Below are 72,089 nucleotides of genomic sequence, written 5' to 3'. Positions count from 1 at the left end.
AACGGAAATTTGAGTGTAAAAATGGGGGTCCCCTCCGCTGCACATACCCACTATGCATTATATACTGAGTGCCCCCCCCCCCCCTACACAATAATGCAATAATGGTGAATAATGCTGATAATGCTGTGCGCAGTGTTCAGCTGGTATTATGTTGAGAGTCAATTATCTCTCTTTAATGGCTTGTGCAACACGATAGTAAAAAAAAAGGGTCTGTGTTACTTCCTCTTCAGAAATCATTACTCTGAATTGGTGTATGTTACTGTAGAACATCACTTGCTTGTTTCGATGAGGTCCATTAACTATACTAATTATGTTGGACAGGATTCGGTGTACATAAGAACACTGATTTCACTTTAAATTGTAAGCATTGTTATTCTTACACACCTGGAGAGGAAATATCCTCTTTTGCAGTTTAAATGCTAATTGATGCAGCTTTGTAAAAGTCTTCGCACTGCTACTGTAAGTTTGAATTGAGTATAACTATAAGACTAAAACTTACTCTGCATCATTTTCTGGTCCACTCCAGCCCCTAGGATCTTTCTATACCCTGGATTAATCTTCTCCGCAAATTCCAAAGTCTGCCTGGACAACTTTGGCCACATTGTGAAAAGGGCACCAGGAGCTGCATCAATTGTTAAATCAAAGTCTTGATCAATCTGAAAATGAAATAAGTATTTATATATAAGCTGTATAACACATAATACAATTACCAGCAATACCATGTTTTCATACATTACCGGTACATTGTAATTAAAGTCATGCTAAATATTGCTCATTAAATAAAAAAATAAAACTTATCAATGTTTGTAACAAAAACCCTAGGTCACATGCACACACTGCACAAATCAAGTAAAGTCTAGTGAGCTTTGACATTGACCTTTCTATTTCTAACCATTTATCACATTTTTAAAAATATTGATCACTATTGGAGTAATTAACCACTGGAGAAAAATACTTAGTATTTGCAAAATGAGGGGGGGAAGGGGAGTTAGGTGGGGAAATTAATATCCCCCCCCCCCCGCCAGAGATTGACATTCATGGGAAGAAGACATAACTTAATCTTTCCAATCGGATTTCAGAACAACTTTTCCACTAATCATAGAATTATGACAACTAAGATGCAACTGAATTTTCAACACTGAGGCAGAGTAAGTGATCCTATGATCTTGCACTATATTCTCAAGCAAGAAAGAGAATAATTTTGGAAATTCATAACCAAAAATGCTTCGTTCAACTTCGAACAATTAAATTAAATTTTTTTTTTTCATAATGCGAATCCACTGCACTAAGTAATCAAGTTATTTTACCATTCCCAAAAGCTGTAGATATTTGTCAAGAATTTCTGCTGTGCTTGGTCGCGGGTTTCCTCTAGTCAACTCATATCTCGGTACCGAGGTTCGTCACATTAACAACAATGTTGTCAGGTGATGAGTATTGTAGCGGTCGCGCCCCTAGCTTGACCACTAGGTGTGGTATATGAAACCAAGTGAACGTAAAACAGATAAATACCTGTGTTTATCTGTAGAGATTCCTCAGGTGTGTGTTCTTCGTTCAGTTCCAGCTTCAAATACAACGTTCGTCTGGCTCCAGTATCCCAAGTGGTCCAGCGCCCTCTCTTGATAGCCCCGTCGGTAGTGAACCTGTATGGGGGTGGGGTGACTTACTACAACAGTCCCCCCCGTTCCATAAAACTCGGACCCTCGAGTTTCTTAACCAGACATCAGGTAGAGGGAGGAAAAAATTTTCCGCTCCCAAGTACTCCAACCAGGAAGCCTTATTTCCCAGCTGGGCACGAGCAAAAACAAGCCCATGTAGGAATTCCAAAACGTTTAAAAAACACCCCGCAGAATGTATCCAAATGTATATTACTAGCAACAGCATGTACGCTTTGTCATATACATGCACCTCCTTTGCTATACTGCACAAGGCCCCTTAAATTTTGGTAAAAACCACTTGTGCAAAATTGTACTCCCCATGATTAAGTATGATTTTTCCATAATTAGCCATCAAACAAATTGTTCTTTTATATACAAAAACTGCAAAAACTGTCCAAAACGCTTGGCACAACTGTGCAAAAAACTTGCTCAACACCTTAAACTTTTTCAAAAAACAGTAACCTGAAAACATTAAAACCCGTAATAACTTTTAACTTAATATTCACACCTCCCTGAGGTTCTTTCAAAAAATCCGTACAAAACGTATAAAAACAGCTGCATATATACATGTATATATATATATATAAAAATACAAAACCCGTACCAACACCGGTTTATTGCCATTTCGTCCACTGCCATTTTGTCCACTACCCACATGGTCTAATATCATTTCGTCTACCATCAGTTGGTCCACTTTCCACATGGTCCAATTACCATTTCGTCCAATCACCATTTCGTCTAATAGCCATTTCGTCTAATAGCCATTTCGTCTATTATCATTCGGTCTAATAGCCATTTGGTCTAATGGTATTTTTTTGCCAATTGGTCCAATAGCCACTTTGTCCACTATCATTACGTCTATTCCCATTTGGTCTAATAGCCAAATGGTCTAAAGGCAAATGGTCTAATAACCACTTGGTCTACTTTCATTTCGTCTATGTTCCATTTGGTCTAACTGCATTTGGTCTACTATCACTTGGTCTAAACTCATTTCGGCTAACAATCATTTGGTCTAATTGCCATTTGGTCTAATAGCCAATATGTCCAATTGCCATTTTGGCTAATCACCATTTCGTCTAATATTCATTTCGTCTAATACGCATACTGGTCTACTATGCTGCACTAGCGCCCTATACGACCCGAGTCGACTCTATTCGCGATTGTGGGCCTAATTAATTACCAATTCTCTTCAACTTCTTGATTTATTTTATCACTGTTGACTAGTGTTGTTCGTCATTGATTACTTTGCATTATGGAAGTGTTTTCCACCCAAAGGGGGAAGCAATGTGTGTCTTATCGAGGTTATACATACCCGATACATACACGATACGGGCGAGGAAAAACGTCATTTTCATGTCAGAATATCACAAATTTCGACCAGCGCTCGCATTGTTTATTTAGATGTGTACTATAGTTATGTACAAATTTACAAAAAGTGATTAAAGTGCCCCGTTTTGAGGTCTGAATATAGGAAAATTTCAGCTCGCACTGTGATGTTGCATTTACAAAAGTAAAATATGTATCTTCAAGAATTCCTAAACGCAGTCCTTAAAACGCCCCTGTTTCATGTCAGTATATGGAAAATTCTCAGCTCGCGCTGCGCGCTTGCAATCCTCGCATTAGTTATTAATCTAGAGAAATGTTCAGGATTTCAAACAGTGTCAAGACCTACGATTTTATGTGTAAAATAATAGTGGGCCTACATGAAATAAAATGTTTATAAAAAAAAAAAGATCAGCTCGCGCAAGCAAAAAAAAAAAAAAAAAACACGGAAAAAACCCTCTTCGATCCGCAGACAGGGGAATATATAAATGAATGAACATTTTTCGAGCAACAGCCCCCCCCTGCCCCCATTAGCAAAAGCTAGATCCGCAAAAGGGATGTGTTATAATTATACCCGGCAGGCCTATATACTCGCGACCAAAAATCTACTCTAGTGATTTCAATACCCCCCCTTCCTGTAAACTCCTGGATCCGCGCCTACGTAGTAGTAATTATTTTAATTATGTATATTATTTCTATTATGATTATCCTTATTATTATCATTTTTGTTAATATTAGTAATATCATCATCATAATTATTATTATAAGTAGTACTTGTGAATTTTATTATTATTATTAATATTATTATTTATTAGTATCATTATGACGATTATCATTCTTATTATTATATCCATTAATTGCTACAGCATGAGTATATCACAAACATTATACTCATCGTTATTGTCAATACTACTAGGCCTACATTTATTTTAGGCGCAGGCGGGCTTCTAGCGACGGGAAACGAACAAAAAGGGAGAGGATAGTACAGGGAAAGAAGATAGGACAGATCGGGAAGAGCTCTTTTTTGGGGGTGGGGGTATATTGATCAATAATATTTCTTTAAAAGGCTATAATTGTCTTTCATCTGTTTATCGTATTTTGATATCGGAATACAATATTCTCCTTTCTTTTTTTTAAATAAAAATTGAGCGACAAATTAAAATAAAAGGACCCTTTTCCATTTTCCCCATCTTAGTTCCCCCTTTTATATGGGTGTGTGTGCGTGTGTGTGTGCGTTTTAGGGGGGATGGGGGTGCCTGAATTGCTGTACCCACTGAATCGACCCTTGCGATAGTAGTTATCATCATAGTTTTTAGGGGTTTTTTTAAACTAATATCATCAATAATTTCAAGGTATTAAAGTCATTTCGCTCCCCTCCTCGGATAACGCAAATTATTTGTATTAGACGAAATGGCTATTGGACCGAATGGCTATTAGACTAAATGGCTATTGGACGATTTGGGATTTGGACGAAATGGTTAGTAGACGATTTGGTTGGTAGACGAACTGATTATTGGACCTAATGGTTGATGGACGAAATGACTATTAGACGAAATGGCAATTGGACGAGTTGATAAGTAGACGATGTGGATATTGGACCAACTGAAATTAGCCGACATGGCTATTGGACCAAATGAAGGGTGGACGAACTGGTTAATGGACGATTTGGCATTAGACCAAATGGATTTAGACGAAATGGTTGGTAGACGAAATGGTTGTAGACGAATTGGCTATAGACTAACTGGCTATTAGACTAAATGGCTATTAGACGAAATGGTGATTGGACGAAATGGGTGGTAGACGAAATGTTGATGGACGAAATGGCATTAGACGAAATGAATGTAGACCATGTGGTGAGTGGACGGGATGGCAGTAGACGAATTGGCAATTTACCCCAACACCCATATCCCAGGAGGGTCCCCCCTCCCCAGAAAGCTCCGCTTTCCCATAGCAGTGAGCTGCCGCTGTCCCTCCCTTGGTGAAGCACCCTCATACCAGGGCTGTGCAAAACGTAGCATTCCCGTTCGGATGGGAAACTGGCCCACCAGTGCCCATCCTAGGTCCCCCAGGTGCAGGAAGAGGGCGTCAGTGCTGCCATGATATGGAAAGGGCCATTTAAAACACTCCCCTCCAAAGTGGACCATGAAGCATTCCCTACATGGCCTAAATAGACAAAAACAACAACAGAAAACATAGACAAAAGGACACAAAAGGTACAAAGAAGAGGCGACTCAGCTGATCTCCCCATAGGTGAAGCTACTGAAGAGACTACCCTTGCCGGCACTAAAGTTACCAGCGAGAAACCTTCCCTCTTGACCATGCTCGTGTAATCCCTTTACGTACATTAGAGGGAATTATAAATCTTTCCCTCACTTGCACCCAGAAATACTCGACACGTAGTCTGATTGACCCAAAGGTAGGACCCTTCTCCCATTCCACCCATACCCGGTCGATGGGCAGCGGCCCATCGGTAACGCCCACTGGCCTCACCCTGACCGCCTTGTACAGGACTGGCTCCACTTATGCGCTGAACCCTTCTGGACTAGCACAAATACTGGGCAATCTTCCAGGCCTGGCCCAGTGGGAATTCCCACCTTTGCGGCCTGCCCCGCAAGAGGCATGACATCGTCCACCATCTCGCCAAATGCGGCCCAGCTTTGGAAAGCCTTATATTCTTCGCAGAGGACCTCTGTTTCGCTCCCCAATAGTACGGCTGCTTGCCCGTGATCCGGTACAAGGGAACCGCAATCCCAGCGACGCTTTTCTTGGGCTTTAATTTGAGCCCAAACTTAGCAAACCTACCTAGAACTTCTTCCAGGTTGTCCAAGTGATCATCAAAAATCCTTCCTAGGACAATTACGTCATCCAGGAACGCCAGGACAATCTGCCAAGTGATCCCCCGTAGGATCAAGATTTCCAAGTGAGGAGGCAACTCGCCTCCCTCATCTACGCTTAGCTGAAGGACCCCTTTATCCACAGTGGGAGGTCCCATCTCCCCCTCTATTTCTTCTGCTTCCCCCAGCACCTCAGAACAAGTCATCCTAAGGTGCCTATCAGTGGAGTTTATAACATAACACTCCAATGTATCCCCAGCCCTGAGAACCGAGCTAGGGACCAGGACCTGTAAACCTCCCTGTGGATTGAACATGAAACCCCCTAACCGTTGATCTAAGACCCCGGTGATCCGCTTGACTGCATTGGGAGGGACAATTACTCGTTTAAGCACATGAACCCGGGCGATTTGCCGCCCAGGATCATCACTGTACCACAGTGGGATTCTCTGGCCTCCCAGCTGCATGTGAGGATCTTGAAGGTGAATTGCAGCCTTGCGTTTGCTGAGGAAATCTAGCCCCAGGAGCATATGATCAGCTATAGGGGCTACATAAACTTCCTCTGAGAACACCTGGTTCCCAAGCTCTATGGAAAGGGGACCGACAATTGTCCCCCGCATCTTCATATCCCGTCCCGCTGCATGCAGGATCACTTCTCTCAGTTTACGGGGCTGGGAGTCCAGTGACTGCAGGAGCCTATCCGAGATGATGGATACCTCGGCTGCGGTATCGACAACTGCGCTTACTGGCTGCCCCCCTATAAAAACTGAGACCTTGAGAGTAGAACGTGACTCCAACCTGCACACCACTACCTCCTCAACCTCGCTTGCACACCCAAGTCCAGGGAGAGCATCTGGAACTGATTCCAGACTGGCTTCGCCCCGGTCTGATATCTGGGTGTTCGAGGGACCAACTGGATCCCCCGCTGCAGCCGCAGTTATTCCCTCTACACAAGTAGCTATTCCTGTTGCGTTGTTCCCGGGGACTATCAGGCGCTCCGGCATGCCCTTTGCTATTCCTTCAGATGAGCCGACAGATGGCTCCTCTGAGCTACTGGCTAGCTTGGAACCCTCTATTTGGCCTCTGACGCTGGGGCCGGGGGCTGGCCACCTCCTCCGACCCGCTGGAGTTTCCCTCCTGGTCCTTTACAAAAGAAACTTGCACCTTGGCCCTATTCTCTTGAAACAAGGGACACTTATTCTTGTAGTGACCAGTTTGGCCGCACTCATAGCAACGGTCACCACCAGGTGACCTTCCACCTTCGTACGCTAGCTTTGGCTTAGTCTGAACAGCCTCCAGGACCTTCTTGAGGTCCTGTTCCAACCCATCCAGACGCTGCAGGTCTTGTTCAATGTGGCCTAAGCGTTCTTCTGTCTTGCGCTCCAAGTTTGCTATCCTTCGCTCGAGGGCCGCGTTATTCGCTTCCCATTCAGGCCTACTAGAGATTTGGGGCAGTTCCACTTCACGGACCTCCCTTCCATTAACCTGAGACACTGCTTTAGGGCGCCCGTACATAGCACGGTACACGTGCTGATGCCACTCAATGAGTTTAAGCGCCTCATCCACAGTAGATGGATTTCGCGTGAGTGCATGGCACCCCGCCTCTCGGTTGAGGGCGCCCTGGCACAGGCGAAGGACCACCTGTCTATGTGGGTAGGGGCCATCGACCCCTGGAAAAGCGTGCATTGCTAACTGGAGTACCCGGTCCGCCCATTCAGACAGGGATTCGGTGGGTGCCTGCTTGGCCGCCACAAATTCTAACTGCGCGGATTCGGATAGTCCTTCCTCCCCGAACCGGTGCTGTAGCCTGGATATCAAGTCTGCATAAAGCAAATTTGGCTCTTGGTCTAAGACCATCAGCAGATAATCCTCCGCCTTCCCTTTCAGACCCCAATATAACTGGCTTACACGCTCAGTGGCCGTCCAGTTGTGGTGATCAGCAAAGGCGGTGAATTTCCTGAAGAAAGCCCTCCAGTTACCCTTGCCATCGAAAGTGAGGGACTTTGGCAGCGTGTAATATGGTAACCCACTACCAGTCCCCCTACCTGAGGAAGCATTTGAGTTCGCAGGTGACACCGCCGGACTACTAGGCGGCGAGGACGAACTATACTGGGCTGGGCGTGTAATACCCGCCCGCACCTTTCTTGCACTGTAGTCTGGGGTAGGGGGTGGGGCTGAGGAGCCCCTTCCATCTCCTACCCTGGTCCTTATACCTGCCCCTTGCCTCCCCCCTTGGGAGGGGTGCTTAGCGGGGAGGTCATCACCTCCTGACCATTCGCTAGAATCACCACTTACCTGCATGCATCTACTTGCGTAGGGCTCATTAGCCCCTTCGCATACGAGGTGCCTGGGTCTGCCCCTCGGATCTACACCACCCCCCATGCCTGCCCCTCGGTTGCTTGGGGGCTCGGGCCCCCACTCACCCCGTAGTGGGTGCGAGGGGCTGGTGCCCCAGGACCCACTAGTCTGGCTTGCCGCAGGTGGGTAATGATCATATGGATAAGCACCCCCTGGCCCCGCCCCATTCGGGTCTGGTTCCCTGCACGGGGTGCTCATAGTGGGACGCCCCCTGGGGGTAGTGAAAATACTAGTTTCTCCCCCTGGGTGCCCCCCGAGAAATCTACTCTTGCCGCTAGCTCTCGGTTGTTGCACAGTACTGGACTGCACCCAAAAAGCTCAGGGGTTATCTCCCCATGATCCATTCTAATCCCTTGAATTATCCCAGCTAGAGCTGAGCTTAGCCCTAGCGACCTAAACTCCTCAAAGGAGCATACATTGATAGGGATTTTATCTTCCCCGTCCATGTTGTCTTTACCCTGATTGGTGTTACCCTATCCAGGTCCAGTTAGGCTCAATACTAAACCCAACAAAAACCCTGTTGAAGTTATCCCAAAGTTATTCAAAAAGCTAGGCCTAAATCCAACCCAATTTACCTTATTAAATTCTTTCTTTTATTTCCGGTTAGCAATTAATTTACAAAAAAGTCTAAAAGTATACCCTAATTAATTTGTATGGTTAGGCCCAGTAATAAGCCCGACCTAAAACCTACTAAAATTATTTAAACCAATTCGGTCCCAATGTAAACCCAATTTAATAAAAGCCAGTTAATTTCAGCCACCAAAAATTATAAAAACAGTAAAAGTCCAAAAATATACCTTTAACAGTTACTGGTTAGGCACAGTAATGGCCCCACCAAAAACCTGCTAAAGTTATCCAGAAAATCTATCCCACAAAATTAGGTCCAAATGCCAACCCAATTTATCGTATAAAATTCTTTTATTTGTAGCAACTAAAATTATTAAAACTGGTAAGTCCAAAAATATACCTTTAACAGTTACTGGTTAGGCACAGTAACGGCCCCACCAAAAACCTGCTAAAGTTATCCAGAAAATCTATCCCACAAAATTAGGTCCAAATGCCAACCCAATTTATCGTATAAAATTCTTGCTTTTATTATTAAATTAATTAATTTAGTCCGGTTGTTACTAATAGTTTACACTAGCACTGCCAAAAAGAATAATTTTAGCTCTAAAAATATTTATATTAACCTTTAAGCCTAACTTGTCTATTATTAATTTACCTCTTTATTTTATTAATCCTCGAAGCTGGTTCTATCACACTGCAGTTCAAGTTCAGCACACAAAATATTTTATGCACGCCGAATCACCCCACACTCTCACCAAATTTTTTTTTTTTTTTTTTCTGAACTCCCCACTACAGTGAGTGGGTGGGTTCTCACACTACGCCACCTACGCCGCAAACACCCTACAGTATATCAACACGTGTACACACGTCCTAGCCCAATCCAAAAATATTGGCTAACCTTGTTCTAGATCTAATCTAGATATATCGAACAATGAACCCAGCTTCGAGGAGCAAAACAACACGCTAAAACAACCACTGCACTAATAATATTATAATCGAAAAATTATACAATCAATTTCCTACCTATTTCTTGCCTCTAACACCTTCCGCAAGGCCAAAATCGTTCTAAATCTTAAATCAAAAACCTTCACTCGGAAAAGAAAATGCTAAACGTTGAGTCGACGATTCCAAAACAAGATGGCGGCGGCGCCGGCCGTAAGCTCGGAAGATATCCCTACGCGGCTGCCCCGCTCCGTGGATCCCCGTTCCGAGCCGTTCTCCAGCCCAGCCGTATCACCCGTGTCCGTCCGCGTCAAGCACCCCAACAACAAAAAGTGCACTCACAAATCACTCGCAAAACGACACAAAATTCACCGAAACCACCGAAATCACAGTCCAAACACACAATCACACCAACGTAAAGCACTCGTCCACAACTGAAAACATATAAGAAAGCACAAAACTAAAAACAAACTCACAAGACAACAACACGTGTATTCTCCTTGCTTTAATGGAATTTTCCGTCACGGGACCGGAACTACCATCAGTCCCCGCGACGAAAACCTGACCAGAAAAGAGAGGGGATGATTGCATAAAAATGCCCCAAATCAAGACTCAACGTCTCAACTCAGGACAAACGCAAACATATAACAAGGGACAATATTCATAGAATATACTTATTATGACAAGACTTTAAATTTAGTCCTATCACCCGTGATTAGCCCAAGCAAAAACTGATTAATCTCACTCGAGCGGCGACCATTTCCCCCCAACGCAGCGGGGCATAGGGATCAGCTCAACCGATGCGCAATAGGGGGCCGTTAGCTCGCCGCGAGACAATTATTCCCAAATTAATTTTATTTTTATTTTTCTTCTAAAATGCCCGCAAAAGCAAGCACAGTCAGGCTCGCAGCGCCACTGTAGCGGTCGCGCCCCTAGCTTGACCACTAGGTGTGGTATATGAAACCAAGTGAACGTAAAACAGATAAATACCTGTGTTTATCTGTAAAGATTCCTCAGGTGTGTGTTCTTCGTTCAGTTCCAGCTTCAAATACAACGTTCGTCTGGCTCCAGTATCCCAAGTGGTCCAGCGCCCTCTCTTGATAGCCCCGTCGGTAGTGAACCTGTATGGGGGTGGGGTGACTTACTACAACAGTACTATTGCATCCAGTAGGTGTCTTCCTCGTGCTCATCTTCTGCAACATTTAACTGTGATAAACATGAATCAAAGATCAAGAATAGTAACATTAATTATTACACAAGTTATCTGACTATTCTATAGAGAACTGATGGAATAAGTGGATAAATTGTAGAAATTCTCAATAAAAAATTCCCCTGTGCACAGTGGGGAATTTACATGAAGTCAACCTAAATGTAATTCCTGTATCTCAGATTCAAAATTAGTTTCTGATCATTCACAAACTGTACATACATCTGCAATTACAATGTAACATTTAGATCTGTTGCTATTTGCATGTAGGCCTGTCCTCGCTAGGCTGGCCAATAATAAGGGACTATTGGCCAAGCTAGGCCAGGATTTAGATCTAGGTCTAGACCTATAGGTCCAAACCTAGATTTTAATGGGGTTTAACATACACATATGTAGAAGTACAAAATTGAATAAAGTTGACTAGAAATAGATCTAGCCAGGCCTACATTACACGTAGGCTATGTGCTTGAGGACGGCCCGGTCCGAGCTTGTACCGGACCCGGTACCTTGCGCATATCGCATCCGCATGCGATCATTTGCAGTGAATTATTTATGTGTGAGGATCTTCATCACAGTTCATGTAGGCTATAATTCAAATCACCAATTTTGAGACTAATACTAATAGAAGCATGGAAAGAAGTGAAACTTTGTGTAAAGATCGTGATGTTGCATGAATTTCATATTTCACCCCCATAAAATCCCACCTTTTGTCACTCAGAATATCAGATCGAGTTCATGGTCTCGAAGTTCGTGTAAGTGGAGCATGGTGTAGGCCCTAGTGGTAATTAAGTGGAGTGGATCCTGCACGAACTTCGCTCAAGGTACCATAGTCTGCGCAATTCTAGTAGAATCAAAGATACGCAATGCAAACTTTACACATCTAATGCATAGACAGATATTTATTGCAAAATCCGACTCACAAAGGTGGAAAAATAATGAAATTTGGGTATTTCTTATGACAGCCTCAAAATGCAGCCTTTCTCATCAAAATCTCCAAATCACGTGCAAAAGTGAATGGGTGCGCAGACTGGGGCACCATTTTTTTTCAATCTCAAAATGACTGCCGGCCGAGCCGAGGTTTTTCCAATAAAATCATAGGCCTATATTTCTGTTGTAGTAAGTCACCCCCACCCCCATACAGGTTCACTACCGACGGGGCTATCAAGAGAGGGCGCTGGACCACTTGGGATACTGGAGCCAGACGAACGTTGTATTTGAAGCTGGAACTGAACGAAGAACACACACCTGAGGAATCTCTACAGATAAACACAGGTATTTATCTGTTTTACGTTCACTTGGTTTCATATACCACACCTAGTGGTCAAGCTAGGGGCGCGACCGCTACAGTGGCGCTGCGAGCCTGACTGTGCTTGCTTTTGCGGGCATTTTAGAAGGAAAATAAAAATAAAATTAATTTGGGAATAATTGTCTCGCGGCGAGCTAACGGCCCCCTATTGCGCATCGGTTGAGCTGATCCCTATGCCCCGCTGCGTTGGGGGGAAATGGTCGCCGCTCGAGTGAGATTAATCAGTTTTTGCTTGGGCTAATCACGGGTGATAGGACTAAATTTAAAGTCTTGTCATAATAAGTATATTCTATGAATATTGTCCCTTGTTATATGTTTGCGTTTGTCCTGAGTTGAGACGTTGAGTCTTGATTTGGGGCATTTTTATGCAATCATCCCCTCTCTTTTCTGGTCAGGTTTTCGTCGCGGGGACTGATGGTAGTTCCGGTCCCGTGACGGAAAATTCCACTAAAGCAAGAATACACGTGTTGTTGTCTTGTGAGTTTGTTTTTAGTTTGGTGCTTTTATATATGTTTTCAGTTGTGGACGAGTGCTTTACGTTGGTGTGATTGTGTGTTTTGACTGTGATTTTGGTGGTTTCGGTGAATTTTGTGTCGTTTTGCGAGTGATTTGTGAGTGCACTTTTTGTTGTTGGGGTGCTTGACGCGGACGGGCACGGGTGATACGGCTGGGCTGGAAAACGGCTCGGAACGGGGATCCACGGAGCGGGGCAGCCGCGTAGGGATATTTTCCGAGTTTACGGCCAGTGCCGCCGCCATCTTGTTTTAGAATCGTCGACTCAACGTTGAGCATTTCATTTTTCGAGTGAAAATTTCTGATTTAAGATTTAGAACGATTTTGGCCTTGCGGAAGGTGTTAGAGGCAAGAAATAGGTAGGAAATTGATTGTATAATTTTTCGATTATAATATTATTAGTGCAGTGGTTGTTTTAGCGTGTTGTTTTGCTCCTCGAAGCTGGGTTCATTGTTCGATATATCTAGATTAGATCTAGAACAAGGTTAGCCAATATTTTCGGATTGGGCTAGGACGTGTGTACACGTGTTGATATACTGTGTAGGGTGTTTGCGGCGTAGGTGGCGTAGTGTGAGAACCCACCCACTCACTGTAGTGGGGAGTTCAGAAAAAAAAAAAAAAAAATTTGGTGAGAGTGTGGGGTGATTCGGCGTGCATAAAATATTTTGTGTGCTGAACTTGAACTGCAGTGTGATAGAACCAGCTTCGAGGATTAATAAAATAAAGAGGTAAATTAATAACAGATAAGTTAGGCTTAAAGGTTAATATAAATATTTTTAGAGCTAAAATTATTCTTTTTGGCAGTGCTAGTGTAAACTATTAGTGACAACCGGACTAAATTAATTTAATTAATAATAAAAGCAAGAATTCTATACGATAAATTGGGCTCACATTTGGACCTAATTTTGTGGGATAGATTTTCTGGATAACTTTAGCAGGCTTTTGGTGGGGCCATTACTGTGCCTAACCAGTAACTGTTAAAGGTATATTTTTGGACTTTTACCGGTTTTAATAATTTTAGTTGCTACAAATAAAAAGAATCTTATACGATAAATTGGGTTGGCATTTGGACCTAATTTTGTGGGATAGATTTTCTGTATAACTTTAGCAGGCTTTTGGTGGGGCCATTACTGTGCCTAACCAGTAACTGTTAACGGTATATTTTTGGACTTTTACTGTTTTTATAATTTTTGGTGGCTGAAATTAACTGGCTTTTATTAAATAAATTGGGTTTACATTGGGACCGAATTTGTTTAAATAATTTTAGTAGGTTTCAGGTCGGGCGTATTACTGGGCCTAACCATACAAATTAATTAGGGTATACTTTTAGACTTTTTTGTAAATTAGTTGCTAGAAGAAAAATATAGGAAATAAATTAAATAAACAATTAAGACAAGTTGGTTAATACTTGTGAGTTTTTACAGGGTTTTTGCGATTTTAGTTGGGTTGGATTCAGACCTAGTTCTTTGAATAAATTTGGGATAATTTTAACAGGGTTTTTGTTGGGCTTAGTATTGAGCCTAACTGGACCTGGATAGGGTAACACCAATCAGGGTAAAGACAACATGGACGGGGAAGATAAAATCCCCATCAATGTATGCTCCTTTGAGGAGTTTAGGTCGCTAGGGCTAAGCTCAGCTCTAGCTGGGATAATTCAAGGGATTAGAATGGATCATGGGGAGATAACCCCTGAGCTTTTCGGGTGCAGTCCAGTACTGTGCAATAACCGAGAGCTAGCCGCAAGAGTAGATTTCTCGGGGGGCACCCAGGGGGGAGAAACTAGTATTTTCACTACCCCCAGGGGGCGTCCCACTATGAGCACCCCTTGCAGGGAACCTGACCCGAATGGGGCGGGGCCAGGGGGTGCTTATCCATATGATCATTACCCACCTGCGGCAAGCCAGACTAGTGGGTCCTGGGGCACCAGCCCCTCGCACCTACTACGAGGTGAGCGGGGGCCCGAGCCCCCAAGCAACCGAGGGGCAGGCATGGGGGTTGGTGTAGATCCGAGGGGCAGACCCAGGCACCTCGTATGCGAAGGGGCTAATGAGCCCTACGCAAGTAGATGCATGCAGGTAAGTGGTGATTCTAGCGAATGGTCAGGAGGTGATGACCTCCCCGCTAAGCACCCCTCCCAAGGGGGGAGGCAAGGGGCAGGTATAAGGACCAGGGTAGGAGATGGAAGGGGCTCCTCAGCCCCACCCCCTACCCCAGACTACAGTGCAAGAAAGGTGCGGGCGGGTATTACACGCCCAGCCCAGTATAGTTCCTCCTCGCCGCCTAGTAGTCCGGCGGTGTCACCTGCGAACTCAAATGCTTCCTCAGGGAGGGGGACTGGTAGTGGGTTACCATATTACACGCTGCCAAAGTCCCTCACTTTCGATGGCAAGGGTAACTGGAGGGCTTTCTTCAGGAAATTCACCGCCTTTGCTGATCACCACAACTGGACGGCCACTGAGCGTGTAAGCCAGTTATATTGGGGTCTGAAAGGGAAGGCGGAGGATTATCTGCTGATGGTCTTAGACCAAGAGCCAAATTTGCTTTATGCAGACTTGATATCCAGGCTACAGCACCGGTTCGGGGAGGAAGGACTATCCGAATCCGCGCAGTTAGAATTTGTGGCGGCCAAGCAGGCACCCACCGAATCCCTGTCTGAATGGGCGGACCGGGTACTCCAGTTAGCAATGCGCGCTTTTCCAGGGGTCGATGGCCCCTACCCACATAGACAGGTGGTCCTTCGCCTGTGCCAGGGCGCCCTCAACCGAGAGGCGGGGTGCCATGCACTCACGCGAAATCCATCTACTGTGGATGAGGCGCTTAAACTCATTGAGTGGCATCAGCACGTGTACCGTGCTATGTACGGGCGCCCTAAAGCAGTGTCTCAGGTTAATGGAAGGGAGGTCCGTGAAGTGGAACTGCCCCAAATCTCTAGTAGGCCTGAAGGGGAAGCGAATAACGCGGCCCTCGAGCGAAGGATAGCAAACTTGGAGCGCAAGACAGAAGAACGCTTAGGCCACATTGAACAAGACCTGCAGCGTCTGGATGGGTTGGAACAGGACCTCAAAAAGGTCCTGGAGGCTGTTCAGACGAAGCCAAAGCTAGCGTACGAAGGTGGAAGGTCACCTGGTGGTGACCGTTGCTATGAGTGCGGCCAAACTGGTCACTACAAAAATAAGTGTCCCTTGGTCCAAGAGAATAGGGCCAAGGTGCAAGTTTCTTTTGTAGAGGACCAGGAGGGAAACTCCAGCGGGTCGGAGGAGGTGGCCAGCCCCCGGCCCCCAGCGTCAGAGGCCAAATAGAGGGTTCCAAGCTAGCCAGTAGCTCAGAGGAGCCATCTGTCGGCTCATCTGAAGGAATAGCAGAGGGCATGCCGGAGCGCCTGATAGTCCCCGGGAACAACGCAACAGGAATAGCTACTTGTGTAGAGGGAATAACTGCGGCTGCAGCGGGGGATCCAGTTGGTCCCTCGAACACCCAGATATCAGACCGGGGCAAAGCCAGTCTGGAATCAGTTCCAGATGCTCTCCCTGGACTTGGGTGTGCAAGCGAGGTTGAGGAGGTAGTGGTGTGCAGGTTGGAGTCACGTTCTACTCTCCAGGTCTCAGTTGTTATAGGGGGGCAGCCAGTAAGCGCAGTTGTCGATACCGCAGCCGAGGTATCCATCATCTCGGATAGGCTCCTGCAGTCACTGGAACCCCAGCCCCCTAAACTGAGAGAAGTGATCCTGCATGCAGCGGGACGGGATATGAAGATGCGGGGGACAATTGTCGGTCCCCTTTCCATAGAGCTTGGGAACCAGGTGTTCTCAGAGGAAGTTTATGTAGCCCCTATAGCTGATCATATGCTCCTGGGGCTAGATTTCCTCAGCAAACGCAAGGCTGCAATTCACCTTCAAGATCCTCACATGCAGCTGGGAGGCCAGAGAATCCCACTGTGGTACAGTGATGATCCTGGGCGGCAAATCGCCCGGGTTCATGTGCTTAAACGAGTAATTGTCCCTCCCAATGCAGTCAAGCGGATCACCGGGGTCTTAGATCAACGGTTAGGGGGTTTCATGTTCAATCCACAGGGAGGTTTACAGGTCCTGGTCCCTAGCTCGGTTCACAGGGCTGGGGATACATTGGAGTGTTATGTTATAAACTCCACTGATAGGCACCTTAGGATGACTTGTTCTGAGGTGCTGGGGGAAGCAGAAGAAATAGAGGGGGAGATGGGACCTCCCACTGTGGATAAAGGGGTCCTTCAGCTAAGTGTAGATGAGGGAGGCGAGTTGCCTCCTCACTTGGAAATCTTGATCCTACGGGGGATCACTTGGCAGATTGTCCTGGCGTTCCTGGATGACGTAATTGTCCTAGGAAGGATTTTTGATGATCACTTGGACAACCTGGAAGAAGTTCTAGGTAGGTTTGCTAAGTTTGGGCTCAAATTAAAGCCCAAGAAAAGCGTCGCTGGGATTGCGGTTCCCTTGTACAGGATCACGGGCAAGCAGCCGTACTATTGGGGAGCGAAACAGAGGTCCTCTGTGAAGAATATAAGGCTTTCCAAAGCTGGGCCACATTTGGCGAGATGGTGGACGATGTCATGCCTCTTGCGGGGCAGGCCGCAAAGGTGGGAATTCCCACTGGGCCAGGCCTGGAAGATTGCCCAGTATTTGTGCTAGTCCAGAAGGGTTCAGCGCATAGGTGGAGCCAGTCCTGTACAAGGCGGTCAGGGTGAGGCCAGTGGGCGTTACCGATGGGCCGCTGCCCATCGACCGGGTATGGGTGGAATGGGAGAAGGGTCCTACCTTTGGGTCAATCAGACTACGTGTCGAGTATTTCTGGGTGCAAGTGAGGGAAAGATTTATAATTCCCTCTAATGTACGTAAAGGGATTACACGAGCATGGTCAAGAGGGAAGGTTTCTCGCTGGTAACTTTAGTGCCGGCAAGGGTAGTCTCTTCAGTAGCTTCACCTATGGGGAGATCAGCTGAGTCGCCTCTTCTCTGTGTACCTTTTGTGTTCTTTTGTCTATGTTTTCTGTTGTCGTTTTTGTCTATTTAGGCCATGTAGGGAATGCTTCATGGTCCACTTCGGAGGGGAGTGTTTTAAATGGCCCTTTCCATATCATGGCAGCACTGACGCCCTCTCCCTGCACCTGGGGGACCTAGGATGGGCACTGGTGGGCCAGTTTCCCATCCGAACGGGAATGCTACGTTTTGCACAGCCCTGGTATGAGGGTGCGTCACCAAGGGAGGGACAGCGGCAGCTCACTGCTATGGGAAAGCGGAGCTTTCTGGGGAGGGGGGACCCTCCTGGGATATGGGTGTTGGTACGGGTTTTGTATTTTTATATATATATATACGTGTATATATGCAGCTGTTTTTATACGTTTTGTACGGATTTTTTGAAAGAACCTCAGGGAGGTGTGAATATTAAGTTAAAGGTTATTACGGGTTTTAATGTTTTCAGGTTACTGTTTTTTGAAAAAGTTTAAGGTGTTGAGCAAGTTTTTTGCACAGTTGTGCCAAGCGTTTTGGACAGTTTTTGCAGTTTTTGTATATAAAAGAACAATTTGTTTGATGGCTAATTATGCAAAAATCATACTTAATCATGGGGGAGTACAATTTTGCACAAGTGGTTTTTACCAAACTTTAAGGGGGCTTGTGCAGTATAGCAAAGGAGGTGCATGTATATGACAAAGCGTACATGCTGTTGCTAGTAATATACATTTGGATACATTCTGCGGGGTGTTTTTTAAAATGTTTTGGAATTCCTACATGAGCTCGTTTTTGCTTGTGCCCAGCTGGGAAATAAGGTTTCCTGGTTGGAGTATTTGGGAGCGGAAAATTTTTTCCTCCCTCTACCTGATGTCTGGTTAAGAAACTCGAGGGACCGAGTTTTATGGAACGGGGGGGACTGTTGTAGTAAGTCACCCCCACCCCCATACAGGTTCACTACCGACGGGGCTATCAAGAGAGGGCGCTGGACCACTTGGGATACTGGAGCCAGACGAACGTTGTATTTGAAGCTGGAACTGAACGAAGAACACACACCTGAGGAATCTCTACAGATAAACACAGGTATTTATCTGTTTTACGTTCACTTGGTTTCATATACCACACCTAGTGGTCAAGCTAGGGGCGCGACCGCTACATTTCTGACTTGGCGACCATCATATAGAGTTACACACGTACATGCACACACAATAAAACCACTGCAACAACGGTAACAATGCATTGACTTTTGAGATTATTCATGAACATTCACTCGAAATCAAGCACTGAATTTACCTCTAAAGATTGGAACTAAATGTGGGAAGTCCCATCCTGAAGCAGGTTTGTCACCCCCAAATCTTTCATTTTCTAAAACGGAGATTAAACACGATTTTTCCAGTGCGCTGCAGCAGTCTCCGAGTCGAACATACTCAACGCCATCTTCCGACCACTAGCATAGCACTGCGCACGCGTACGCATGCGCTTTACATGTGCCGGTATCTTGTACAACCCCCTGTTCAAGCCTTCTGTCTACGGACCTTAAACAGGTCAATTCGCCGTGTTTTATACCGATATTTATCAAAGCTTAAACATGTGCTGTTCAATATTTTGAACAGCACCTCTTATACGGCGATATTTTGTACAGCGTTTCTACTGTGTACATGTACACCAGTCCTTGGAATTGTCAACATTTTCCCCCGTGCATCAATCCCCATGGAGTCAAGTTGTATATCTGCCATAAGAAAGATATTGAAAAAAGCATTACTTCTGTCAGTTAAAGTTGTCCTATAACGTTATTCTTTCTACTTTTTGCTTCAGTGTTGTTGTTGTTGTTGTCTTTTTTGTTTCATTTCTAACTTGAACTTCCCACGATGCGTAATTTTAAAGGGCAAATCATCCCTGTAGCATGATCAAGACAGATCAACAAACATTCCTATAGAGTTCGTCTCAAATATCTCTATTTGATATACCTTTTTTTCCATTTTCCGGATCTATTTTAGGCCTACTTGGAGAAAATAAATCATGCATGTAGAGCCGGGGCAGACGAATTGCTCCACGTAATGTCCTTGTAGTCTGCAGGCACAGACCCTCATTGGATCAACAAGTGTGCCTCCACGCGAAGACTAGCACATAACTTGCTGTTCCAATACAGCGAGAGAGCCTTCAGTACACAAGGCATGAGTAGGCTGCACATTCAGACCCTTATTTCGAGTGAAGGGTTTGCCCAGCAAACTAATGTCCTTGTGCATGCACAGCATCTAAATTCCCTTTATTTTTATTATTTTTTCATTGTCATAATTTGTTTATGTAATTATTGTCCCATCTTTCTTATTTAGTTGCCCATGCACTGTCTGTTGCACCATTGTGTTGTGCAGCTCATTTTGAATATTTTTTAATATTCAAAATTTTGAATATTTTTTCATTGTCATAATTTGTTTATGTAATTATTGTCCCATCTTTCTTATCATATAGGAGGTATAGTTGCCCCGACACTGCCTGTTGCGCCATTGTGTTGTCAGCTCATTTTGAATATGTGAAAAATAGCAACTAGAATGATTGTTCTTTCTTGTCCAATTCATCTTCATAAGAAGTCTCCTTTCCTTTCTTTTTTTATTTGAAAAAAAAACACTTTTAATATAATTTCTATATTGACGACCTCCCTTATCTAGGAAAATTTGATGGATTTGGGAAGGGGAAACAGAAATTGACAATAATTTGTTTCAGTGATTTCTTTTTAGACTAGGAAAAAGGGAAGCATGGGCGTATCGTGAGGCGGGGCCCTCCCCCCCCCCCCCCCAGAAAAAAGGAAAAAATAACGGCCAAGAATAACAAAAGAAAGGGAAAGAAGAGGGAATTAAGGGACAAGGGTGAATACATTTTACTAATATTATGTCAAAATCTATCACAAACTTAGAAATTTGGTAATAAAAATATCTAAATTTTTGCTCGCTCATGGCTCGCAACATCTTTTATGCAATAAAACACAAATTATTTTGGCTCATTACGCCACAGAATTGATTGATTGATTGATTTTATTTGGCAAGTCACCATAACATATATACAGTAGCATTAAAACAACAGGCTTGCACAGGATGACCCACGAAAGCTCGAAAGCTTATTTCCAGTGGGGTCCTGAATTAAGATAATAAAATGGTTCAATTATACTATTTACATATTAAAAATGAAGGAAAAAATCAGAATTTAGTATTACCAATAAATAATATATATAGACAATAAATTAGATATATACAAGAATATAACGAAGAAGAAGAAGAAAAGAAGGAGAAGGAAGAGGAGCAACAGAAGAATAATGGGGACGAGGAGTAGAAGGAGACGGAAGAAACTGATAACGAAGGAAAATAAATAAGAACAACAGCAAAAACGGTGACGACAATAACAACACGAAGAGGAGAATAGGAAGAGATAAAAGAAATAGAAATAGAAGAAAGAACATATCGAAGCTTCAATCACACTATGTAAAATACATAATAATACCTGGTAGAGAAGAGAAAAGACCTAGGTCAGTATTCAGGCTTAATCAACCGTATAACATATCATTTGCATCTTCTTTTTGACTCTCAAGTGAAAGATATTCTTTCAATTTCCTCTTAAAATGCAAAAAGTTTCCTATTTCCTTTATATAATTGGGAAGGGAATTCCAATGTTTTATAGCATTGTAATAAAAGGAGTTACCAATACTCCCTATCCTTTCTGGTAAGCAAAAGTTGAAATGGCTGTTTCTTGTATTATAGTTATGTATTTCGGTAACGAGATTAAAGTTTGATCCAATGTAATGGTTCGATCTATTGTGATAGATTTTATGCACGTGGTGCAAAATAAGCTGCTTTGATCTTTTGTTGACTTCAAGAAAACCTGCTCCAGTGAGTTCGGTATAGCCAACATGGGTTCTGGGACCAGAACAGTTAATGAATCTAACAATTTTATTCTGTATAATTTTCAACTTCTTTTTATCGAGTTCGCTTATACCACTAAACCAAGCAGGGTTAGCATAGTCAAATAAACTCTGAATAAGTGCAAAACAGAGAATACGCCTTGCTTTTTGATCCATACAACTTTGATACCTGTACAAAAATTTCAAACGGGCATTCGCCTTTTTTACGATTGATTCTACTAAAGATGAAAATGAAAGGGAGCTAGTCAACTCAATGCCTAAATACTTTACAGATTCTTTCCTCTGAATTATCTTATTATTGTATGATACTTCAAATTCAAATGAAGTTTTATGATTACTTTTAGAACAAAACAGAATGCTTTCGGTTTTGCCTAAGTGTAACGATAATCTATTATCAGTCATCCAATCGACACATGTAGACAGCTGTTCGCTAAGTTTTTCCTCAACAAATTTTGGGTTGGAATTTGAACAAAGTAGTACGCTATCATCTGCATACAATAATAATTTACAGCCAGCTTTTATACAAATAGACATGTCATTGATATAAGTTGAAAATAGGATTGGGCCTAAAATACTTCCCTGTGGAACTCCACACGTTATAGGCATAATTTTGGAACGAATATCGCGAATAGCCACTACTTGATGTCGATTCGACAAGTAGGATTTGAACCATGCTACAGTAGCCTGGTTAAAACCCAATATTTGTAATTTTTTCAATAAGATGCCGTGATTAACTGTATCAAATGCTTTTTGAAGATCTAGAAGTACCATCCCAACGAATTGTCCCTTAGAAATATTTGTTCTCAGATAATCAGTCAAGTGAATAAGGCATGTCTCGGTCGAATAGTCATGTCGAAAACCTGACTGATATTCGTAAATCATATCAGTTTCTTTAAAATATTTTTCGATCTGAACACATACCGCCTTTTCAAGAATTTTGGATACTATGCTTAAAACACTGATAGGTCTATAGTTTTCAACAGCAGTTTTATCTTTCTTCTTATGAATAGGAGTTACTTTTGCAATTTTCATATCCTCTGGGAAAGTGCTAGTAAAGATAGATAGATTTATCAAGAAATTTAATGGTTTGTACAAACTCTTTGCTCCTTCTTTTAGAAATTTAGCAGGTATCAAATCTAAACCAGTGCTTTTTGATACATTTAATTTACGCAACTCATTAAAAATGAATTGATCACTAACAGGTAATAATTCAAATTTATCTTGGCTTATATTTTTTTTTTCATAAAATTCACGAATCTTTTCACTGTCTGCACTGAAAATGTCTTTGCAAGATGGAAGTTTATCTACCAACGTAGCTGCGACATTTGTAAAATAGGAATTGAATTCATTGGAAATAGTTATCTTATCATGACATAATTCTCCATCAATTGAAACGACTAATTCTTGGTCCTTTCCATTTTTCTTTTTTAATCCCAAACTTTTTAGATTCTGCCAAAGTCTTTTAGAATCATGTTTATTTTCTTCTATTTTATTTTGTAGGTACTCTAATTTGGCCTTTTTCACCTCTCTTTGAACCATATTTCTTAATTTCTTGTATCTTTTGGAAAGCGTGTCATAATCCTGATCGCTTAGATTTTTCTTCATTTTTCTATACGCCACATTTCTTTCTCGAATAAGAGAAATAATATCTTTAGTCATCCAGTTTTCTAATCTCTGTTTAATTCTAATCCGTTTTTGAGGCGCTATCATATTCAACGTTGAAATCAGTGGCGTACCGTGGGTCACGGCATTGGGGGGGCACCAGCAAAAATTTCGGGTCACTTAGGGAGCGCGCGAAGCGCGCTCATTTGTCAGGTATACTGACCTAATAGAGATATTTTAAGGACATGCAGTGCCATCAAACGGATATGTATCTCACTGATTAAATAATGCGAGCGCGAAGCGCGAGCTGAAAATTTTTGATACTGACCCCTAAAAATTGACATTATAAGCGAATTGTTTTGTAATCATGATACTTAACTGTCTCGCTAAACAAACAATGCGAGCGCGAAGCGCGAGCTAAAATTTTTGTATATATTGACCCTAAACAAGGAAATTTTAAGGATTATATTTTAGAATCCATTAAGAGTATAAATATCTCACCATAGTCATCTAATGCTATTGCCATCCTTTGCTGATTTTGTTAGAATTACATCTAAACACAGTCATGAAGCACCTTTTTTAGTCATGTAATCATGATTATCATACGCATCTTACTAATCAAATACTGCAAGCGCAAAAGTGCGAGATGAAAATTTAGGAAATATAGAACTGAAGAGGGGCATTCTAAGGGTTGTCTGTAGGAATTCTCTAAGACCCTACGTATTTGACTAACCAAATGATGCGAGCGCGAAGCGCGAGCTGAAATTTTTGTATATATTGACCACAAACATGGATATTTTAAGGACTATAGTTACGAATCCATTAAGTCAGAGTATACATATCTCACCATAGTCATCTAATGCGAGTGCCAAGCGCTTGCTGATTTTTTTAGAATTACATCTAAACACATGGAGCACTTTTTGAAGTCATTGTAATCATGATTATTATACGCATCTCACTAATGAAATACTGCGAGCGCGAAGCGCGAGCTGAAAATCTAGGACATTCAGACATGAAGAGGGGCATTCCAAGGCTTGTTTGTAGGAATTCACTAAGACCCCAGGTATTTCACTAACCAAATGATGCGAGCGCGAAGCGCGAGCTAAATTGTTTTTTTTTATATTCAGATCAGAAAAATTGACATTTTAAGGACTGATTTTAGTAGTTAATATAGAGCAAAAATTTCACCAATCCACTAATGCGAACGTTAGCACGGACAGGAAATGTTTTATATTAAGACTTTAAAATAGGGCAATAACTTTCAGTAGTCATGAAAAAGAAGAATATATCACTACTTAAAAACAATAATAACTCTAATTGCGAGGAAATATATTATTTTGTTGTATATTGATTTGAAAACGGGAGGCTTTAGTACAGCAGGTTTATATATCTCGTTGAAAAGTCTATGCGAGCACCAGGAACAATGAAGACACAATTCAGCAAATAATGTTTCATAAAGTTGTAAAAAAATGCTTCTTATGTTATATAACATAATATAATATAACACTATGATAAACAACAATTTCTTCTTTCCCCACTACGTTTCTCTTTCTTTTTCCCTCTTTTTCTCCTTTTCCCCGTTTTTTTTTTTTTTTTTTTGGCCAGCCGATTGGGGGGGCACGTGCCCCCCCATGCCCCCCCCGTAGTTACGCCACTGGTTGAAATAAAAGTATTTTGAAAAATTGACCAAGCTTTATTTACGTCAGTGCATTGGGTTAAATCTGACCAATCAACGGCAGACAATTTAAGATTGAAAGATTCTTCGCTATATTTTTTCAACGATCTAATATCAGTGGTTCTGTGAACACCTATAGCCAGCCTAATTTTCTTTCGTGTACAGAAAGTAAAAGAATGGTCACTTATACCAAGATCAATAACACCACTTTGACTTATTTTTTGTTCGTTATTACAAATCACATGGTCCAATAAAGAAGAACATGTGTGTGTGACACGGGTTGCATCTTTGATGAGTTGGCTAAATCCATGAAGACTCAATAAGTCAGTATATTTTTTTGCCAGTGGAGATTTCTGAAATAGACAAACATTCATATCGCCTAAAAGTATAATTTCATCATCTTTCTTTAATGTATCGAGAATATTTGACATCTTCTCAATAAATTGATTGCTTTTCGGAGGCCTATAAATGACGCCAGCAATAATTGGTTTTGATCTTGGTAGAAGCAAATTAATCCACAGTGATTCAGAATCACTTGTACTTAAAACATCTATGATATTGAATGCAATATCATTTCTGACATAAAAACATACACCACCCCCAGAGCCTGATAATCTATCATTGCGTATTACTTTGTATCCATCTATATTGATTTCTTCATCGTTCACCGAGTCATTTAGCCATGTTTCTGTGAAAGCAATGACTGCAAGATTCTTTCTCTTAAAAAGAATTCGAAGTTCTGAAATTTTTGGTAGAATAGATCTAACATTTAGATGTACAAAGTGAAGACCTTTTACAGCAAATATGTTTTCAAAATCTTGATAAAGTAAACTTGAATCCTTCGAGTTTTTTTGTTGTAAATTTGGCTCTGGAATGTTTTCGGGTACCCGAATTTCTTTCTCACAGTTTACAATAGTATTATTGTAGTCATCAAATAAAGATTCACAGAAAGATGGTAAAAAACAGGTTGAACAAAACCATTGTTCATCTGGGCTCAAATATAGATTTGAATATATTTCCAAGCTTATTTCTTGACAGTGAATATGATACCATCTTTTACAAGTGGAACAAAGAAGGCCGCACTGATTTGATTTTACTGGTTTTTCACAGTTTCCACATGGAAACTTAAATTTTGGGCCTGGGTTTGATTCAATATCACCAGACAATAATAAGAGAAGGAAAACAAAGATTTTGGTCACTTCCATATTCATTAATTCTATGGAAGGGATCCATTTGTTTTGAAAATAATAAAAGTACAATTTGGGACATATCATTCTGAAGTTTATTTTTTCATAACAAGTCGTTTTGCAGGTAAAGTCGTGCATAAACACAGAACTCACCAGGTCAATCAATGTGTTATATAAATCAAAATTTCCCATTTCCATCTTTGCCATCATAGTATCATATTCTTCTATCAATCAAATAGGTATCTATGGAGATACATGTCTTTAACCATTAAGTAATGATCTCACTAACAGTAAATAGTCCTGCCACTCTCTTGTCGAAGTCCTCGATCTGGTTGTCTCACCATGCCTTCTAACATTTCCGTGTATGTTGGTCGTAGGAGTAGCTACGTCAGCATAGGACCTTCCATCAAAGAAGTTTGGACGTCGATGCTTCTGGTTTGGTAAGACACGGCGGATGTTTGCTGCGAAGATACCCTGGCCACCTTTGTTAAGGTGGACCCCATCACGACCTAGGTGCTGCTCGCCGATGTTGTCATTGATGACGAACCCCCATGAGTTTCGCCTCGCAGTATCCCTCAAGGTGGAGTTGACGAAGTCGATCCTCCTCTCTTGGTACCGCGACTCCCATCGTCTGTGGATGATGCCAGATAGGATGACCTTCAGCCCCTTTCTAGCAGCAATATTTCCTACGTCCACGATCTTGTTGTGTAGATATTTGGGGCCATCATTGGTGTTGTTTGTACCGACATGCACAATAACGGTACCTCCTCGAACGATGTCGGCACACTCGTTAGACATACATGTCAGAATGTCTTCGGACCTGGCACCCGGAACGGAACGACATCTCACTTTCATTTTGCTTGCCAGGCGACGACCATCAATGTTCTTCAACATCGAATCTCCCAACAGAAGCACGTCGTGCGCCTTACGTCTCTGGCGTTGGTTGACCCCGACCTGTCTCCACTCACTGGCGGAATCCGACGATTCTTCTCCGTTCGCTTCTCCCTCCACTCCAAGAATCTCGAATCGGTTGCTAGTTGGAATGTTGGATACAAATTCTCTTGAATTCACAGTTGGAAGTTGAATGTTTAATGATGATTGTAGGATGCTCGAGTCTCCTTCGGCTGATGTTGTCTGTTGTACAAATGCATCGTCTATGTGATGAATGCTATGACAGTCTTCCACAACGATGGTGGAGGTTGAGGCGTCACGGACGTCTTTCTGTGCTTCCAGTCGCTTAAGTCTGTTGTCGATGTTTTTGACAATGTCCAAGATTTCGAGTAGAATAGGCCTAACCGATTGATCATCACAAGTAACATTCTCTCGCTTACTAGTAACCGACTCCTCTCTTCCATTACCAGCGATTGTGGCCTTTTCTGCGTCCATTGCTCTTTTTAGTCGAGAGATGAGCGTTGCCTTCACCCCGCTTTTCTCCAGTCCTAACTTACTGAGTTCTGCTCGGAGTTCTTTAACCCTGAATTGTTCAATGTTTACTAGTGTTGCCATTATTTTGATTGTGACGAAATAAAGAGAAATAACGTTAAAAAGACGCGATATGACGTAATCAAATGTCTGTACAGAATGGCGCAATGTTGGAAATTTCACGGAGAAGGGAGGGATATATAGAGGTAGAGGGGAAAAGGTAAGGGCCATCAGTTATAACCAATTAGGCCTATCTTGAATTATTATAATGTCTCATGGAATATTAATCATGTTTGCCAAAATATGCAGTTGACCCGTCAATATTTTCAGAACATTGGGGCTGTGGACTCCATGCAATTTCCATGGGCGCACAGATTTACAGTTTGGGAGGGGGAGGGCTCGGTGTAAAAATGGCAGAGGTAAAAATGGCAGAGGTAATAATGGCAGAGGTAAAAATGGCAGAGGTATAAATGGCAAAGGTGAAAATGGCAGAGGTAATATGGCAGAGGTAAAAATGGCAGAGGTAATAATGGCGGAGGTAAAAATGGCAGAGTTAAAATTGGCAGAGCTCATAATGGTTTAGGTAAAAAGAGTCTTAAACCCCCATGAAAAAAAATCAAACAGCCCCCGCATGTAAGCCCTACATAGATTAACTAAGAAAGGTTCTAAGAAAATAAAAATAATGGAAAGGGTGACATTCTTAAAATCATAGATAGATCGTCTGCACCAAATTGATAATCTTTTGGCTAGAATATTTTTTTTTTCTGGACTCTCATGGACGGCCTTCTCATGTCAAATCGTTGTATTAGTTTTCAAATTTTAAGCACACTCTTGATCGCAATTGTAGTTAATTTATTACAGGGGAAGTTCAACCTCAGTTAAAAGTCATTGTAGAATAGCAGAAAAAATAAAATGATATTGGTGAGGGTTTTAGGAAATCAATCAAAGATTAAAAAAGCTATACTTTTATATTTTAATGATGACGTCATTTGCGAGCAGCTTTCCCATGTTTGGTGTATAGAAAATATTAATAAAATGTAATTTTCTAGAAAAAAAATCAAAATGTTTTTTTTTATCTTCAGGATATATCAAGAGACAATCATTTCATTGACGCTCCTGAAATATTTTTTAAAAACAATTATGAACCATTATTTAGTGCATAAAATGTCATGGGACAGCTTCCCATTATGACGTCAAACCCTTTGGGAACCTGGCATCCGTTTGTACTAGCTGCATTGAGGTATTGCTCTAAAGACTGAACAATAATTGTATCATTTACATTTAACGTATCACACTAATCAGGGGCAGATCCAGGATTTTCCAGGGGGGGGCACATTTTCCTGAAAAATGACACGCAAAAAAAGTTTTCCGCCTACTAACTCGTCCACAAAAATAATTAGCAAGCAGAAAAGGGTCTCGCTTTAAAAAGGGGGCACACTTGAGTTAGCATATTTGCTAAGATTTTAATTGTACCTCTCAAGGGGGGGGGGGGGCACGGGCCAGCTGTGCCCCATGGATCCGCCAGTGACATCAATATCTATTCATCATGATCCATCATGATATGGAAATTAAAAAAATACTTTTATTACAGAATGTTCAGTTATTTTTTATCCAGTTTAAATTCCAGAAAGTAAAATTTTAAAATTAGAAAGTAGTTCGACGTAGACACGAACTTCGTTTCCGAGAGGGTTAGTGGCTGCACACATTGGTGTTTACATTTTTTAAAAGTCGTGGGTTTCATGTAAAGCGTTGTTCTGCTTACGAGCTTAAGATCCTTTCATCATGCAGTCACTAATTGAAATCATTTTGGCAAGAAAATGCTTGAGTTTAGTCATATATAAATGACAGAGTATAGATCTTAAATGACGAAAAACAACATAATATTTAATCAGTTTTTATAGCCCATTTCGTCGACAAGAGTTCGGCCATGGATGATAATTATTATGATGTAGCCTATCTTTCTCATCTTTACCTCTGCCATTATTACCTCTGCCATTTTTACCTTTGCCATTTTTACCTCTGCCATTTTTACCTCTACCATTTTTACCACTGCCATTTTTACCTTTGCCATTTTTAACTTTGCCATTTTCACCTTTGCCATTTTTAAGTTTGCCATTTTTACCTCTGCCATTATTACCTCTGCCATTTTTACCTTTGCCATTTTTACCTCTGCCATTTTTACCTCTACCATTTTTACCACTGCCATTTTTACCTTTGCCATTTTTAACTTTGCCATTTTCACCTTTGCCATTTTTAGGTTTGCCATTTTTACCTCTGCCATTATTACCTCTGCCATTTTTACCTCTGCCATTTTTACCTGGCACCGTGTAGGGGCGGGTCTTGCTTCACCAATGGGGGCGGGGATCGAGGGAGGGCGAAAAAAAGGTCTGTTCCCTTATAAAAATCGCCAATGGTATTTGAATGGTGCCGAATGGTAGTTGAATGGTGATCTGAATGGTAAATGGTACGCGAATGGTATTTAAGTGGTGTTTCAATGGTAAGTTCTTAATGGTAATTGGTAGTTTATTCAATGGTAAATGGTATACCATATACCCAATGGTGTCTCAGTGGTATGTGTCTAATGGTATGATTAGTATGATGAATGGTATACCATACACCCAACGGTGTCTCAGTGGTATTCAATGGTGTCTCAGTGGTATGTGCTTGTAATGGTATGATTGGTATGATGGATGGTATACCATTTACCCAATGGTGTCTCAGTGGTATTCAATGGTGTCTCAGTGGTGTGTGCTTGTAATGGTATGATTGGTATGATGAATAGTATACCATACACCCAATGGTGTCTCAGTGGTATACAATGGTGTCTCAGTGGTATTCAATGGTGTATCAGTAGTATGTGCCTGTAATGGTATGATTGGTATGATGAATGGTATACCATACACCCAATGGTGTCTCAGTGGTATTCAATAGTGTCTCAGTAGTATGTGCCTCTAATGGTTTGACTGGTATACCATACACCCAATGGTGTCTCAGTGGTATACAATGGTGTCTCAGTGGTATTCAATGGTGTCTCAGTAGTATGTGCCTCTATAATGGTATGATGAATGGTATACCATACACCCAATGGTGTCTCAGTGGTATACAATGGTGTCTCAGTGGTATTCAATGGTGTCTCAGTAGTATGTGCCTGTAATGGTATGATGAATGGTATACCATACACCCAATGGTGTCTCAGTGGTATACAATGGTGTCTCAGTGATATTCAATAGTGTCTCAGTAGTATGTGCCGCTATAATGGTATGATTGGTATGGTGAATGGTATACCATATACTCAATGGTGTCTCAGTGATATCCAATAGTCTCAGTGGCATATGCCTAATGATATGATTGGTATCAATGGTATACCATATGCCCAATATTGTGTCTTAGTAGTATGTGCCTAGTGGTATAATCATTGGATAGTTGTTGGATAATTGTAACGCCATAGTGGCTTAGTGGTGTGTGCCTAATGAATGCCATTTGTGTTAATGGAGAATGGTATGCCCAATTGCATTACCCAATAACATAATTTCGAAGATTTAAAGAAAATATATCAAAGATTTAAAAGTATTTAGAGTTAATAAAATTTTTGAGTCGTGACTTTTATGCGAGCAGCTTCCCCTAATCAAGTGTAATCGCTCATGATGGTAAACATGGTCTCTTGCATTCTTTTAAATTGTCTTTGTCCTTATTAAGTAAAAGGTCTATATGTGTTTAAATATAATTGATCCAGTGGTTATAATACAATACTATAAATTTGTATATTTTACGATTGTACATATTACCTTCTAAATTTAAATCTGATGCAATGGGTGCAAAAATAAAATCAATCGGTCAATGAAATCTTATTTGATAAAAAGGGTTTTAATTGTACCTTAATACCAACGGACAAATTATTTCACAGCCGCTCCCGAAAGTTCCCTGTAATCATTTACCATTAAAATCTTGAAATTCAAACATGCACGTTTTATAGGGAGCATGAAGAAGATGCGTATCGTACTAAATAGAAAATTGTACATTGATCACCATCCTCTCTTTTTCCCTTTGTTTCCTTTCGCTTTTTGTTTCTTGGTAGTCAAAATTAATGAACGGCATGAATGTAGCTCTATCGTACGGTATACCGTTCTTCATATTTTTATTTTCAAAGTTTTATTCTATTTAATTTATAATCATTTTGCTTATTTATGGCCGCTTTTTATGAAGAGAACTATATCTGGAGTGTTCCAAACTTAGATATTTGCAATTAATCCCAAGATGCAAATTTACAGGTTATATACATTAATTTTATCTAAAACATATCAATTTGGATTTTTTGATGGAAGAAACAATAAATCAGTTGCAAGTTTGCAATGAAAAGTATGACTTTCAATTGATTTTGGAGTGTGAAATTGATTTTCGTTCGATTGAAAGTTTCTTGCAATGCCCGCGGCCCATATTTTGCTCAAAATGAATTCACTGTTGGTTGTCTTGGTCCCCCAACCTCTATCAAATTCCCATCCGCAAACCCTGATATGGTCAGTCTGCAACGTCCAAAGCCCCCTCCGAACCCATTTGTACGCTACTATAGCTGCTTCCAATCATGAATTATTCCTCTCTTTTTTTTTTACAAATGATATTTTCAAAATTCTAATTCTATTTTTAGGCCCTAATTATTCTTTCTCACGGACGGCGTTCATAAAGAGGAGAGCTATTCTATAGGACGGTCATTACTTGATTGAAATGATTTATCCATATTGTCTTGCTCCCCCACCCCTATCAAAATTCCCTGCCGCCATACAGGGTATAGTACAATGTGAAATTTCACCCGTATTTTACCCAATCGGCCGCTCAAAGATTATTTTTTTGTTTCCTTGAAGGAGCTAGTATTCCTATATAGCAGTCACTTAGCTATATTCTTATAAAACAATAATCTCACAAGCCCTATTTTATTTTACAGAAATTTTAAAATGGAACATTCTGGGCATTGTTTGTGATCCTGAGAAAGATGTGTCTGTAACCTATAATTACTGCATGCGATCGAGCGCGAAGCGTAAGCAGAAGTTTTAAAGGAGTGCTCCGGTAAAACATGCCTATTCAAAATATGAATCATATAGGCTGCATATGATCGAGTGTCACATCCCCACTTTCCTTTTTCTTATATCATTACATGGAATCATAATATTGATATGATGAAATAAGTTGCAGCAATTAATGCATTAAATCAGTTTTCATTATAACTGGTTTTAATCAGTTTTGGGGATTTTTTTGGAATAAATGTAATTTCATATACTAATTAATACAAAAGAACAATTAATTGGGGATATGACATTTGCTCATTGAATAAATTCATGAATAAACACACAGAATTGTTTCACTGAAATGAGAATCACTTGACAACAATGCGAGCTGAAAATGTTGATAGTCCGACAGACATTACATAGCACTTTTTAAAATTTAAACTCAAATTTGTAAATCAAGAAAAATACATGAAAGCAGAAAGGTTGATGTCCGAGCTGAAACATATGTTTTGCATATTGACTTCAAATCTTTATATTTTAAGCTCCATATCGATCATGCAGTCTATTGAGCAAGATATGCATCTCATCAAACATGCAATATATGACATGAAAGATTTTTGTTTGTGCCCACTCGGGGGGGGGGGGGGCTGCAGGGAGCTGATTGCGCCACTGTTCTTGTTCTTGTTCTTTTGGCAACCAGTCGAAAAATGACTATTTTTGTCACTGTTTTTTTTTTCTTTGAAAGGATGAAAAGCGCCCTCTCTCCTCCAATTTTCCTGTTCTATTTTTTTCCTCTTTTCCTTTTCTTTTAAAGAAAATTACGTCATTGTAAATAAAAGGTCACATGTGCATGAATGGTCAATGGGCAGGTTTCTCACGACTGGCTGCTGATGCTGCAATTGAAGTACGAGGAGACAGGATCAGGATAATTGTATGGCGGATTCGTACTAGGACTGTAAGTTTTTAAGGAATTGCTTTATGTCTGGCCAATGCAGTTTATTACCTTTTGAGGGATAAAAAAGTTGTACATGTATCAAGTTAACTGTTACGATGGTTAACACGAATCGGGGCTCCGCCGCGCCCGCGCTGCGCCGGAGAGAGAGCAGTGTGCACCAGCTCCGTGGCAGCGGAGCTCAACAGGCCAGCCCAGGCGCGCCAGGGTAGGGCCCGGTCTACCGCCCTGTACCGGTACCTGGAGCCTATTGCACGAAAGGGTCTTTCCAAGTCCAAGGACCGAATTTAAATTCGTGTCGCCCATCTTTTAATATGATGCGCTGTATGCGGGATATTTCTGAAATGCATGATAAACGATAGACCAAAAGCTTCGGTCTCTGTTTTGTTGGTTGTAGCTGAACTTCGTTGGCTTCACTCACCAAATAGTGAAATAAAGAGACCGAAGTTCTAGCGCGATCTGTACAGGGCCCCTGTCAGGGGACTCAATGGCCATGTGTTTATGTACTTCAGATCGGATAAAACGGGGAAGTGAATTTGCGCGACAGCCGAGGTAAGTCACTGTTTTTGTTCCTTTTAACTTCATTTTTCTCCATTTTTTGGCAATTAATGCCAAGAGGGAATATAAATTTGTATTTTAGTCACGTTAGTTTTCAAAAATTTTATTCATTAAAAAGACAAAAATTGAAAAGCCCCGATGGGGGGATTTTGCAAGTCCCCTAATGGTGGCTGCACGATAGCAAGCCGTCTGTGTACGAGGAGAAATTTAAAAAAAAATGTTAGAAAACTCCTCGAAACAGACGGCTGCCAGCTGTCTAGATAAACGAATGAAATTTGTTAGCTAGCATTTAAATAAATTTGTATACAATTTCTCAGGATATTCACATCATTCATGAACAAAGATTTTGTTTACTCAAATTTTTATTAAAATGAAATGTTTGCAGGTAGGCCTAGGCCTACTCGTAATATTTCATTTAAAATGCGTTTCACATGGTGCATCATAATAAATGGGCGACAAGAAAGATGGTTCTTGCAAAGACCCTTTCGTTCATTCGGCCCCTGGACCTCAAGTGATCGTGCAGGTTCCACTCCACTTCACTACCGCTACGCTCCACCTACCCGAACTCAGGCCCGGGCCTGAACCTCAAGGTGGTGAACTAGCTCAGATACACCGAGTGGCAAAGTGGGAAAAATGTATATTTATTGTATGATTATGTTGAAATGGCATCAAAAAAAGAAGAAAAGCTTAACGTTAGGCCTAATTTCTTACTTTCCACCCTAATTTCGCTCCATATCCATCCTCCATTTAGCTTCAAAATTGGTGATTTTAGAGCCAACTTGGACTCTGGAGTTCCTCACATATATAAATATAATTGTGATCATCAATTCAATTGACAGATAATAGTTTGTATTCTTTTTCATTTCAGATATCAGGATGAACGAATTTAAATTTTCAATGCAGATTCAACGCTGCACCCGAGAAATGAGCATCAGACTCACATTGCAAACGCTTTTGGTTATGTCCTCATTATGCATTCCTACGACCTCTGGGTTAATGACCCCTGGTATGATTCGAAGGATGGTTACGGCTGGTCTACCTCCTCTTCAACCTCAAATCCAGGGTGAAGTATCCACAACATGCAAAGCTGATCTTGCTGCAGTTATATTAACAGAGACAGATGAACTTCAACTAGGTGTGTAAACTCCTGACAAGGCCAAATTTCTCTTTCAAAAAAGATTTACGATAATAAGGGGGAGGGGGGATAATGTTATGAGTACGTCATGTTAAGGTTTGTACAGAGCAGGCCACTGAATATTTATAGTCTGTGTGTCTCTGCAAACCATCTTCACGTTAAATTCTTATTGTCAGATCTTTCTTTCATATGATCTGCCAATACAAAGCCAAGGAAGAAGGCAATTAATACCTTGAAATGAAGAAGCAAAGAACATAACTCGAAGCCAATGTTTATGATAAACTTTCCAGAAGAAATAAACAACACCCCCCATGATGGCTTATGTACTCATACTGCACAACCGATTGTAAGGATCAGGATCATCAACTCATAAAATACAGATGGGCTAGTAATAGGAGTGGATCCAAGGTTTTCCAAATGGGGGGGGACGTTTTTTCTTAAAAGTTTTGACAAGCCCCCCCCCATATCTTAATGTGCATATGCAGGACATAGTCCAGTAAAATCATTTTCATGGCTCTCAAAGTCAAAAGGGGAAGGGGGAGGGGAGCGCGGGCCAGATTCGCTACGGGCTAGTAAGGACAAGGTTACATAGATCAGGGTGACCAAACGTCCCATATTTCCCGGGATTGTCCCGTATTTTGCTCCTTTGTCCCGGCGTCCCGACAAACCCTTCCCGGGACGCCTATTTGTCCTGTATTTCAAAATTTTGAACAAAATATAGTTAAAACATTTGAAAGTGACAAATTTTCATCAAGGACCCAACAGATGACGAAGCACCAACAAAAAATCGATGCATGTAATTAAACTTTTGCTAAGTTCAGCGGCGATTTTCTTTTGCCAGCCCTCTGGCCTACTGCCTATGTGTGGTAGGCTACTAGCTAGGCATATAGGATCGGAACAGATTCTCAATGGTGCAAACAGTCCCTCGCATGATAAACAGTTTTTCCACTAAAATAATCACAAAATCGGCGGGAAATTTTTATGATTACATTAATACATAATGGATCCTCACTTAGATTACTGATTTGGTGATGTAATCGGTGGAGCAAGTTATTGAGTTTTCACAACTAGATCTAGCTATTTCAGTTTGCCTTTTGAGTCTTGTGATCTGCGCGAACTTATAATGGGATGGGAGAGATGCCTGTGCATGATGCCACAATGTTTCATATAATTTTTATTTCTTTAAGACAATGTTTCACTATTAAATTTGTTTTCTAAAACACTTTATTTTTTTAATATGTAAAAAAAAAACACCAAATATAATTAGGATTTTTGTTATGTGATTGGATTTTTGTTTGCTTGAAGTTTAATTTTTTTCTTCTTTCTTCCTTATCTATCCTTTCTTCACCCTTCTATCATTCCTGTTTTCCTTTTTTGGGTTCCTTATATCTTTATTCCTGATTATTCTTTCCTGATCCTTTCTCTCTCTCTCTCTTCATTTTTTTCTTTCATTTTTTTTAATTTCCTTTTTTATTTCCTTCATTTTTCTTTCCTTAAACTTTTATTTGCTTCCTTCTCCCTTCCTCTCCTTTTTCTTTTCGTTCTTTCTCCGGTTCCATCCATTATTTTCTGTTTTTCCCACTCTCCTCCCTTCATAAGTTCCTCTCTCTCTTTCATCCTTTCTTTCATTCCTTCCTTCCTCCCTTCCTATTTTTCTTCTTTCTTAGTTTCTTTCAAAGAATGAAAGAAACATTTTTTCTTTCCTTCATTCTTTCTTTCCTCCTTGTGACTACTTTCTTTTTCCCTTTTTTCCCTTATTTTTTTTTTCACAAATTTATTCATCTTCCCTTCCTTTCTTTTTTCTTTCTTTATACATTTCAACAAATGACGGAAACCTTATTTTTTCTCTCTTTTATTTTTTTATATTATTTTATTTATTCCCCTAAATTTTCCCCTTAATTTTTGTCTTTCTTTCTTCTCAATTCATCTCTTTTCTTTCGTCTTTTGATTTTCTCCTTCACTCTTTCGTTCTCCCTACCTTCCAATTCCTTATAATTTTTTTTCCACAAGTCTTACACTGTGTAGCCTTCTTTGTTGATCTTTTTATTAAGACCTATATGTAGCTCGGTCGATCCGCTCATGCAGCGTACCTTTGTCCCGTATTTCATTTGGTAAAATCTGGTCACCCTGACATAGATCTACCTGGCAGTCTGTCACACAATGGGATGTCCACAATTCTCGTTGAATCAAAACTATTTATTTGTATACATGTACATATTCTGACTCTTTTTGTATTCATGTCTGGTAGTCCTCTGACAAGCTTTCTCATTATCAAGATCAAAATATTTATGAAAAGAATGCATTGGATAAAAACATGTCTATTGGGTATGTACATATATTTGAAATTAAAAAAAAATGATATTTTGGAATGATTTCTCTGCAATGTTAAAATAAGATCTTTAAAGCAGTTTCCTTGTTGATTGAGGATTCTGTTTCATCCAAGAGATGGTATGTTGATGAATTGTGGCAATGTGCTTTTTTATATATATATCATTTAGTTCCTTGAACAGTTTTCAGTAGTAATCTTAAGTCACAAAATTATTGAAATGATGTACCCAAATCAGCTGACAGTAATTTCCTTCAGAGTTCTAGCATGATTGAAAAATACCCAGAGCTTCATATATGATTAGAGGTTTCCAGAAATGATTAAAATATATTGTTGCAAAGGTTTGCAAATAACAAAACTATATAAAAAAAAATGCCCCCCCATATACATGTACTATATCTCATATGGTACTGATGAAATGTAATTTTTTTTTGTATTTCAGTTGTTGATGCCATTGGTAAACCTCAGTCAGGTCTTATGCATGGTAATCTTGCTTGGCTGGGCCATTTTGATGAATGCAATAGTATTCCTGATTTCAACTACTGCCTATCAACCTTACAGATCCAACTGCCTGCTAATGCTACCAATATACCCAATGCATATGGAGTAAGTACATATATATGTAATTCATTTGAAATTTTAATTTAATTTTATATAAACTAACTACATGTAGGCCTACTATATGTATGTTCCACACATTCCCATTGCAAAATAATGATTAAAATGGACCAACATGTGATTGTTGAGATGTATAATTACTGTGTACATGTAGCATATGCAGTATTTGAAATAAAATGATGATGCAGTTCTGTAGAAAAAAATGAAGAAATATAAAAATGAAAAAAAATCAAAGAACAGTAATGCTATATTTAGTATTGTGCAAGTGACCCTCACATTTTAATCAGACAAATGTTATTTTTAAATCTCAACTGTTGTGTTGATTCCCTTGAGGTAAATAGGGACCTGGCAGGAATTGACCCTCATGTTTCAGATGTTTGTGGTTTTGAATCCCAGCCACTGTGTTATTTCCATTAAGATGCAAGAAATTTATCCATATTGTGCTGCACTCAACCCAGGTGAGGGGACCTGGCACAGATTAATTCTTTGTGCAGAATGTACATGCAGAAGGGCCGAACAGCTGCTCTGCTATAAAACAAGCCATGGTAATAATGCTGTGGTATTGGAGAGCACCGAGAGACGTGATTGTTAATATTTATGTAAAAATGATCTTAATAACGATAATTATTATTTTATGAAAAAAAATCCATCAACATTTCAAAGTTCATGTGCAGTCACTAGTGTATCCCACAATGTAATGTGTAACAACCATGTACATGTAACAGTTTGGAATATCATGGACAGAGGAAACTGAGGAGAATACTCTTAGTATATCATACACTGCACACATGCATGTAATCTCATGGCTACAAATGTATCTGTCACATAAAAGTGCATTTAACCTTCACATGCTGTTCATATTTTATTAAAAAGTAAATATCAATACCAGAATGCATAACCATGGTGCCGCTTTGAAAATAAAAGTATTCAATCATGAGAAGCATGGGCACTTTATGAAGCCTGTTTTTAATTGGCATGTGATCTGAGAAATTTATGGTAGTGGACTTTGATCTCTGAATGTCCTTACACGTATTAATCACGTGAACACCTTATTGTCTCCTTTGAAGTGGATCATTAAAAAAGTTGCTCAATAGCTTGATCTTTGTCAACTACAAATGTATTGGGTTCATAAAATGTTGATTTAAAAAATGGCTATTATGATATGAACTTTGTCTCCTTAAAGTGATCCATCATGTGGCAAAAAACAATATAACTTTGTGCACGCACACGGCGGTACCGGTATATTACATTATATGTACAGAGTATATTGTTGAATGGCCATCATAACTTTGAAAGTTTATGAATGTAGTTCATGTAATGTGAACATAAGGGTAATCAAGTATCACTGATATCTTGCACAAGTCTTCGGTCACATGATCAAGGTCAAATGTCAGGGTCATTGAACATAGTAATTTATCATCATATGAATGGTGTTAATTTTTGTGAATAATTACTCTATCTTCCTTCTCAAAGTCTGCCAGGGTGCTACTTATGCACTTGCCCGATTGCCCGGGGCAAGTGAAAATTAGAGTCGGGAAAGTTTTTTTAATTAAAGAGCAAAACTCTCACAGTAGATTGACCAAAATTAGGGTCGATATGATATATTGACCCTAATTATGGTCATGGCAGGCTATTAATAAAAACCACTTTGCAAAAAGAAATGCAATAACAAAGTATGTCAGTTCATGTCATGTCAGAGAAAAAGTCAGTAGTTAATAAAACCGCAAAACTTTCTTTTGAAAAGGTAAAACTTTTTTTTCAATGATTTCTTTTCAGGCAAGTGAAATAGATTTTTGGGCAAGTATATTCCAACTATTTAAAAATTTACTCGCCCGAATGGGCAAGTGCTTCTAAAAAGTTATGTAGCACCCTGTCTTTACTGCTGTTATACTGAATTGTGTAATGCATGATAGACTGCCAGATGCGCTTCACTTGTTTCATCCACATGATGCTTTTTTACAATTTGAATTTAACATAAGATATTCACTGTGCCCTCTCTGTATTAAAGGTTCAAAGTGATCGCATATGTGGGAAAGTTAATATCTGAACTGTTTGTAATCATATTGTATGCTTGAGAATTGGTATTTTACCATTTGAAGTGAAATTACAGTATTCTGAATACATTCTTAGTTTTGTAATCTCTATTTGATAGCAAATTGCATCCACCCAAACATGTTTTGAATTGAACAGAGCTCTACACTCCACAGGCACCATATGAGGCCACCATAGAGAAAATCATATGTGTTCCTTGAACATCTGACGATGATGATGAAGATGAGGATCATGATGACTGTGATGATGATGATGACTGTGATGATGATGATGGTGATGATGACAATGATGATGATGAAGAAGATGATAAGGATGATGAGGATGAAGATAACGAGGGTGATGAAGATTATGATGAAGATGATGATATGATGAGGATGATGAATGGTGTACATGATGATGATGATGGTGTTGGTGGTAAGGATAATTATGATGATGATGATGATGACAATATTGCATATGAATTCAAGCATGTATCCAGAATCAGATCATGGGCCCACTTGTCTGGGGACAATAGTGACTCTTATGCTTGCCCATGGGCAAATACGTTTCTTTGTCATAGTTGATGCTGGATATGCTATCTGAATTTACCTACATGTGTTTTCTTTCTTTCCTACAAATAGGCATCAAATTTAATGTGGGGACTGTGTGTACCTGAATCATGCTCGGATTCAGATATAGTATTCTCTCTTCAAGACTTTATAGGTAAGAAATTCTAATTATTGCACACTTTTGTATTAAATGCTTTCTAGAGATCCAATTGCATGAACATGAAAAGAAATAAGATAAAATGGAATGTGAAAAATTGAATGAAACAGAAATTACTTCGAGAAAGCAGTGTATTTTCAATGCATTGCTAATAAGCCAGTTTGGAGTTCCATTCTGCGCATGATCAGAAGAAGGTCATTCAGACTAAAAGTGATATGGTGGTTTGATATCTAATGAGATAATAAAGCACCAACTTTGATGTGTTGATTATTCCTATATTCTTTTGAATTTTGTTTTTCATTAGATCCACACAAAAAACTTGCGACTGGTATTTCACAGCTGGCCAAGTACATGTATTTAATCCCATTATTTATTTAATTTTTTCAAATGAAATGTATGATTATGTTTTATGGATATTTTTGTAATATCACATATTTTAAATAACCTAATTTACACTGGTCAATGCAGAAACAAAGAATTTTCAATAAATCTAATATATTTGTTTTAACTCATCCAATGCAATTGTGTTGAATATTAAATTGAACTTTATCTTTGATAATCGTAATGCAGACTCATAATTGATAGACACTTTTGACCTAAATTTGCTTTTTTATTGAATCTAAAAATTGTGCAGTATGTATCTTGATGTTGAACTTTTCTTTTTTCCAATCAGAGTTGGTTGAAGCTCCTTTCAACATATCTGCTGTGAATGCATCATCTGTTGTCTGTGCTCAAGAGCCGCCTATACCATACAATAATACAGGCTTCATAGTTGTTACGTAAGTAAAATGTCCACATCTGCAGTTCTACCACAGTATTGTGGTTTTATGGTATTCCAGGCTGAAATGATATTATTGAACTGATTAAACATAAAATCAGACATACAAAACACTGAATTTCATCAGAATTGGACAAGGAATAACAAAGTTATTATAGAGTGATACATTATTTCCAGTTCTTCATAAAAATGCAATATGCCTGCTTATGATGATATTCTTTTTATTTTATTGTATGAAATTATATTTATTAAAATTTTATCCTCCAAGAATTAATGAAAAAATAGATTGACTACTGATTTTATGTGTAAGATATTCATTGCTGCAACTTGTTTTTTGCAAGGTAGACATAAGCCATACATGTACACATACATGTATGTATGAAAATATAAAATAGTTTTGATTTCAATGTGACAAAAGAATAGGGAAGTGGGGACATGACATCATCAGCCCACCTATTGCCTATTCAGTATGGTATAACTGCTTTCATACTCTTTTTCTAAAGTTTAGAATTAAACAATTTTTTTGCAGCAGTTTGCTCTTTGAATATTAGTTTTTTTTATTTAGAATAATTATTTTCAGCTCAGAGTACCCCTTCAGCATTCAGGAGAAAGTTTCTATTTCTTTTTAAATCCAGAATTATATCAAATTTTCCAAATTTACCAGCATGAAAAAATAAAAAGAATAGAATAAAAAAGTCCCATATATTCTTTGCTTATTAATATGTATATCAGTATCTTTTGTTGACCTCCCCTTCTCAACCCAAAATGATTTGAAGGACAACAAGCACTAAACCATATAGCAATGTGGTGAAACCATGCGTCTTTCTTCCGAGAATTCTGCAAGCAGCTTTTCACTACCAATTCTCACACCTCATCATAGACATTAAATGGAGAATGCAAGAAAGCCGCTATGAAAAGGCTCTTAGTGCCTTTAAAGCAGGAATTCATTTTTGTTTGTACTGTTCTTTTTGTTTGGTAATATGCTGATTGAAAGAAAAATCCTGATTTACATGTGTGTAGTGCAAAAAATATGTGCATTTATTTTTCTGCACTGTAAGAGCTCCTTACATGTAGATCATTGCTTGGAAAACAAAATTAAAAAAGGAAAAAAAAAGTTTGAAAATTTAAGTATTGATGGGTCTTACTTTTTAGTAAAGCATAATGTTGAATGTTTTACTCAGGGAGAAGTTTAATTTCAAATGGTAAGTTATTCCACAATCTTGGGGCTTCGCAAGCATATTTTTTGTTCATTCTTTACGTCTTTTGTAAAAAAAATCCTGAGACCCTTTGCATTAGATTAACTTTGCCATCCAAGGGTAATAGTGAGCCATTCGGTAATACCATTGTAACAACATTCAACAGCCAATCAGCAGAATCAAGGATTTCACTTAAAGAGGCCACAAAGGGAGAATGGGAGAATGCAGGCATTGCTTGGATTAGATTTGATGCCAAAATCTATGCTTCTAAAATTGATTTATTACCCTACATGTATATGTTTCAAATTTCGTGCTGTTAATAGAAGTCATCAAATAGCCTAACTTATTGGAGAGCTGAGCAGTCAGTAGTACACGTAGACTCCCAGCTAAAGCCTACATGTCATTGGGTGTTCTGAAATCGGCGCCGGTATATATCTAGATTGGTCTGTGAGAGGGATTAGATGATAGGCTCCCCAATCAGCCGGGTAAACACGAATGGAACCTTATTTTCACTTTCAGTTTCTACATGTACGAATGATACAGGATTTTTATTTTGGTTTCACAATTATGAGACCCGGTGGGTGTTTCATAAAGCTGTTCATAAGTTACGAGCGACTTTATGAACGACTGGTGCTTTCTTCTTGTGGTAAATGTCATCCACCAAATTTTGATTGGTGATTATTTAGCGCATAAGAAAGGTTCACCAGTCGCTCTTAAAGTAGCTCTTAACTTAAATTCGAACAGCTTTATGAAACACACACCTGTTCAGATTCTAGGTCTGAAAATTATTGAGAACTTTAGCTACCTGAAATATTATTTTCCTGAGTCAAATTTTGACTTTCCGATATTTTCATTAATTGCATTAGTCGACTGAATTACATGACAAATTATGTGTAAAGTAAAAGCCTTCTTCAAATTGTGTTAACGTCTCACGATTCAGCCCTTTGCAGTTGCAGTTATTGCATTCAACAGGGTTCATTTCTTTGTAAGGAATGTGAAATGCATGATTTGTACTGAATGTGTTCCTCTGTTGTGAGAAATGTTTCTCAAGGCTGCTTTACAATGTGGAGCAGTTAGGTTGAAAGGATATGCACTAAGAATTGTTTTGCTATCGGCCTTTAATGCCACTGCAGCGAAACTTGATGTCGGATCACGAAAATCGCAGTCTGGGAACATGACCACTGAACCACGAGATTACACCTGAAGGTTATTAGCCCACAGCTGATGCATGATGGGAGAGAAGTAAATTTCAGCTGCATTTAACTTTGTACACTATTCACCTGTACACCTGGGGACCGTTTCATCAACATTTTTGTCTGACAAGCTGTCAGATCTGACATCTTTCCTTGATTCTGATTGGCTGAGATGCACTGTTACTATAGTAACTGTCGGATAAAATGGGACTTGTCGGATAAAACGTCTGACAAGTCCTTTCATGAAACGCTCCCCTGGATGTATCTAACCAAGCACAATATTTTTGTATATACGTACATGTATCTGGTGGTTTTTTATTTAATTAATATTTCTTTTTGTAAAGGTATCATTTTACAGTACGTGGGATATCTATCCATTAACTTTTATGGCTTTTATTGTATATTGTGATACCTGTTTTCTTTGGTTAGTTCAAGGTCTGTTTTGTTTCTGACTGGTTTATTCTTTCCATGTTTATAGTTCATCCCCATTACTCTCCTATAGGTGTTTTCCCCTCCAATATATGCTTAGATGACGTAGTAACAACATATTTTATTAATTTTATAATCTACCTCTACATGTAAATAACCAATTTTAACACCATTACTCATTGTATTTTTTGATGTTGACATACATGTAGATTACATAATGTAACATTCATGAAACATGTGATATAACCTCTGGTGTACAGCTTCTTTAGAGGGACAGGGTAGTGTTGTATAAAACTAATCAATAAATTATCTCTCTCTACCAACTAAATTGCTGTATTTTAGGAGGTTATAATAACATATATGGTGAATGGTGTTGATTTTTTACCTGATTGCTACAAAAGCATGAATGCTTGTACACAAGCAACCAGAGGACCGATGGCTTAAAGGACAAGTCCACCCCAACAAAAACTTGATTTGAATAAGAAGAGAAACATTCAACAAGCATAACACTGAAAATTTCATCAAAATCGGATGTAAAATAAGTACCGGTAGGTTATGACATTTCAAAGTTTTGCTTCATTTCACAAAAACAGTTATATGAACGAGCCAGCTACATCCAAATGAGAGAGTCGATGATGTCATTCACTCACTATTTCTTTTGTTTTTTGTTGTTTGAAATATGAAATATTTTGATTTTCTCGTCATTGTCATGTGAAATGAAGTTTCATTCCTCCCTGAACGCGTGGAATTCCATTATTTTAACATTTTGTGCTTCAGGCAAGGAGGTCCTAATCGTCAAATTCGTAAAAATTGAAATATTGTATAATTCAAACAATAAAAAACAAAAGAAATAGTGAGTGAGTGACATCATCAACTCTCTCATTTGGATGTAACTGGCTCGTTCATATAACTATTTTGTTGAAAATTATAAGCGAAACTTTGAAATGTCATAACTTTCTTATTTTACATCCGATTTTGATGAAATTTTCAGAATTGTGCTTGTCTGATTTTTCTCTATTGATTCAAATCAACATTTTTCTGAGGTGGACTTGACCTGTAAGGTCCTCTCTCAGGGACCTGGTAATGAGGATAAATGCTTACCAAAGGGCACTAGGGCATCAAGTGGGATTCAAATCCTGGTCACCAGAACCTGAAACCCCCGCTCTACCAACTGAGCTATCGTGCCTCCACATATACATTAATAGATCATAACTTTCAATCGACAGATTTTTTTAAATAGGTCCCAGAAAAGCATAAACTAAAAATATGTTAAGATATGATCCTTATGTCTATCCATAGTCTTGTGTACCATTTAAAATCAAAATGACCAGGCTTTGTTGTATGGACTTTGGAGTCTGAACCAATAACTTTTGATGCAGTACAGTACATGTATGTATGCTAAACATTGGAAGAATTGAAAGTATAAAAATATTTTGGATACTGCAGACGTTCATTGCAAATTCAGTGTTGCTTGTTCAATGCTAGAAATACTAAAAGGAAGCAATTTCACAGTAATCGTTAAATTTTCTGTGTGGTGAAAACATTTAAATCAATATTATACCTTTGAAATTAGTGAATTTGAAACTTCTGAATTTCTTCCTCATTCTCTTTTGCTGATCAATACATAAACTTTAAAGTGAAAATGCAGCAATAAATGAAATTACTGGTGTTTGGAATTTAGAATGAGAAAAAAAATACATGCCACAATCCTGAATTTTCTTCCCTCATGTTAAGTTTTCCCTTCTCTTGTTTTTGATATTTTTAGGTCATTTCTTGCAGTTGTTGTTGCCCTAATGCTGCTTGGTGCATTCCTTGATAAGACACTGCGTTCTATTGACTACAAGCCACCACCTGCCAACCTTCCCCCCACCCCTCAGCCGTCCGTCAACAGGTACATCAGACTGGTGGATGCATACCCCTACCAAAGGATGAGAGACGTCGGTAACGATACGCAGCAGGTGGAGCCAGAGCAGCAAGAGGGGCAGCAAGAGATAGAGGAGGAACCCACTGGTGAGATCTTTTCTGTTCCTGCCTTTCATTTCAAAATAGCCCGGGTTGTATGGGGTTATTAAAGTAAGTAAAGGAGTTATACTTATCGCACCAAGTTAAACTAATGGAGCACCAATGTTTTACTAAAAAGAAGTCAATTCTGTCTGTGAATCATGGGCATTTGTGCAGTGTCTAATCTAGGCTGAGGCTGCAGCGTTTGTCTTTGCCTTTATACAAGGATGATGCTGTTTCGCGAAATGTCGGCAATAGTCTGATATGGAGAGACTATTAAATGTGGCTGTGAAGCAGCCACTTCGTTTACAATCCGGTCTTGCATTATATGTTGTTTTATCAACCAGGGGTCGTAGTGAAAAGCTCTCACTGGACATTCGTTGATAAAAGGAATACAACAAATAACCTAAGATCTGAGCGTTAAGATGGTGGCTTCTTTGAAAACCTTCAATGTAGGAGAAAGGCAAAGACAAAGGCTTCACCCTCCACTTTTGTTATAGGCTACATGTTTGTACAACCAAACATTGCATGCCCCTGTAAAGCACATGGCTCAAAGAATGGAGGATGTTCGATATACATGTATGTTGAAATTTTTAGAATTTTGTAAACGATAGAAATTGCCAAAAGAGAGTACTAGTTTTAAGTATTATGTTGATTGTAAAGCTTACTGTCTTGCTCTGCACGGAAACTCTATTCATTCCTACTTGTTGCAACTAAAAACAATAGAATGAACCCTGTTGAATACTGTACACCACATATGACATTGTCTCTATTTCAATAAATGTATAAATTTATCCATCTATTTCATCAGCCTGTACCAAATTCTGGCATCAGTTTGTGCTTTCATTCGCTGTCAACCGCAACTTGGCCAAGCTGCTTAGTGCTAGGAAAACAGAGGGCAGTATATCATGCCTAAATGGAATTCGGGTCATCAGTATGACCTGGGTCATTATGGGTCATGTGATGTCCTTTGTCCAAGGAACTGGTATAGTAGGTAGGAATATTGATATTTCATTGATATCTCGTGCCTCACATAAATTGTTTACATTTTTTTGTATTTTTGCAGTTTATTTGTTAAAAAAAAATTAAAATTTTGATTATGGGGGGGGTGATTCATTTACTGCCAAGTTCTCAGCTATTACTGCCTGAATTCAACTTTAATAACCTTTTTAACATGTGGCCTATTGCATTCATTACAAGAGTATGCTTCATGAAAATCCCATATATGTCTCTGGTTTTGTTAAATTTTCAATTATTGAATGAAAATTACTTCCATCAGGATTTATGAATGTGAATAGTAAAACAAAAACAAAAAATTTAATTATGCATAGCAATTTGGCGCAAAAGATTCAAATTTCTTATTTTTCTTACAATTTATGTATATAAAATGAAATTTAAACTTGTGTTTCTAATTCTTTCAATCCAAAATTTATCAGTGTGATTATCAATTCTTGACATTAGAAACATGGGGACATTGTTTTGGAAAACAGTCTTTACAAAGTTACATTGTACACCCACAAAGGAATTTTCCATGATGTGCTATTTGTTATAAATCTGAAACAGTGATGCAATTCTTTAACAGTACTTACGTGTAGGTCTCTTTTTAAAGGAATCAGTTGGAGAAAAAAAAAGGCAGAGTCCCCCAACTTTGGATGTAGCAAGGCTGAAATGTGCAGTACTCGAAGATGTAGAGTCATGTAAAATGTGACTGTTAAATATTTTGACGATGTTACTATATATATTTGGATGCAAGACATGAATTCTTGCATCCAAATATCTCATGAAGAGATGATGATATCTTTACCCAGCATTTCTCATTGAATTCTTTTTGTGATTTGTTCCCTGATTTACAGCTAACCCTCTTTTTGCCTTTGGATTCCTCAGCCATTTTGGCTTTCAAGCCATCTCCAATGCATTCTTCTCTGTTGACTCATTCTTCTTCCTCAGGTAAAGTAGCATTTTCCTTTTCACCCTAATTGATAATGGAATAGCCTTCTCAATTCCTGGGATTGAAGAGGTGCACTGTACTCGCCGCCACCTCTTTTGAGAGAACTCCACTGGTTGCCTGTGCATCAAAGAATTTCATTCATTCTGTTAATAGTATATAAATCATTAATCGTTCAAGCCCCACATTACATCACAGAATTACTCAAACTTTAAACCCAATTACATAGTCAAAGCCTGCGTAGTTCCAAAGATAGATTATTGTTCCAGATCCCCTTTCACAAAACAAAAGGTACACTTGGTGATCGTACATTTGCACTTGCTGCCCCCAAACTATGGAATAGCCTCCCAATTGACATAAGAAGCTCTCCATCATTGAGTCTCTTCAAATCAAAATTAAAAATATCTCTTTTTAGTTGAGAAAACTTGCTGTGTAGATTTAAGTAAAATGAGCTCTGAACAAGCACAGCTGAGTATATTCATATAAAAGCTGCGCTATACAAATTAATGTTTATTATTATTTTCCTTGCGAAGATCATCAATGTAATTTTGCATGAAGTTCTCAATTGCTTTTGGCTAAATTGGCGTTGTCCCAAATATTTGCTGATATCACTTCACACAGCAAATAGAAGCGGAGTCAACCTAAGATCTTTTAGCAGCAGCCGAAGCATACGCAAAATGAACTGTCACACTCAGAAAATCGCATCTCAGTACACATCCTATAACTTTGTGTCAATGGGCAGCAAGTGCCGCCTGCAGCGCGTACGTACATCCAACAGCGCCCTCTCGAATCCTGGGAATGTGCACTTTTTTTGTGTCCTGTATGACATACTGTATTTCATTTCAGCTGTAAAGGATATGTAATCGAGCCTAGTAAAATATTTGTTCTTGCTCTCCTGATGCTGCATGAGGAGCACCATCAATCAATAAAATATTTAATTATTTTAATGTCAAAAAGATGTATAATATTGTCAAAAATGTCCTGTACGACACAGCATGGAATAACCCCATTGAATATAGATTTAACAAATATTAGATAGATAGATAGATAAATGGTTTATTTGGTAAAACTCATGCATCATGGTGGCCTAGCTGATGATCTTGGTACAGTTTAAAATCACAAAAATGGTAGTACAAATATAGATCATCTTCAAGCAAATTGAAATTCCAATCGGGTACAAATTAACTGTAGAATCACCAAACAATCTCCACTATCGAATTAAGAAACATAATAGTTAAAATCAGGTGAAACAAGATTAAATTTTGTCTGCACTAAAAAAGCATTTGGTCGCAGCTTGACATCGCCCTCATTTTTGTCTCGCCTGCGTAGCGGAGCGAGACATAGGTACATGTATCACTATTTCCGGCGTCGGCGTCGTCAACAATTATGTTGTACACCCAATATTTTTCTATAGCATCGAGGTGGGATCACCAAATTCATACCAGAGGTCCATCTCCTGAAGGCACAGCTCAAGTTTGAATATGAGTCGAATTTGAAGAAGGTCAAAGGTCAATGAACTTTCCATGACTGGCACAATCGTGTTGTACACCCAATAACTTTCTATAGCTTTCGAGGTGGGATCACCAAGTTCATACCAGAGGTCCATCTCCTGAAGACACAGGTCAAGTTCGAATATGAGTCGAATTTGAATAAGGTCAAAGGTCAATGAACTTTCCATGACTGGCACTGTGCTATGTTGTACACATAATAACTTTCTATATCTTCGAGGTGGGATCACCAAATTCATACCAGAGGTCCATCTCCTGAAGGCACAGGTCAGGTACGAATAAGAGTTGAATTTGAATAAGGTCAAAGGTCAATGAACTTTCCATGACTGGCACTGCGCTGTGTTGTACACCCAATAACTTTCTATAGCTTCGAGGTGAGATCGCCAAATTCATAACACAGGTCCATCTCTTGAAGGTGCAGGTCAAGTTCAAATGTGAGCCGAATTTGAATAAGGTCAAAGGTCAATGAACTTTCCATGACTGGCACTGTGCTGTGCTGTACACACAATAACTTTCTATATCTTCGAGGTAGGATTGCCAAATTCATACAAGAGGTCCATCTCTTGAAGGTGCAGGTCAAGTTCGAATGTGAGTTGAATTTGATTAAGGTCAATGGTCAATGAACTTTCCATGACTGGCACTGTGCTTTGTTGTACACACAATAACTTTCTATAGCTTCGAAACAGGTATTAAAGATATCTGACTGGTACTGTATGTTCGGATGCTTTTTGCATCTGTTTGTTCCACTAATGGCATGACCTTATCTGTTTGTTCCACTAATGACATGACCTATAGTTTTGACATGCAGTCTCTTCATGACTGCAATGTGCAGGCGAGACAACGCTTGGCGTTTGCCTTTTTATTTTTTGTTATTATTTCATTTCTATTATTGTATTTCATGTTACAGTGGACTACTGGTGGCCTACATGGCCCTTGGGAGGATGGTGAAGACGAATGGAAAACTTCCTTGGCTCTGGTTTTATTTCCATAGATACTGGAGGTAAGTGATGAGGAAATACAGAGCTGCAAACCAGTACGATTTTGGCGTATTTAGTTTGGCATATATATATATATTTTTTTTTACAAAATCGTAATTTATTGAGAAAAATCATCTTTATATGTCTCTATTTCATAAAACTTTAACAAATATGGTTATTGGATCAATGTAATTTCAGGTAACTTGTCTTTTTTTCAATCATTTTGTTAAAACCAGGGTGAGATAAACATATGTTTAAAAAAAAAAAATTTCATCTGCACGAATGTACAGTAATATTCGAACGTTCCGAATATTGCATTCGTTGCAAGTTGAAAAAGTGTATTCAACTCCGCTTTGCGTCGTTGAATAGAAGACTGTTTCGACTTGCACACTCATGCAATATTCGGAACGATCGCACTCATCAACATTGAATATTTGTATATAATTTTCATCCCTGTAATTGATGTAATTGTTTCTTATTTGATAATGTTTTCTGTTGATGAAAATAATACTTGTACTGTACTTAAACGAAAATAATGTAGTAATGAAAATTCATCTACTCTATACTGAGTCAATCGTACTTTGATTAAATCGAGAGTATGTGTGTGATGACTGTAAAGTGAGAAATCTTACAACATGATACTTAGAATAACTGTCTTCTTTGTAAGAAATGTTTCTACTTCAGCACTTTGCCGTTCATTTCATGATAGAATTATTATTAACTTACAGATTATGTTTGAAAAAAAACCAAGATATTTGCTCTGCAGTTTGCATTAATTTTCATATATAATGATTAAAAGTTTGAAGTATGTCATCAAGAAAAGTCTGATCATTTTTTTTTTACCGGTGATTCACTTCTCTGTTACCCGGGCTTTAGCTCAAGCTGCCTTCAAGTACATGCACTTTTAATAGTGCATTCAAGGAATCAATCCTGCCTTACCCATTCATCTCACCTGGGTGGAGTGCAGCACAAGGTGGGTAAATTTCTCGCTGGAGGAATTCACAGCATGGCTGGAATGTGAACCTATGACCCTCTGATTGAAAGACGCAAGTCAGAACCACTAGACCATGATGTCCCAATACCAGTGTGCTTGGAATACGTTAGATGACAATAAACAAATGCCTATTATTCTCTTCTTTGTTTTTTTTTTAACCAGGTTGACTCCTGCATTAGGTATGACGATGCTGATCTCTCTTTATATAAAGCCTTATTTAGGAAGCAGTCCAATTTGGTATGTACAGACAAAAGACGTTGCGTGTGAGCAATACTGGTGGGCGAATCTCCTCTACGTCAATAACTTGGTTCGAAATGCTGGACAGGTAGGTATAATGAATAATTGTTCATATTTATATAGCGCCTTTTCTGCAAGATACAAAGCACCGTCCTTTGAGATGCCATCCCTGGTCAGTATAAAAGATAAAAAAATATTTACAAACAACCAGGCAGTGACGGTATTATTCTACTAACCCTTTGACCTTAAAAGCTGAAATACAGGCTTCAAGTCATGTGATTCGAAAAGCAAAGGTCTTATGTATCAGGTAACCTGTAAAAATGATGTTATTTTAGAGATAATCAATAGATAACTTTAGTTTATAATTTTAAGGTTTTAAAGGTCATCTGGGGGTCAATGGGTCAAGTTCTTGTTCAAACTGCTCTCATTTCTTTATTTCTGCATCCATTATATTGGCACTTTGTACATATGATCCTTGGGTAATACCGCATGTGTGCCCATGAGGGTGATGGGGTCAAAGGTCAGTTAGGTGTCAAAAGGTAAAGTTCTTATTCAAATTGCTCTCATTTATTTATTTCTGCATCAGTTGTGTACAAGTAACTTGGTACAAATAACCATTAATGCTACATGTTTATCCATTAGGATGACAAGGTCAAAAGATCCTATTGCATATTTTATTGATTGCTATATCAGGCAAGACCCTTGGTGTGTGTACCACCTTGTCTGATATCCTGATCATGTATGCACAGGACTTTAATAGAAAAATACTGTCACTGCCTTGTAATTCGTAAATATTTGATCTCCTATGCTGACCAGGGATAGCATCTCAAAGTTATTTGTATCTCATAGAAAAGGCGCTATATAAATATGAAACTAGCAAGTAATTACTGCTGCATTTAGGTGTTACATGTACAGTGTACCTGTAGGACAATTTATCACTCTAAGATAATCGTTGTGATGTTTCACAAAGATTTACCTGTAAGTGTGACTTTAAGTTATACTCAGAAACATTTTATGAACACGTAAATCTCATTGATGGATATGAAGTAGCGCAAGTTTCCTGTGATGTCAGTCATCCAGGTTTTATATCTGTTTAGTCTTCAACTATGTTGGTGGCCAAATTCACCTAGAACTCACAGAGATCCCTCTCATCACCTCCCTCCACTCTACCCTACTCACTGCATTCTCTTCCCTCAGACCAACTCTCCTCCTCCAGGGCCCTATTGCAGAAAGAGTTGTGTTTAAACGCAAGTCAAAATATCAAGCGCAAGTCCCGGATGCTTCATTGGCTGAAAATCAAGTTGCGCAAGATTGAGTTGGGTTTGATCACAACTCTTTCTGCAACGGGCCCCAGTTGTTTCTTTCACGTCTTTGGTCGCCCCCTTTGACCAGCCACCTCAAGTACCCTTCTAAAAAAAAGGATCATTATCCCTCCTCAACACATGCCCATACCAGTGATGATTGACAGATAAAAACTGTGTATTTGGTGTGATATTGTGCTCAAACTCAACACTTTTTAATTGAAGATATTGTTTTCTATTCCGAATTCCAGTGTATCGGATGGGTGTGGTATCTTGCTAATGACATGCAGTTCTTTGTGATAAGCCCTCCCCTGCTGATTATGCTTTACAAGTAAGTGAATGTACAGGTACATTTCTAAATTATATAAACAGTTTAGTGTCGTGTTGCCTCTTCTACTGTCATGGTTTGCCCAACAATCTTCCATTCAAAGATAATGGGTCCATGACATTTGCTCGTCGGCGATTGTTCCACTAGGGATTCCACTCACTAATCAAAAGACTTACTTCGACCCTTGATATAACACTTCACCCTACCCTAAATCTAATCCTACGACTAACATGAAACCCTAATGTAACCCTGACCCTAACCCTACGTCTTAGACGAAATAAAGCCCAGACCAATTGTCACAGGAGCAACTGTCAAGTCACTTACATTACGCCTTTCATGTCATGATCTAAAATACTGAACATAATGCCAAGTCTTTGGCAGCATTTGCATCAATTGTATTTCGGTCACCTTGACAGCAGAGGGTTTTATGAAATCTGCATTTTCCTTTCACATCATAGATGGGTAGCAGGAGATTAGACATTGTGAACTTAAATATTGATAGCCACATTGAACAAGGGTATCATTTGTGTATACCCTATGTACCTTCAGCATCTTGTATGGTGAAAACATGTATATGTAATAAGATAGTATTCAATTAATTGTCATGATTGTTGTTGCTATTATTTTTACTTTTGTTATCATTGTTAATATTACATGTATTATCCTGACAGGGTTCCGATAGCCGGAATTTTGAGCATTGGAGTAATGTGCCTTGCAAGTTTCATCTCCACAGGTGTTCTGATGGCCAAATACAACTTCTCTGCTGTGCTCATGTAAGTAGCATACTTTAATGCATATTTTTCTCTTCAGTTTTCAAAGATAATCAGTAACCAACATGCACATGAGTACAGTGTAGGTAGTCACATATCTTGCATTAATTTTGATATTAGCTATAGCAATGTCCAGGAAATGACTTTGAACAGAAAATCCTACAAAATTTCTGATTTTCTTTCAATTTGTTTTATTCGTCTCAAAAACATAAAAACAAAATATCTGTAGAAATATATGTAACACTACAAACATGACTCAGGTCAATAGAAAAATTAGAATGTGCATGAGTATCATGAAAGAAAAGCAGCTTCCCCCCTAATAATTAAAAAAAAAAAAATCATACATGTTAGACAGATCAAATGATTGATATTTTTCATAAAGCATCTCTGTGGTTACGTTTATCTCCATAGGCAAAGAGATTAATTGTTTCTGCTCACGGAATATTATTTTCTTAGGTGTGTTCGTTAAAATTTTCACATCCATTGTATGTATATTTTTTGTTTTGTTCCTTTTAAAACTTGGTATTTGAGTTGGATTCTCTATTGAAGGTGCCCAAGCACAATCTCTGGGACTGTGGAGCGGTTTTGTATTCGCCACCATCTTCATTACAAAGATCATAGACATAATTTGCATGCAGCTGTCAGTCGTCAGCCAGTCGCGTAGCACTTGCACACATGCAGAGAACACGTATGCTGTGCTGCTTTTGGCTACACCGGCATTGGCCCCCGCATCTGCTGACGTCACTTCACGCTGCAGGAAGCGATGGAGCCAACTAGCCAAGGTCTTTGAACAGCAGTAAACCGGACGCAATTGGAACATGGCATCTGAGTCCGCATCATATAACGTTGGTGTCAACTGGCTGCTGACGCCGTCTGCCACGCATATGTGTGTCCAGGAGCACCCTCTGAATACGGGGATCATCCGCCTTTAATAGCAAATCACTTCAAATTGTATTTCACATGCTTATTTTTACTGAAGCAATTTTTTTCTCTCTTCTAGGGATGCAACGAATCCGCATCAGGATCCAAGCCATTCTTTTAATGAAGTGATCTATGACAAGCCCTACTGCCGCATTGCCCCTTATCTAGTTGGCATGGTGATGGGATATTTTCTCCATCTATATAAGAATAAACCCTTCAAATTGCACCCTGTAAGTGAAATGTTGAAATAATTGAAATGTTACATGAAGGAGTATGCAAAGAATAAGTGTTCGCTAATTATTCTCTATAAACAAATCTCTTTAAACAATTGTAACATGCTTGCTTTCAGTGTTACAATATTTTCATTTTTTTTAGGGATGCAGCGAATACACAAGATCCAAGCCATTCTTTTTTTGATGTGATCTATGACAAGCCCTACTCCCGCATTGCCCCTTATCTGGTTGGCATGGTAATGGGATATTTTCTCCATCTCTATAAGAATAAACCCTTCAAAATGCACCCTGTAAGTGTTTAAATTGTTTAAATGTTATGTGATGGAGTATGTAAATAATTTAAGGATGTTCCACAGTTAGAATGAAACCCATAACATTTTCACAAAATTCTTCAGCGCCTAAATATTCCAAATAATCTCAAAATAACATGGGTTCATGTGCTTGATATTTTGCTATCGAGCTTTGAAGTTTACCCAATGTGACAATCTTGAGAAATGCGCATTCACAAGGTTTGGACATTTGTAGACATCATGGGATCACTACGTTGAGTTTAAACATCTACTGCTTAGTCAAAATCTATGTAAATTTCATCAGATTTGACAGTGCAATTCAGAACTGTGTACTTAAGATGGATAATCATTCATATTGCTATTCGATTGCACTTTAAAGGCTAGCAACACCTTCAGTTCTTCACAATGTTGTAAAAAGAACACAAAAAACTATCTAAAAATATGATTTTTGAACATATTTGCGAAGTACAATAAATGCTGCACCTTTTTCTAAACCCATGTCTTCTCCATTAAAATTTTCAAAATTGTAGAAGGTATACTTACGAGGTATAAACATTAAATAGTAGTGGTTCATGTGTTTGTTTTTGAACTACATGTATCAGCACTTTTGCTGGAGGAAATGAGTTTTTAAAACACCAAATTTGTCCCAAGTGCTATGTATCTTTGTGAGGAAGTATCTCAAACTGATCTACCGTTTATTCAAACTCGAGGTCATATTCGTCATACTTTGCATTAATGCAGAATAAAGTATTCTGAAATTGTAGAGGTATTCAAAAAAATGGTTTCATGGGTAATTCAGCTAATAAGCATAAAATAACAAATCTTATGTGTCATTAGAATGCAGATCAGGGGGGAAATCCACTTATACCTGCAGCTTGTTAATCACATATTCATCCTTTGTGACGTCAAAGTGCATAGCGTAAAAAATATGCGCAAGTCATAATGCGCAAAAAGTGAACTACATGTATGGATGTCCTTAATAGTGTTTTTTGTTATTGTTCAATGTAGATGTATATTTTTACCTACTGAGACAGTCCTAGAACAGATTTTGTAGTCATAAGGTCAAAGGTCATAGTCGCATGTTATGTGTGACATATATTCTATTTCTGAAAAGGAGCAAGGCATACATTTCAACTTCATAAGGTTTTGATACTCAATACAGCTTATTGTTCTGTTCTTAAAGGGAGATTGGAGCGAAGTGATCACCATTTTGTGTGGACTCTCATTGATCACTCTAAATATCTTAGTTTTAAAAGATACATGTACCTTTTGAGATAAATATCAATGATATAGAGAATGAATGAGCCTTCAATTGCATTCATATGGAGAAACTAAAATGTATCTGAGAGGAAAGTGCTTGTTTTGCCTCCTGGTAATACATGTATTTAAGTGTCGTATGAATGTATTGAGAACATTTTTGTTAGTATTCTGGAGGCCTGAGTGATACAGTGACAAATGCAGCCCTTTTCATCTAACTCAGAAAAGATTTGCATGTGTGTACACAGGGGTCCATTATCTTTATTTATCTACTTTAGGGGGGGTGGGTAGATATTGACCCCAGAATGGTCAATTAAATTCGACAGGTGAAAAAATGTTCATTTTTTTGGTGACCTCGGTCTCTGCTGAGCTGGTCTCCGATACAACTGGTATCTTGCTGTGAAACATTTGACTGATTGTCTCATCGTCTAATTTTGTAATTTTTCTTCATTTTTTTGTCGCAGATTGTGGCCGTGATAGGATGGCTCGTTGCTGCCGCAATCGGCATGACGTTGGTGTATGGCTTATACCCTTCCTATCATGGTCATGTGATGAGTACTGCTGAAAGTGCTGCGTATATGGCTCTGTGTCGGTTCGTCTGGGCTGTGTGTCTCTCCTGGGTTGTGTTTGCATGTCATTATGGTTATGGAGGTAGGTATCAAATTCAAAAATTATTGCGGACTATTCAGATTCACATTTTTTTTTCTTAGTTAAACCAGACACAAAAGCAATTATGATACAAAATTTTCACTGAGTAACTTTGTGCCTTTGCATTGTCACAGCTCCCCCCCCCAAACATGTTGCAATTTATAATTATGTGTGTTAGGTGCACAAGGGTTACTGTGTACATTCAACATTATCTTCTAAATTTGAGAAATTTAAATATTAGTCACCATCGAGAGTGTAGTAAATTAAACTAAAAAAAATTGAAAAATACCATTGAGGATTTGATTTCTGAAATTTGGAATCAATGTTATAACCATTGTAAATTTGTGTAATCATTAAACAACAAGTCCACCCCAACAAAAACTTGATTTGAATAAAAAGAGAAAAATTCAACAAGCACAACACTGAAAATTTCATCAAAATCGGATGTAAATTAAGAAAGTTATGACATTTCAAAGTTTCGCTTATTTTTAACAAAATAGTTATATGAACGAGCCAGTTACATCCAAATGAGAGAGTTGATGATGTCACTCACTCAGTATTTCTTTTGTTTTTTTATTGTTTGAAATATGAAATATTTTGATTTTCTTGTCAATGTCATGTGAAATGAAGTTTCATTCCTCCCTGAACACGTGGAATTCCATTATTTTAACATTTTGTGCTTCAGGCAAGGAGGTCCTAATCATCAAATTCGTAAAAATTGAAAAATTGTATAATTCAAACAATAAAAAACAAAAGAAATAGTGAGTGAGTGACATCGAATCTCTCATTTGGATGTAACTGGCTCGTTCATATAACTATTTTGTGAAAAATAAGCGAAACTTTAAAATGTCATAACTTTCTTATTTTACATCCGATTTTGATGAAATTTTCAGCATTGTGCTTGTTTGATTTTTCTCTCTTGATTCTAATCAACATTTTTCTGGGGTGGACTTGACCTTTAACAAACCCAGCACTTATTTTTCTGTGTTTAATACATGTAGTATTGAGCTGACTACCAGCCCTATGTCATTGTATAAATGTCTTATTCTACCCCACTTTGATTATTGTTCACATATTTGGAGAAATGCAGGGAAAACCCAAATTAATTGTCTCATTGTAATGCAGAATAGAGCCCTTCGTATTGTGCTCAAAGTAGATTCCTTGTTCAGCACATCAGCATTATACATCAAATTGAATTCTGAACCAATCGTCCTTAGATGGAAAACAGCAAGCAATTGTATTAATATTTATGTTACTCAATAAGCTTGTACCGCAGTTTATATGTAATAGGATTAGTCTTAAGCAACATTTTAATGAATCTTGATGATCCTTTTTTACCAAAATTAAAAAAAAATGTGTTACAATTGTGTTTTGGTTTTTCTGTATTGATTTTGTTTCTGTTTTGTTTCATCCTTCCTCTTTGGTTTTGTCTAAAGGTTTTTGCTGTAATTATTTTTACTTTGTTATGATTTATTTATTCTTTATATTTGTATATTGCACGGCCTCTCTGAAAACCAGCCATTGGCTGATCGAGGGCTTTTTACTGTGTTTAAATAAAATCAAATAAAAAATCCAATCAAATGTCCCATTGCATAGAAATATAATTATTGTATCTTTGCTGTTATACTAATTACCATGGTAACAAGGCTTTGGAGGCATCAAATTGATGGTATAATTTTGTTTCCAGTTAGTCTGTCATTTCCAAGCTTGTTCTACTTTTTTCTCCATAGGTTGGATCAATGACTTCTTGAGCTGGGAACTCTGGATTCCGATGAGCCGCTTGACTTACTCTGCCTATCTCCTTCATCCCATCATCATCTCTATTTACAATTTCAATTTTAGCAACAACTACTTCTACTCCATCTATATGCTGGTGAGTATGTTTGGTTCAATATGTATTTTGTACCAAATTGTTTTTGCATTTTCATCACATTGCATGTATGACTGGAATATGTTCTTAAGTCCTAAATCAATACATAGAGATATATCTCTGAGCACAAGAAAGGGACACCAGTCGTGTATACATTTATTTGTATCTAATGAACAGCTTTATGAAACAACCAACGGATATTAACGATGTAAGCAAATTTGCATGCATTTTTTCTATTGTTTTTTAATGAAAATTGAATTTTCAATCATCTTTAGTTTAGGAAACACAGGTTTTGTTTAACAATTGTAGAATCTCCAGCATTTATTCTTTTGTGGAATTTGGCTTTCAACTCTTATTCTATTATTATTGTTGTGAATGTACCTTACACAATATAGTTTGTTTTTATTACGTGTTCAGGCATTTGAGATCACCTCCATAGTAACGATGGCCTACCTTGCAGCTATTCTCTTAGCAGTTACCATTGAATTTCCTCTTGGGAACCTGGAAAAGTTCTTTATGCCCCTGGCAGAAAAGAAGACAAAATGATCTGGTGCCCTCTTGTGCTTCTTCAAACTGCCATTGAGGGATCATATCTAAGGTTTGAAAGAGAACAGGCATTTGATGAAACTGCCAATAAATTCTTGTAAAGGAGGACGAACTTAAAGGTTTTTCCTTCAATCAAATTTCAGAACAAATTCAACAAATAATTTTGCTTTCTTACTTTCAGCACAAGAAAATTTTCTGTGAACACTGGCATACATGTATGTATATGATTTTATTACAGAACCAAATCTTTTAGAAATGAATGGCTTCATGACAGTTGTCCTCCCCCCCAACCTGTGTGACAAATGCTTTAATGGAAAATTTTGTGTTTAGCTGAACAAAATCTGACCCAATACCCAATCCTTATCATCAAACCACAAACTATTTTGGGCTATAATTGGACCTCCCCAGATATAATTCCTGATAGATTAAGCCACCTGAGCACCCCCCTTCCTTCCTAGAAACCCCCATTTGGGAGGGGAGGGGATTTCCTAAAACCACCCAGAAATAGATGTGCCTAACTAAACATACAGTATGAAAGTCTTGGGTTTGATTCCATACCTTGCCCAACCTTTCACTTTTAAAAGCAAGACATCCTACAGCTTGTTTATGAACTGTTTTTATCATGTATGGAATAAATGAATATGGTGTGGGCAATATTGTTACAGGAGTACATGTAATTATCTCAGGAGAAAGGGTTGTGTCTCAGCGATCAAATTATTGCATTGGATCAATGAGAAATACTTTTTAAAAAATGCTGGCCTTATCACCAGTCTGAAAATGGAGAGTCTCACCCTTAAAAATTTGAAATAGGTTGGCATTCCATAGGCAATTTGAGTTACTTGACTGCTAAGTTTGATGTACATAGTATATTGACTGTTTTTATTAGTTATTGATTATTTGTGTTATCCTAACCAACGTAGAGAACAAGTAGTAATGTAAACATGATTTATGCTTTATTCAGAGTATACAGTAGTAAAGTATCTAAAATTTCTGCCAAAATTATAATTTCGTCCAGGTAGGTAGAGTGAAATTTGATAATACATGAGGTACAAATTTACTTGAAAAACATGAGTTCAGTTACAGAAAGTGCAAATAATTCATTTAATTTTCTATTTGCCAATGATAAAACTGCCGCAACTCAATGTTTATTGATCTTGACTTGATTCTGATTTTCTAAAAAAAAAAGAACACTGAAAAAGATCAGGTGCAATTGATCACAGCAATTTGAAACAGGAACTCAATTTGTTTATCTTGTTGATGTATTCTAAGAAATTTATGTTTTCATGATATGTTTTTGAGAGGGGAAGTGAATTCTTCTGTGGTTGCAATCTTTAAAGTCGAGACTGATGTAGAACACTTTTTTGTTTTCATTTTATATATTCAAAGTGATATTTTTAAAAACTGCGTGTACGTATATGTCACAACAACTCATGGTAATCTTATCTGAAATGTGAAGAATATAAAGGAAGGAATCCATGTATTTTTATATTACATGTAAATATTGCCATGCTAAGGTATTTTATTAGAAAGAAATGGAAAATACATCCAAACAGCTTTCTATTTGCAGTTCTTTGTCAATTGTATAAGAACATCTGCTCTGTCTCTCAGACTATTGCAACGGTAAGTTAGAACCGCACCCCTTTGCCTACCACTCTGACCTCTCTACAAATTGGTGGCAGCTGTGGTCTTAGGAAGAAGAGGCAAATAAAAGTAGATCAGCTTAGATAAAATTGTTTATCAGAGTAGATACAAAACCTTTAATTATTCACCCAAGATCCAAAATTGATCAACTCATCTTGTTTTAAAATCAACAGTCATTGGCTGTATATTTGTGTTTTTAGTGTACTTGATGAAATCATGCAGTGTGTGTATGAAGTTTGCAGTTTTTATATTTACAATTTTATTGAGCTTTACAATCATAGAAATTAAGATGTATTATGATGACGGTTTATTTTGAAAACAATGGTTCTGTTCTCAGACACATCTGATACAAAGATTATGTTTTTGTTAATATGTGGCCAGGCACCTAAGAATTCACCCAAAAAAGTTGACCCCAGAAATGAATTTAAGTTCATTTAAAGCTGCCATCTAGCTTCAACTTAAAGTTCCAAACTTCCAGTCTGAAAATGGAGAGTCTCACCCTGAAATACAATGTAATGTACCGGGTGATAAACCAACTATACTGTACAGATGAATGTTCACTATCACTACCATAGTATGTTGCTTTTGATAATAAGAGATTAAAGTTAGACAGTTGATTGAAGCACACTTACATGTGCCCTGCTAGGATTGTGTAAATGTAACAAAAAGAGGATTAAGATTAATAAAATCTTCAAAGGGGTCATCAAGTCCCCCCACCCCCCACCATGAGTTAGCATACTAATATACATGTACATGTAGGTACATCCTGTCCATTCAATTTCAAATCCTGTTCATTTTATGAATGAAAAGAACAATGTCAGAGCATCAGAGCTTATTCATGGAAGTTCAAAATGAGAGGAATAGTTTGGATTCTAAGGAAAAAGAACAAATTAATATATACATGTAGATATTTTTTTTTTGTGATTTCCACTGCAGAAGTTCATTTTTCATAGCGAAAGGATGTATTGTTTTGGGTATTGGTATTTTAAAGGACAAGTTCACCTCAACAAAAAGTTGATTTGAGTTCAAATGGAAAAATCCAACAATCTCAACACTGAAAATTTCATGAAAAAAAATTGGATGTAAAATAAAGCTATGACATTTTAATGTTCTGCTTAATTTTACAGAGCATTTTTTTGCACTTTCTGGTTAGTATGCAAATGAAGGAACTGATGACATCGTCCACTTACTATTTATTGTGTATTTTCTTAGATGATATATGAAATATTTTAATTTTCTCATTATCATGATTGGAATTACAATGATTGTCTTAGCATTTTGTGGTTTAAAAAAAATAATAAAAAAAGAGTAATACTAATAGTGAGTGAGGGACATCTTCGACTCACTCATTTGCATATCACTGAGTTGTGCATATGACTATTTTGTTGAAAAATAAGTGAAAATTCTAAATGTCATAACTTTCTTATTTTACATCCGATTTTGGTAACATTGTCATGCTTGTTTGGTTTTTCTCTATTGATTCAAATTATTTTTTTATGAGGTGGACTTGACCTTCAATTATGCCTGTCATATGAAAGGTTTATTTTCTTAATCTATATTTTCAAACAAGTTATGATGAATTTGATTGTTGAAATTTAGTCATCTGTATCAGGTAAATTAATTTGGAGTTTTCTTTGCTGGATCAAATCAGTGTTTTGCATTATTATGCTTTCATTGTAGTGATATGATGTGTACAATGACAGTTATTTGATTGTGAGACTTGTATATTAAAGGAGAATGAAACCATTGGAACAAGATAGCTTGTGTGAAAACAGAAAAATCAAAGAAACAGATCAACGAAAGTTTGAGAAAAATCGGACAAATAATGAGAAAGTTATGAGCATTTGAATATTGCGATCACTAATGCTATGGAGATAGCAAATTGGCAATGCGACAAAGATGTGTGATGTCACTTGTGAACAACTCTCCCATTACTTTAGTATATATATTTCACTAGAATTGCCTCTTTTATCACATCTATCCATAAATAATGTGTTCTGTTTACATGAGGGCATGTAATACATATTTTTTAAGAATACATCATGGATAAAGAGTTTGTATCATCATAAGAAAAAGCAAAAAGAAACATTTTGAGGGTATTTTATAGTCCACCAAAGGGAAAGTTGTCCATCAGTGACATCACACATCCTTGTCGCATTGCCAATGTGAGGATCACCATAGCCTTAGTGATTGCAATATTCAAATGCTCATAACTTTCTATTTGTCCGATTTTTCTTAAACTTTCTTTATTCTTATTCTGTAATTTTTCTGTTTCTACACAAGCCTATTTGTTCCAAAGGTTTCATTCCCCTTTAATTCATGAAAGACTTTTCCCCCCCAGTTAACAGGGAACTCAACTTTATAACCTTTTATACACCAACATTTGAATTGTTCTTGCCATATCAAAGATCTACTGAATAATGATTCTTTCTTTTTGCGAAAGTTTTATGACCCTTCTTTGAAAATGTAATGCCATAATTCATGGACATTTAAAATTCAACTAAATTTTACATATTTAAGCAAAACTATATATGGGTTGAATCCTACTCTGTGTTAAATATGATAATAAATATCTTGCCAAGCTAATCATTCACTGATGCTGCAAGGGATTTGAACCCTGGTCGTTGTTACTTAACCACTAAACCACTTGACCAAAGTGGAACTTTAATAGGGTAAGAAGACTGGTCTATGACATACACACATATATGTGCATTTCTATCATAAGCCTAATACATGTACAATGCTCTAGTTGCAAAAAGAAAATAATGATGGAAGCATGATTCTGTTTTAAACAGTCTAATTGAGGGTTGAATGAAAAAAAAAAATTTGTAAGAAAATTTTCATTCCCAAAAATCCAGTCTTGCAAATTATTGGAAATTGAGAAAGTACATGTAAGATTAATATGCTGACTGAGAAATTTTTATTTTGTCAATTGTAAGTTTGCTATTAATAATTACTTCCTTTATATGGCATATAATGATTTTTCCAAGCATATTTTGAGTAACTAACAAAGTTTGTTATCCTGCCAAATATAAGAGTTGATCAGTGCCATTGTGTATTCTGTATAACCTTCTTGAAGGCTGAATCTTGTCTGTGTCAATCTAATTGCCTCTTTTTATCCAGTTGCAAATACTACACCAAGCCAAAAAGTGTAATAGATGCAGTGAATCTATAAGATATATATTTTATTGAATAGAATAATGTAATTGTGCAAGTTTTGCAATTTTTTTTTCAAGAGAAAAATGACTATTAATATGATTGAATAAGTGTGCAGGTTTTATGATTTTTCTACATTATTTTTAATCAAATATTTAATATTGTATATTAATATTCTGTGTGAAATGTGGTGATTGGTTTATGGAAAATATCTTTTAATCAAATATAGTAATTGTAATGAATTGTTTTCTCCTTCACCATTATATCAGAGAAAGCAGAGCATTGTCATAATGTTTACATGCACATGTAGGTAATGCACATTATAGAGGCCTACATCTCTGATAATGACCAGCATCGTAGTACTCCAGGGAAATCAGATAAGCTATGAAATATCAAAATTATTATTTTTCCCTCGTCTGAGGTAGGTTCACAAGGGAACAGTAAGCAACCATGGATTGATGATACATAATTATAACAGTGTCTATCACAAATAGGACAATCCACAACCCTACGTAAATCAGACGCAATGATGATGACCATAATAATGAGAATGATCATTATACATTTTCTTGTAATTGCAATCTGTAATGGAGTGTTGCAAGAAACTGTAAGTCAATTTGTGTCCCCAAATCAGTCTTTGGTCTTGAAATTTGCTGTTCCGGTTTTTCAAACAAGAAGTTCAAATTGATTTGCTATTCATGTATTTTAAATTGATTTATTTAATGTAATTTTGCAACAGACAATGAAATGCATATCTATCACAAAATTGTTCTGATTATTGGGATAGTCAGCTGCCTCCATGATGTGTATTTTTAGAAATTTGTATGTTTTTATGTATTTTGTTTTCATTTTCTTTTTTTTTTGGGGGGGTAGGGGTGTGCATACCAGGTGATTGATTTATTTTTACAGAATAAATCTTTGGAAGATTATGCTTTATGGCAAATCTTAAGAATTTTTTCCATTGTCACACAGGCATTCCTACAAGATCATGATGTTTGGTATTACATGTATGTTATTTTCTTTGCATACATATGATTTGTTCTCATTTTGTTCTTTTTAATGAATTTGGGAATAACTACCGATATTTGTAACAGTGTAACAATACCTTAAGATATATAAAAATACTATAATACCTGTATTGATTAGACTATGCTTATTCACATTTTCGATTATCTACACTAACTTTAATTGATTAACAGCATGTAGGCAATGCTAAGATTTACATCAATCCAGCTGAAGTTTGATCCATGAAATTGAAATTTTATGTGTAATATTGAATTTATAGCCAGTGAATTTTAGTGCAAAATGTTGAGCAGCTTAAAAAAAACACATTTATAAATAAATTGATTTTATGATAGAATCAGGTACTACAATTTCTTTTTAATTTGTTATTTTGTGAATTTTATTATGTCAAAGAAAATGACAATAAAGAAACATTTGAAGATTTTAATGAACTATTTCTTTCTTCAAGTTGTTAATTTGTCATTCTTTTGGTAATACCATTCTACTCTATACTGTTGTCTCTTTTGTTGACTTCCTGTAGTCATAAACATGAGTTTTTTATGACTATTAAAAACCTTTTATTGATTTCAAATAAGTACATCCAGAGTCAATCAAACAATAAAAATTCTAAACTTACATCAAAGGTGGACTGAAAATAATAATTCATGCAGTGGTACAATGTAGATATCCAGGGGAGGGGGGGGGGGTAAGGGTCATTTGCCCCCTCTACACTTTGAGAATGAGATTAAAGAATCCTCCTATGAACATACATGTACTGTCTTGTTGATGAAGCCAAATCTAAGAAAATTGCCATCTGTGTTTCTTATTTTTTTCCAATGTGCTTTAAAATTCTTGATCTGTTTCTGACATCGAAATATTTCCATTATTTTGGTGAAGTGATTCTGTACATATCCCGGGTACATATTATAAATTTAGTATGAATGAGCTGATTCGATTTCACCATCCACACTAGTTTATTTTCTATTTCATTACATAAAGATAACGATTTTGCTGAAGTTAAAAATGCTGTTACAAGGGATATGTCTTTGTACATGTTTGGCAAAATTGAATAACTGATATTTCCTGGAATGTTATAAGAAAAGGGAAATTGAGGATGTGACATCAGCTCACTATTGAATATTTATGGTGACATGCATACAACTATTTTAGAAAATAATGCAAAACTGTTTAATCCCATATTAGTTTATCTTATTTATCATCTGGAATTTTTACTAGTTTTAGGGCTTTATCTTTTTCACTCAGTTTATTTGAGAGCATTTTCAGGCAGGAGTATAACCCTTTCGAAATATGTATTGCAACTTTTTTTTATTTTGAGATATAAATAAAATAGGCCTATTGATATTTGACTCGGAAAAACATTGCCAAATGATGTGAAATGGAAAATTTCCCACTTCTTCATGATGATGGTGATGATAATAGATTTGAAAAAAAAATCTCCATATCACAATGGTCTGTCTGTCCGTGCCAGAAATTTGGACCACTGTTTGCATGATTTGTAAATAACCCCAAGAATATTTTAGCCTTCCTCCCCACTCACTGACTTTTATTGATTATATTAATTATACATTTGAATCCCAAAATAAATCACCGTCTTTTGAAAGCTAATATACACTTACACTGCCTGTAATAATAACCTGGAATATAGTATTGTTAAAAATGAATCCCCTAAGAAAATAGGAATTTGATTTATGTTCATTAAACTTTGTGTTTGTCATGGTCTGTAGAACAAGATCATGATATGTTTTCAGCGTATAGAAGTTTACAAGAATTAAAGATGACTGCATGTCATCATATTAGGTTGTGTATTCGTATATCTGTACATGGATATGAGCTGCATTTTCGTGTACATTGTGTTGTCATCTTTTATTTTGTTGTTGTTGATTATTATTATTGTTAAAATGGCTCAGTGGTAGAGCGCCCGCCTCATGGACGGGAGGTCGTGGGTTCGATCCCCGGCCGAGTCATACCAAAGACTTATAAAAATGGGACCTTTTGCCTTCTTGCTTGGCACTCAGCATTTAGAATGGAGAAGGGTAATAATAACATATTATGTTATGCAGGGCCCGCTGCACAGTGGGCCGGGGCGAAACAAAAGTGCGCCAAAAGTCATTTTGGGCAATTTCAGATTTTTGATTTTTGTCATGCCCAGCTGAAAGACAATACTTTGAAGAATATTTCAGCAAAATATTTCATTCCGGAATTTGCATAAAGGTTGTTAATTTCCTACCTCAAATCGTAAAATGTGACATTTTGCGAAATGTCGCGTATATGACATCCTAGTTGAAAAACAGGCCATTTCACAGGAGGCTTTTCATGTAGGAATCTGAAATGGCTCCCACATAATCCTGATATATTCTTTTTTTCGTGTAAAAGGGTTCAAAGTAGATAAAAGACACATTTTAAGAGGTTTATAGGATGATTTTTCCTCGAAATAGGCTGAAAAATCCATGTTTTTTGCATTTACAATTTAGATTTCCGTCTAAATTCTATAAACATCGTTTTTCCCGATGTCTAAAGCTTTAAGTCGATACCAAATTTAGCTGCCCGTTTATATATTAGAGCCGATTAACTTGACACAAGATCCCCAAAACCTGCCGTTCAAAAACGGTCATTTATATACCGCGCAGCACGTAGCGCACCGCATGGGGGTACATTGCTGTTCGCTTTTGCACGGCGAGGACGATTCCCCTTCCATTCCATGAAAATGACATGAATTCCGGACTTAATGTAAACAAAATAAATGTTGCTAAAGCAAATAAGGGCTATACCCAAAACTCTTCCAGGGATAAAACTTACTTGTATAATAATTTCAGCCCAAATCCCTCGTCATAGTGATACCTTCGTGGTGTTATATACTCTGCGTTTTACACAAGTCAACACATCTTGATAACGCACGGTTAATATTTTTCAGATTTTAAGTTTTTTTGTTTATAAATGTAATTAATAATCATTTTGATGCAGTAAAAATTATTTTTGGCATCTCTTAAAACACTTTTTAGGCATAAACTAGCATTCAATCTTGCCAACTTTAAAGTAGCACATAACACGTACAAAGTTTATATACTACACAATTTACCTAGTGTAACTCTTTTCACTGATATTTCAAGTAGCCAATCAAAATTTGGTATCAAGGTGACGTCATATCGGCTTAAAATTATGTTCAGTCGATTCTACGCCAAAAATTACCCACAATCAACATGTTAAAGTAAAAATCTAACACGGAATATAATTTTGGCGCACTTTCAACTCATTCTGGCCCACTGTGCGCTGGAAGAACAGCTTACAACAGAGTGGCTACCCTGCGTAAATAAGAGTTATCATTATTATTATATTATTATAAAATCATTGAAAAAAATACAACTCAATTTTGATTAATACCTTCATGGCTTTTATTGATTTCAAAGAGAAAAGAGAGCTCATTTATAAAAAGTTATCACTTTCAACCGTAATTACAAGGCCACACCAAGCTCAGTCTCAGCTTAACTCCCTGGTTTACTGAGGATGTTATAAGAGAAAAGTATCCGTCACACTGTCGCATCATGTGCAAACTTATTACTCTTTGATATTTCTCAAAATTATAACGTACATAATAAAGAGAACATATATTATCAGTTATATATGTTCTCTTTTGTAATTTTATTTTCAGCCAGGGGCTGACGACATTGGCGTAGCAGGCGGGGGCAGCTAGCTTGCCCCAGCTGCCCCCCCCCCCCGTGGATTTCACCTGGGCAAATAGATATAACGGAAAAGAGAGAAAGGGAAAGAAGGAAAGAAGGTAGGACGAGAAAGAAGGAAAGAATGAAAGAAAGACGGAAGGAAGGAAGAGAAAGAAAGAGAGAAGGATCGAAGGAAGGAAGAAAGAAAGAACCCAGGACCAAAATTCAATTGAAACCAGTTGGATTTCCAACAGGTTTCAATTGGTTTTAACTGGATACCTACGACGCTTATACAGTGCGTCCCAAAAAGTGAAAAATTGTATTTTATGTTCAATCATGCATTAAATTTCGATTTAATAATTCTTGAAATTTTCTCTAAAAACCTAAATTGATAATGCTTGATCATTGATTTATCAAAACACCCTCAGCTTTGCAACTCAAAAACTGAAAGAAATTGGAAGGCTAATTCCTGCCCACTCCCCAGGCCCACCCTAATCATACCCTTTGTTTCAGTGGGACCTCTTTTGCAGAGCTCGCTCAAGCATAAATAGTTTTCCAACCTTTTGCTGTCATTTGAAAGTTGACTTATTGGATTCTATATATGTAAGTGTTCCCCCGAAGTGATATATTTTTTATTTGGCAGCCAATTCAAAAGTGTTTTTAGGGGGGACGCACTGTATAGGCGCGCTATATGCCTGAACTTCAAGACTATCTTTGTTTTTCAATGGTGAGTTGTTCGAGAACATACGTCATCCTCTGAAACTGTATTTATTATAAAGATCGTGGAGAATTCCCTTGCTGTTGAATACTTATTCATCTTACTTAACTGAAACTCCAGATTTTAAGGTAAGAATGAATATCTAAGATTTGTACTTGATACTATGAAGATTGTTTCATGATGCAGAAGTGAAATAATGAAAACATCGTATCGGTAATATCACATCATGCAGACAGAATTCTGTAGCTCAGTCCCAGACACTTGATTTTGTGCTGCATGCGGGGCCTGTAGTGTAATTGACACTCGGCTCTCTCTGTGTGGAGTGTAACCCAGGGAACTCCCGCCCGAGCCCAGGACCTTGCCGTGTAATTGACCATACTCACGGGACTAGCGTGATTTATGGTCTAAATATTTTTCCAAATGAATTGTGAAAAGAGAAATTATGCATTTACCATGATTGTACATATGGATGAAGGTCTAACGAAGTACGAGTGGCAGTTTTCATGAAATCTGGCATGTCTGGGCACAGACTGGAACCTCAAAAAACGAAAACTTCTCTCCTACCCCCTTCTCGATCGGCCATTTTTGTTAAGAATTGCAACAAAATGGCCAATCGAAACGGGGGTAGAAGGAGAGAACTTTTCGTTTTTTGAGGTTCCAGTCTGTGCCCAGAGTGGCCCAGATGTCAAGAAAACTGCCACTCGTTAGACCTTCGTCCATACAATCATGGTAAGTGCATAATTTCTCTTTTTTCACAATTCATTTGGAGAAATATTTAGACCATAAATCATGCTAGTCCTGTGAGTATGGTCAATTACATAGTAAGGTCCTGGGCTCCCGCGCAGCGGGCGGGAGCTCCCTGTGTTACACGGGAAGGGGACTCGGATCATGACAAGTAGTTAGTTAAATAGTGTTTTTATGTGATTTTCATTGATTTTAATGATTCTTATCGAAAATATTCATTAATCATCTCCTGCAAACTGTCTAAAAGTGGCAGAGTGGTTTTGAAGAGGAGGTAAATAAGGGGTAGATGAATATCAACGGGTTGATTGCCGTTTGTATTTTAGGAGAGGGGACTTGGATCGCAAGTAATATACTCCTAGTTATCCAAGTCCCATCCTATTGGAAATTGGACAAACTCAACACGGGAAGGGGACCCGGATCACGAGGAGTATTTAGACTGTTAAATGTTGTTTTTAATGTGATTTTCATTAATGTTAATTATTCTTATTCTCAAAAATATTCATTTCTCTAGGAAACTATCTAAAAGTGGCAGAGTGGTTTTGAAGAGCAGGGAAATGAGGGGTAGATGAATATCAACTGGTTAATTGCTGTTTTATTTTAGAGAGGGACTTGGATCACAAGGAGTAGTATATACTGTTTTAATTCAATTCTAATAATTCATCATCGAAAATAGGAAACCGTCTAAAAGTGACACTGGTTTAATTCGGATGAAGGGGGACTTGAATCACAAGGAGTAATTATACAGACATTCTTTTTACCTGATGAAATAAAGCAATGGAGACAGAAGAGGGGGAATTATCCTGGAAACCTCATGTCGAAGTATGTAAAACAATTTCTCGAAACATTGGAATTATTAATAAACTCAAACATTTTCTCCCTTCCCGCACATTGTTAACATTATATTACACCCT

At 38.1% G+C, this 72,089-nt stretch overlaps 1 protein-coding gene and 1 long non-coding RNA gene across 3 annotated transcripts in view; one reads left to right on the top strand and one right to left on the bottom strand.

The window, feature by feature from the left end:
• The window catches only part of LOC121414094, a 5,160-nt gene extending 3,723 nt beyond the window's left edge, over positions 1 to 1,437 (bottom strand). The window contains exons 1-2 of the long non-coding RNA XR_005969804.1: positions 1,308 to 1,437; positions 500 to 656 (exon numbers count right to left, since the gene is read on the bottom strand). This is a non-coding gene — a long non-coding RNA (uncharacterized LOC121414094). The remainder of the gene's footprint in view (positions 1 to 499; positions 657 to 1,307) is intronic.
• Positions 1,438 to 33,382: 31,945 nt separating this feature from the next.
• On the top strand, positions 33,383 to 60,856 carry LOC121414093 (nose resistant to fluoxetine protein 6-like). Of its 2 annotated transcripts, none has more exons than XM_041607155.1 (16): positions 33,383 to 33,427; positions 34,851 to 35,117; positions 37,886 to 38,049; positions 40,734 to 40,815; positions 41,492 to 41,597; positions 46,180 to 46,424; positions 47,227 to 47,409; positions 48,269 to 48,362; positions 50,776 to 50,868; positions 52,002 to 52,164; positions 53,629 to 53,708; positions 54,377 to 54,478; positions 55,772 to 55,919; positions 57,641 to 57,827; positions 59,555 to 59,697; positions 60,112 to 60,856. In XM_041607155.1, the coding sequence occupies exons 2-16, from the start codon at positions 34,859 to 34,861 to the stop codon at positions 60,238 to 60,240; spliced, it is 2,178 nt and encodes a 725-aa protein (XP_041463089.1). In that variant the 5' UTR covers positions 33,383 to 33,427; positions 34,851 to 34,858; the 3' UTR covers positions 60,241 to 60,856. The 2 variants fall into 2 exon arrangements, with proteins under 2 accessions (XP_041463089.1, XP_041463088.1); XM_041607154.1 differs by lacking the exon at positions 55,772 to 55,919 and adding an exon at positions 55,476 to 55,626.
• Positions 60,857 to 72,089: the final 11,233 nt, after the last annotated feature.

Source organism: Lytechinus variegatus, chromosome 4 (genome assembly GCF_018143015.1).
Source record: "Lytechinus variegatus isolate NC3 chromosome 4, Lvar_3.0, whole genome shotgun sequence".
NCBI lineage: Eukaryota > Metazoa > Echinodermata > Echinoidea > Temnopleuroida > Toxopneustidae > Lytechinus > Lytechinus variegatus.
The sequence above is the reverse complement of the archived record's forward strand: the minus strand, read 5'-3'. Positions and strand labels throughout refer to the sequence as shown.

Excerpts from the sequence above, each read along its gene's own strand:
- LOC121414093 (XM_041607154.1), top strand. The coding sequence starts at position 34,859 with ATGAACGAATTTAAATTTTCAATGCAGATTCAACGCTGCACCCGAGAA. Across the intron at positions 41,598-46,179 it reads ACAGGCTTCATAGTTGTTAC|GTCATTTCTTGCAGTTGTTG; the intron begins GTAAGTAAAATG and ends TGATATTTTTAG. Across the intron at positions 46,425-47,226 it reads GATAGAGGAGGAACCCACTG|CCTGTACCAAATTCTGGCAT; the intron begins GTGAGATCTTTT and ends CTATTTCATCAG.